Below are 72,089 nucleotides of genomic sequence, written 5' to 3'. Positions count from 1 at the left end.
AGCAAGGATCTCATTCAGACTTGACAGAGAAATTAAAAACTTTACAGACAAGCAAAAGCTAAGAGAATTCATCACCACCAAACCAGTATTACAACAAATGCTAAAGGAACTTTTCTAGGCAGGTAACACAAGGGAAAGAAAAGACCTACAATTACAAACGCAAAACAATTAAGAAAATGGTAATAGGAATATACATATTGATAATTACCTTAAATGCAAATGGATTAAATGCTCCAACCAAAAGACATAGACTGGCTGAATGGATAAAAATACAGGACACGTATATATGCTGTCTACAAGAGACCCACTTCAGACCTAGGGACATAAACAGACTGAAAGTGAAGGGATGGAAAAAGATATTCCCTGCAAATGGAAATCAAAAGAAAGCTGGAGTAGGAATTCTCATATTAGAAAAGATAGACTTTAAAACAAAGATGATTACAAGAGACAAAGAAGGACACTACATAATGATCAAGGAATCAATCCAAGAAGAAGATATAACAATTGTAAATATTTATGTACCCAACTTAGGAGAACCTCAATGCATAAGGCAAATACAAACAGCCATAAAAGGGGAAATCGACAGTAACATAATCATAGTAGGGGACTTTAACATCCCACTTTCACCCATGGACAGATCATCCAAAATGAAAATAAATAAGGAAACACAAGCTTTAAATGATACATTAAACAAGATGGACTTAATTGATATTTATAGGACACTCCATCCAAAAACAACAGAATACACATTTTTCTCAAGTTGCTCATGGAACATTCTACAGGATAGATCATATCTTGGGTCACAAATCAAGCCTTGGTAAATTTAAGAAAATTGAAATTGTATCAAGTATCTTTTCTGAACACAATGCTATTAGTCTAGATATAAATTACAGGAAAAAATCTGTAAAAAATAAAAACACATGGAGACTAAACAATACACTACTTAATAACCAAGAGATCACTGAAGAAATCAAAGAGGAAATCAAAAAATACCCAGAAACAAATGAAAATTGAAACACGATGACCCAAAACCTATGGGATGCAACAAAAGCAATTCTAAGAGGGAAGTTTATAGCAACACAATCCTACCTTAAGAAACAAGAAACATCTCAAATAAACAACCTAACCTTAAACCTAAAGCAGTTAGGGAAAGAAAACCAAAAAAAAAAAAAAAAACAAAGTTAGCAGAAGGAAAGAAATCATAAAGATCAGATGAGAAATAAATGAAAAAAAAATGAAGGGAATGATAGCAAAGATCAATAAAATTAAAAGCTGGTGCTTTGAGAAGATAAAAAATAAACTGATTAACCATTAGCCAGACTTATCAAGAAAGAAAAGGAGAAGACTCAAATCAATAGAATTATAAATGAAAAAGGAGAAGTAACAACTGACACTGCAGAAATACAAAGGACCAAGAGAGATTACTACAAGCAACTATATGCCAATAAAATGGACAACATGGAAGAAATGGACAATTTTTTAGAAATGCACAAGCTTCTGAGACTGAATCAGGAAGAAATAGAAAATATGAACAGACCAATCACAAGCACAGAAATTGAAACTGTGGTTAAAAATCTTCCAACAGGGGCTTCCCTGGTGGCGCAGTGGTTGAGAGTCCGCCTGCCGATGCAGGGGACACGGGTTCGTGCCCCGGTCTGGGAAGATCCCACATACCACGGAGTGGCTGGGCCCATGAGCCATGGCCGCTGAGCCTGTGCTCCCCAACGGGAGAGAGGCCACAACAGTGAGAGACCAGCGTACAGCAAAAAAAAAAAAAAAAAATCTTCCAACAAACAAAGCCCAGGACCAGATGGCTTTACAGGCGAATTATATCAAACATTTAGAGAAGAGCTAACACCTATCACTCTCAACTCTCCCAAAATATAACAGAGAGAGGAACACTCCCAAACTCATTCAACGAGGCCACCATCACCCTGATACCAAAACCAGACAAAGATGTCACAAAAAAAAAAAATACTACAGACCAATATCACTGATGAACATACATGCAAAAATCCTCAACAAAATACTAGCAAACAGAATACAACAGCACATTAAAAGGATCATACACCATGATCAAGTGGGATTTATCCCAGGAATGCAAGGATTCTTCAATATGCGCAAATCAATCAATGTGATACACCCTATTAACAAACTGAAGTATAGAAACCATACGATCATCTCAGTAGATGCAGAGAAAGCTTTTGACAAAATTCAACACCTATTTATGATAAAAGCCCTCCAGAAAGTAGACAGAGAGGGAACTTAACTCAACATAATAAAGGCCATAAATGACAAACCCACAGCGAACATCATTCTCAATGGTGAAAAACTGAAACCATTTCCACTAATATCAGTAACAAGACAAGGTTGCCCACTCTCACCACTATTATTCAACATAGTTTTGGAAGATTTAGCCACAGCAATCAGAGAGGAAAAATAAATAAAAAGAATCTAAATCAGAAAAGAAGAAGTAAAGCTGTCACTATTAGCAGATGACATGATACTATACATAGAGAATCATAAAGATGCTACCAGAAAACTTCTAGAGATTATCAATGAATTTGTTAAAGTAGCAGGATACAAAATTAATGCACAGAAATCTCTGGCATTCCTATACACTACTGATGAAAAATCTGAAAGTGAAATTAAGAAAACACTCCCATTTACCATTGCAACAAAAAGAATAAACTATCTAGGAATAAACCTACATAAGGAGGCAAAAGACTTGTATGCAGAAAATTATAAGACACTGATGAAAGAAATAATGTCTATACTACCCAAAGCAATCTACAGATTCAATGCAATCCCTATGCAACTACCAATGGCATTTTTCACATAACTAGAACAAGAAAATTCACAATATGTATGTAAACACAAAAGACCCCTAATAACTAAAGCAGTCTTGAGAAAGAAAAATGGAGCTGGAGGAATCAAGGTCCCTGACTTCAGACTATACTACAAAGGTACAGTAATCAAGACTGTGTGGTACTGTAACAAAAACAGAAATATAGATCAATGGAAAAGGATAAAAGCCCAGAGTTAAACCTGTGCACATATGGTCACCTTATCTTTGATAAAGGAGGCAAGAATATACAGTGGAGAACAGAGAGCCTCATCAATAAGTGGTGCTGGGAAAACTGTAGAGGTACATGTAAAAGAATGATATTAGAACACTCCCTAACACCATACACAAAAATAAACTCAAAGTGGATTAGGGAGCTAAATGTAACCCCAGACACTATCAAACTCTTAGAGGAAAGTATAGGCAGAATACTCTATGCCATAAATCACAGGAATATCCTTTTTGACCCATCTCCTAGAGAACTGGAAATAAAAATAAACAAATGGGATCTAATGAAACTTCAAAGCTTTTACACAGCAAAGGAAACCATAAACAAAACCAAAAGACAACCCTCAGAATGGGAGAAAATATTTGCAAATGAAGCAACTGACAAAAGATTAATCTCCAAAATTTACAAGCAGCTCATACAGCTCAATAATAAAAATCAAACAACCCAATTCAAAAATGGGCAGAAGACCTAAATAGACATTTCTCCAAAGAAGATATACAGTTTGCCAACAAACACATGAAAGAATGCTCGACATCATTAATCATTAGAGAAATGCAAATCAAAACTACAATGAGATATCATCTCACACTGGTCAGAATGACAATCGTCAAAAATCTACGGAAAATAAATGCTGGAGAAGGGTGGAGAAAAGAGAACCCTCATACATTGTTGGTGGGAATGTAAATTGATACAGCCACTATGGAGAACTGTATGGAAGTTCCTTGAAAAACTAAAAATAGAACTACCATACGACCCAGCAATCCCACTACTGGCCATATACCCTGAGAAAACCATAATTCAAAAAGAGTCATGTACAACAATGTGCATTGCAGCTCTGTTTACAATAGCTGGGATTTGGAAACCACTTAAGTGTCCATTGACAGATGAATGGATAAAGAAGATGTGGCACATATATATAGTGGAACACTAGTCAGCCATTAAAAAGGAACAAAATTGAGTTATTTGTAGTGAGGTGGATGGACCTAGAGTCTGTCATACAGAGTGAAGTGTTCAGAAAGAGAAAAACATATACCATATTGCTAACACATATATGGAATAAAAAAAATGGTTATGAAGAACCTAGGGGCCCAACAGGAATAAAGTCCCAGACCTACTAGAGAAATGACTTGAGGACACAGGGAGGGGGAAGGGTAAGCTGTGACAAAGTGAGAGAGTGGTAGTGTATATATGGACATATATACATTACCAAATATAAAATAGATAGCTAGTGGGAATAAGTCACATAGCACAGGGAGATCAGCTCGGTGCTTTGTGACCAGGTAGAAGGGTGGGAAAGGTAGGGTGGGAGGGAGGGAGATGCAAGAAGGAAGAGATATGGGAGATATATATATATTTATAACTGATTCTCTTTGTTATAAAGCAGAAACTAACACACCATTGTAAAGCAATTATACTCCAATAAAAATGTTAAGAAAAATACTATTAGAACTGATAATCGAATTCAGCAAGGTTGCACAATACAAGATTTCCCTACAGAAATCAGTCACATTCATTACACTAAAAATTATACATAAGAAAGGGAAAGTAAGAGAAAACCACAAAAAAAACCCCAGAAAAAACAATTCCTTTTAAAATCACATCAAAAAATTAAAATACTTAGGAATAAATCTGACCAAAGTGGTCAAAGACTTATATGCTGAGAGCTATAAAACATTGATAAAGGAAATTGAAGATGATTTAAAGAAATGGAAAAAATATCCCATGCTCTTGGATTGGAAGAATTAATATTGTTAATAGGCCATACTAACCAAAGCAATCTGTAGATTTAATGCAACATCTATGAAATTACACATGATGTTTTTCACAGAAGTAGAACAAATAATCTTCAAATTTATATAGAACCATAAAAGACCCAGAATTGTCAAAGCAATCTTGAGGAAAATGAACAAAGCAAGAGGCATAACCCCCCCAGACTTCATACAGTACTAAAAAGTTACAGTAATCAACCCAACATCTATTTTTAAATACAGTTGATGATGTCGATAATAAGGATAAATATTTCTTTATTATGTTATGTGTCTTCTTCAAGACATTTTTTATACTGGTATAAGTTTTATAACTGTATTAATACTTATATAAACATTAATTTATTTTTCATGGTTTCATTGTTTACAACTTTTCTATTCAAACTTTGTTGTACTTGATTTCTTCATTCTGACTCAAGTTTTACTTGGTTTGAATTTAACTTCCTAGATTACTGTAGATGTGTATTTTCTGAAACTGTTTTTTCTTTTTTCCTCACATGTAAATAGTAATTTGTCTCATCATAGAATACTTGGGCTATGATCTCTGATCCCTAAAATTTTGTATAGGTTGCTCTATTGTCTTCCCTAGACAAAAAAAATAATAATTAGATAAATTAATGTTTGTATAATTATTAATTGGTCAAAGGATACAAGCATTTATAATGCTTCCACAACCTAGTGGTAAATTTATTTGTTGTACCAGTTTAGATTCATGAATAGTATATGAGAATGTGAGCCTCATCACACCCTTATTGATATTAATTTTGAGGGAGTCATTTTGGAAATGTTTCAGTTTTTCAACAATTATTATTAATTTTTAAAATTTCTTCTTTGGTAAATTTTAATAATTTACTTTTCCCATAAAACTGTATATTCCATCAAGAATTTTGTTAGCATAATTCTGTATGCATAATTCCCTAGTAATTTATCTGGTCTCCCTCATATTTGTGGTTATAACTTTTCTAATTATTCTTTTTGTGGATTTGTTCTATCTCTCTCTTTTGAATAGACTTTATTTTTTACAGTAGTTTAAGGTTCACATCAAAATTAAGAGCAGGATACAGTAATTTCACATATCCTCCCTGCCCCACTCATGCATAGCTTCCCTACTTATTAACATCCCCCATCAGAGTGAGACATTTGTTACAATGGATGAAAATATATTGATACATCATTTTCATTAAAAGTCCGTTGCTTACATTAAGGTTCATTCGGTGTACATTCCATGGATTTGGACAAATATATAATCACCTTCATCCACTATTATAGTATCAGATAGAGTAGTTTCACTGCCCCCCAAATCCTCTGTGTTCCACCTACTCATTCCTCTCCCAACCCCTGGTAACCACTGATATTTTTTGTCTTCATAGTTTTGCCTTTATAGAATATTATATTGTTGGGATTATACATTGTGTAGCCTTTTCAGATGTACTTCTTTCACTTAGTAATACTAATTCAAGTTTCCTCTATTTTTTTTCATGGCTTGATAGGTCATTTCTTTTTAAAAAATGAATAATATTTCATTGTGCGCGCTACCACAGTTTATTTATTCATTCACTTACTAAAGGACATGTTGGGTTTTTTTCTGTTTTGGCAATTATGAGTAAAGCTGTTATAAACATCTGTGTGTGGGTTTTGATGTGGCATAAGATTTCAACTCCTTTAGGTAAATACCAAGGAGCACAATTGCTGGATTATATGCTAAGAGTATGTTTAGTTTTGTAAGAAACTGACATAATGTTTTCTGAAGTTGTTGTGCCATCGCCATTTTGCATTCCCAACAGGAAAGAATGAGACTTCCTGTTGTCCCACATCCTCATCAGCATTTGGTATTGTGGATGTTCTGGATTTTGGCCATTTTAATAGGTGTGTAGTGGTATCTCATTGTTGTTCTAATTTGTATTTCCCTGAGAATATATTATATGAAGAATCTTTTCATATGCTTATTTGCCATATGTATATCTTCTGTGCTGAGGTGACTGTTAAGGTCTTTGGCCCATTTTTTGAACAAACTGTTTGCTTTTTTATTGATGAGTTTTAAGAGTTCTTTGTATATTTTGGGTAACAGTTCTTTATCAGACATGTCTTTTCCAAATATTTTCTCCCGGTTTGTCACGTGTCTTCTAATTCTCTTGATATTGTCTTTCATAGAGTAGAAGGTTTTAATTTTAATGAAGTCCAGCTGATCAATTATTTCTTTCATGAATTATGCCTTTGGTGTTTTATCTAAATATTCATCATCGTACCCCAAATCAACTAGGTATTCTCCTGTGTCTTCAAGGAGTTTTACAGTTTTGAATTTTACATTTAGGTCTATGATCTATATTGAGTTAAGTTTTGTGAAAGGTGTAAAGTCTGTCTGAATTTATTTATTTAGTTTTGTATGTGGATATCCAATTCTTCCAGCACTATTTGTTGAAAAGTGTATATTTTTTCCATTGTGCCTTTGTTTCTTTGTCAAAGATCAGTTGATGGTATTTCTGTGGGTCTATTTCTGAGCCCTCTATTCTATTTCATTAATTATTTGTGTACTCTATTACCAATAACACATCATCTTGATTTCAGTAGCTTTATAGTTAAGTCTTGGAGTTGAGTTGTGTCAGTCCTCCAACGTTGTTCTTCCGTTCAATACTATGTTGGACTTCTGGATCTTTTGCCTCCTATATACACTTTAGAATAAGTGTGTTGATGTCTGCAAAATAATTTGCTGGGATTTTGATTGAGATTTTACTGAATGTATACATCAAGATGGGAAGAACTGATATCTTGGCAGCATCATCTTCCTATTCATGAGTTTTTCTTTGATACCCTTTGTCAAAATATTTTAGTTTTCCTCTTATGGATTGTGTACTTATTTTTGAGATTTACATCTAAGTATTTCATATTGGGGGTGATAACGTAAATGGTATAGCATTTTTAATTCCAAAACCCCCTGTTCATTGCTGGTGTATATAAAGATGATTGACTGATTGACGTTTATATATTAACCTTGTATCCTGCAGCCTTGTTATAATTGCTTATTGGTTCCAGGAATTTGTTGTTGATTCTTTCAGATTTTCTACACAGACAATCATGTCATCTGCAAACAAATGGTGTTATTTCTTCCTTAGAAATCAATATACATTTTATTTCCTTTTCTTGCCTTATAGGACATTCAGTATGATGTTGAAAAGCAGTGGTGAGAGGGATACATCCTTACTTTTTTCCTGACCTTAGTGGGAAAGATTTGGACTTCTCACAATTAAGCATGATGTTAGCTATAGAATTTTTATAGCTATTCTTTATCGAGTTAAGAAGTTCTCTATTTCTAGTTTACTAAGGTTTTTTGTTTTGTTTTGTTTTTAATCCTGAATGGATGTTGGATTTGACAAACATTTTTTCTGGATCTATTGATATGATCATTTGATTTTTCTTCTTTAGCTTGTTAATTGTTGGATTGCATTAATTGATTTTCAAATGTTGAACCAAACTCACATTCCTGGGATAACTCCCACTTGGTTGGGTTGTATAATTCTTTTTATACATTGTTACATTCAATTTGCCAACATTTTCTTGAGGATTTCTGCATTTATGTTCATTAGAGATATTAGTTTTCTTTTCTTATAATGTCCTTGTTTTTGTATCACAGTAATTGTGGCTTCACAGAAAGATTTAGGAAGTACTTCCTCTGCTTCTGTCTTCTGAAAGAGATTGTAGAACTTTGGTATAATTTCTTCCTTAAGTGTTTGGTGAAATTTACCAGTTAATCCACCTGGGCCTTATGCTTTCTGTTTTGGAATGTTATTAATTATTGATTCAATTACTTCAATATGTATAGGTCTATTCAGATTGTCTATCTCTTCTTGTATGAGTTTCTGAAAATTGTGTCTTTTAAGGAATTTGTCCATTTCACTTAGGTTATCAAACATATGGACATTGAGGTGTTCATAGTATTTCATTATTATCTTTTAATATCTGTGGAATTTTTAGTCACATTTCTTCTTTCATTTCTGATACTAGTAATTTGTGTTTTCTCTCTTTTTCTTTATTAGTCTGTGTAGAGGTTTATAGACTTTATCAATCTTTACAAGTAACTCACTTTTAGTTTCTTCTCTGTTGTTTATATTTTTATTTTATTTGTCAAATAGGTATCTGTTTTGTTGGAGACTTTCTTAAGAGCCACCTCTTAAATTTACTTATTCTACTATTTTATGTTTTAAATTTCTGATTTTATCTTTATTATTTCGATCTTCCTACATTCTTCAACATTACCTTGTGATTTGTTTATAATACTTTGTTTTTTATTTTTTGTTAATTATTAAATGTTATTTAATGAAAACACAAGGTCTTCTAATTTGCTGCTTATTATAGCTTTGTTTTATCCCGTCAGTTTTAATTCACAGTAAAGTTCTTATTGCCCAAATAATGATTACAGTTTTGATATTTTTTGATATAAGAATAATTTAGAATTTCTTAATCAGTTTAGTTTCCAATTTGAATTCACTTTAATTGGAGAATGTAACCCATAAATAGTTTCATCTGGGGAATAAATCAAGGATTTTCTTAGGGACCTAATGTATACTGATTTTTGTAAATGTTCCATTGATGTTTGAAAAGAACTATATCTTATCTTTCATGTTCAAGATACATAAAATAGACTATATATAAATATGTAATTTATATATTTATATAAATAATTAATGAAGTATAAATGTTTACATAATAAAAAGTTTAAGCCCCAAATTTAAATATGTGAAGACAGGCTAGCCTAATTTATTTTATACCTACATGATCTACAAAGGACAGAGAGGTGTATTTAAAACACACACACAAACAGATACACACACATGTGAAAAGTTATATTTCTCTGTTTAGCAATAACACAAAAAATAGCTGTTTACTGAGTAGGCCTAAGATTAAATGAGATAATTATTTCACTTTGATTTCCCTTTGCACATCTCCCAGGTAATTTTTGGTTTTGTTTGGGCCCATAAGATAATCTAGGGATTGTGTCCATAATTATTATTGTTAAAATATTATTTTTCAGCATTCAAATTCAAGAGGGTGAAATAGTAGGGTCCTGAACTCACCTCCTCCCATGGACACACAAAATCTATAGGTATATATGGAACAATTTCCTCTCAGAAAAACCCCAAACCTAGCTGAGTGACTCTTAAACACCAAGGGAAAGAACCCCACATCAAGTAAATAAGAGAGGCTGAGGCACCATAAACTCCACTCCTGCCATTGTCACCAACAATCAAGAGAGAACTCACAAACCCAAGTCTCTCCCTGAGGACCAAAGAGTTTGAATCCTACATCTAGTATCCCAACTTTTAAGACCTGAAGTTGACAGACAATCCCCCCAAATTTGCATCTAGCCTTGAAAGCCAATGGGGCTTGCATCCACAAGACCCACAAAATAACTAAGAAACAGTTCTTAAAATGCTTGCACACATGGACTCATCTGACTCAGGGCCCAGCACAGAGAAAGCTGACTGAAAAAGAGGCTTTCTGTGAAAGAGGCTTATTTGCTTATATTAAAGGTAAATTAAAACATCAGACTGAAGGACAGGCATCTACTGAGCACACATCTGGGACCCTACTATAATAGTCACTAAAGATGGAAACTGGTGGGTGACATCTTTTTGCTCTCCCTATGCCTCCCTCCAGCTCACTGGTATCTCCCCAAAATGAACTTCTATCATTGTCTGGCACACCAATATGTGACTACCACCTAGGGTAAACCTCTAGATCACCTGGCTCTGGTGGCTAGTAGAAATTATGTTAGTGAGTCCCACAGGACTGTAACAAATGGAGAAAGAGTTCTTAACTAGATATCACCCTCAGGGCACAGCAGAGACACAACAGGCTAAGACACCCAGTATTTCTATGAATGAGGTCTATTAGCTTATCTTCATAACTGTATCCTGAGGGGCAGGTCTCTAATTAAACACACATCTAAGGGCCAGCAATAATCTGCTCCAGAGACCTTAGATGGTAGGTGCTATTTTTGCACTCTCCATCGACCATGCTCCAGAATACTAATATCTCCTTGAGGGGCAGTTCCTACATATGTTTGGTGCTCCAGTTTTTGTGGCTGCTATCCAGGAGAAGCCTTTTGGTCCCTGGCCTCTGGTGGCCAGTAGGGATTGTGTTCATATGTTTAGTGGCATAGTAACAAATTAAAGAAACAGTTCTTAACTGCCTATCACCTCATGAATCAGGGGGGATGAAGAAGAAAGAAATACCCATCTCCTAGTCTTCCAATGAAAGAGTTATACTTGCATATTTTAAAAGTTGCTGAATGAGGATCTGGCTTCCAATCATCCTGAACCTAAATGCTGACTGAAATCCTCCCCTTTGGGACACTGACAGGGCTTAGCACACCTCACCACTAAAAATAAAGTAGTCCACTTGGACAAGCACAATGATTTGAGATACATCCAAGATCCTGGGCAGGATTTAACCATAAGGTTCATTTCCTACATGAGGCCAATCTTTCAAGGCAGGGAAATATGGCTGTTGTATCTAATACATAGACACCAACACTTAAAACTTAACAGGATAGAGTTAAGTGAAATGATGAGAAAGATAAATATACTCCAAATGAAAGAACAAGGTAAAACCTCAGAAAAAAGTATTTACAAAATGGAGATAAGTAATCTACCTGATAAAAAGTTCAAAGTAATGTCATAAGGATGCTCACCTACCTTGGGAGAAGAGTGTATAACAAAATGAGAATTCCAAGAAAGATATATAGATATAGATATAGACATAGATATAGATATGTATATATGAAAGTACCAAATAGAAGTTACAGAGCAGAGGTATACACCATAACTACAATTAAAAATATAATAAAGAGCTTCAACAAGAGATTAGATGAAGCAGAAGAAAACATGTGAACTCTAAGACAGGGCAGTGAACCTCACTCAATGAGAGCAGAAAAAAAAGTGAAGAAGCTTAAGGGACTTATGGCACAACATCAAGGGGACCAACATTCACACTTTAGGTGTCTCAGAAGGGGAAGACAGAGAGAAAGGGGAAGAAAAATTATTTAAGGAAATAATGGCTAAAAACTTCCCTAACATGGAGAAGGAAACACACATCCATATCCAGGAAGAATGGAAAGTTCCAAATAAAAATGAACTCATAGATACCCAAAACAAGACATAATTAAAATTTCAAAAGTTAAAGACAAGGAGAGACTCTTAAAAGAAGCAAGAGAAAAACAACTTGCTATATACAAGGGAACTCCCATAAGACTCTCAGGAGATTTTTCTGTAGAAGCTTTGCGCTCCAGAAGTGTGTATCATGATATATTCAAAGTGCTGAGGAAAATAAAGCAAACAAAAGAAACGAGCAAAAAACCTTCCAAGCGTGAATACTCTACCTGGTAAAGTTGTCATTCAGAATTGAAAGAGTAATAAAGAGTTTTCCAGAAGCAAAAGCTAAAGAAGTTCAACACCCTTAGACAGGCCTTATAAGAAATGTTAAGGTATTTCACGAAGCTTAAACAAAGAGCACTAATTAGTTATAAGAAAACATATGAAACCATAAATCTCACAGATACAAGTAAATATACAGTAAAATTAAGTTAATCTCATATTGTAAAGGTGGCAGATTAATCATTTATAAAGTGAGTAGGAAGGTAAAAGACAAAAGTGTAAAAATAACTATAGCTACAATAATTTGTTAAGGGATACACAGGATAAGATGATGTAAATTGTGACATCAAAAACATAAAATGTAGGGGGGAATAAAAATGTAGAGCTCTAGTATGTGTTCAAAGTTAATTGTTATCAACTTAAAACACATTGTGGTAAATATCAATTGTTTTATGTAAGCCTCATGGAAACCACAAAGTGAAACACTATAGTAAACATAGTTAAGAAAAAGAAGAAATAATACAAGCACACCACTGCATAAAGTCATCAAATCATGAAGGAAGAAAACGAGAGAAGAAAGGAAGAGTGGAATTACAAAACAGCCAAAAGAATAATTAGCAAAATAGGCAGAAAACAACTGACAAGATGACAATAAATACATACCTATCAATAATTACTTTAAATGTAAATGTACTAAATTCTCCAATCAAAAGACATAGAGTGGCTAAATGGATAAAAATATAAAATACCAATCTATTGGGTTGGCAAAAAAGTTCATTTGGATTTTTCATGACATCTTATGGAAAATCCTGAATGAACTTTTTGGCCAACCCAATGTATGCTGCCCACAATAGACTCACCTCAGATATAAGAAATACACAAACTGAAAGTAAAGTGATGGAAAAAGATATTCCATGCAAATGGAAACTAAAAGAAATCTAAGATACCTATACTTATATCAGACAAAATAGACTTTATAAGACAACGACTGTGACAAGCCAAAATGAAGGTCATTATGTAATGATAAAGGCATCAATACAAGTTAAAAATATATCATTTGTAAATATTTGTGCTCCCAACATAGGAGCACCTACATATTTAAAACAAATATTAACAGACCTAATGGGAGAAATAGACATCATTACAAGACTAGTAAGTGAACTTAATACCTCTTTTCATCAGTGGATAGATTATCCAGACAGAAATTTCATAAGGAAACATTGACCTTAAACAACATGTTAGATCAGATGAACTTAGCTGACTTGTACAGAACAATCCATTCAAAAGCCACAGAATACACATTCTTCTGAAGCACACATGAAACATTCTTCAGGATAGATTATATATTAGGCCACAAAAAATTATAATAAATTTAAGGTTGAAATCATATCAAGCAGCATTTCCAACCACAATATTATGAAGCTAGAAATCAAATATAAGAAGAAACTGGAAAATTCACAAATATGTTAAGATTAAACAACATGCTACTGAACAATCAATGGTCAAAGAACAAATCAAAAGAGAAATTTTTAAAAGTTAGCCAAATGAAAATGGAAACACAGCATACCAAAACTTATGGGATGGGGCAAAAGCAGTTCTAAGAGGGAAGTTCAAAGTGAAAAATGCCTACATGAAGAAAAAAGAAAGATTTGAAATGAAAAACCTAACTGTACACCTCATAGAACCAGAAAAAGAAGAACAAATAAAGCCCAAAATTAGTAATAGGGAATAACAAAAATCATAGTGCAAATCAATGAGACTAAAAACACAATAGAAAAGATCAATGAAACTAAGAACTGGTTTTTTGAAATGGTAAACAAAATTGGCAATTTTTTAGCCAAATTCACAAAGAAAAATATATAGAGAGAACTCAAGTAAATAAAATCAGAAATAAAAAGGAAAATATAACAATTTATACCACAGAAATACAAAGGATCTGAAGAAACTACAATGAAAAAATTACATGCCAACTAATTGGACAACATAGAAGAAATGGATAAATTCCTAGAAACATACAACCTACCAAGTCTGAATCATGAAGAAATAGAAATATAAACAAACAATTACTAGGAAGGAGACTGAATCAGTAATAGAAAAAAAAGTTCCAGGACTTCCATGGCAGTCGAGTAATTAAGACTTCACCTTCCAATGCAGAGGTTGTGGGTTCAATCCCTGGTCGGAGAGCTAAGATCCCACATGCCTTGTGGCCAAAAAAACAGGACATAAAGCAGAAACAATGTTGTAATAAATTCAATAAAGACAAAAAATTAGTCCCAACATAAAGAAGTCCAGGATTAGATGGCTTCACTGGTGGATTCTATTAGTGACTTAAAGAATAATTAATACCAGTCTTTCTCAAACTATTCCAAACATAACAGAAGATGAAGAAACACAGTTAAACTAATATTACAAGGCTAGTACTAGCCTGATTTTAAAAATCAGACAGGGACACCAGGAGATAATAAAATCACAGCCAATATCCTTGATGAATATACACGCATAAATCCTCAACAAAATAATAGCAAGCCAAAACAATATATTAAAAGGATCATATGCCATAATCAAGTGGGATTTTTCAAGAAATGCAAGGAAAGTTTGACATCTGCATATCAATAAATGTGAACACCATATTTACAAAATGAAAAATAATCTATTATCTCTTTCTTCCATATCTATCATCTATCATATTTTTTAATTGATGATTTCATTTATTGTTTTCCTTCAAATTACAAGAGAGAGTAAGATTCTCTGGAAAATGCTGATAACACTCTCTTATGCCTCTAATACTGATTTTATTATGTGATTGCATTTAAAATTTTTTTTATAATCTCTCATATCTCATCAACCTCTACTTTTACCATCCAAATCTCAATCATCTTGTTTTACATGCCTATATATTGTATTTTTTTACTATGTTAATTCCTGTCACACAACATAGTGAAGCAATATTTTTTTACATTTCAAAATGATTGCCACCATAAAACTAGTTACTATCTATCGCTATACAAAGATATTATATAATTATTGACTATATTCCCCACACTGTATATTTTATAACCGTGACTCATTTATTTTGCATCTGGAAGTTTTCACCTTTTAATCTCCATCCCCTATTTTTCTCCCTCCCCACAGCCCTCTGCTCTAACAATGATCAGTTTTTTCTCTGTATTTATGACTGTATTTCTGTTTTGTTATATCTGGTCATTTGTTTTGTTTTCTAGATTCCAAATACAGGTGATATAATAGGGTATATGTTTTTCTCTTTCTGACTCATTTGACTTAGCATAATACCCTCTAGGTGCACCACATTGTTGCAAATGGCAAGATTTAATTCATATTTATGGCTAGTATTTCATTGTTTATATATCACATCTTCATTATCCATTAATATATTGATGTACATTTAGGTTGCCTCCATATCTTGGTTATTGTAAATAATGCTGCAATGAATATATATCTTCTCATATTATTGTTTTCATGTTCTTCAGATAAATACCTAGGAGTGGAATTGCTCTGTTGTATGATAGTTCCATTTTTATTTTTTTGAGGAATATCCACACTGTTTTTCATAACAGCAGCACCAACACACATTCCCACCAACAGTACATGAGTGCTCTATTTTCTCCAGTTCTTTGCTAACACTTATTTCTCGTCTTTTTAATGACAGACATTCTGACAGGTGTGAGGTGATATTTCATTGTGGTTTTGATTTACATTTCCAGGATGATGAGTAATGTTGAGCATCTTTTCATGTGCCTGCTGGCCATATGTACGTCTTCTTTAAAAAATGTCTACCCAGACTCTCTGCCCATTTTTTTATTGGGTTGTTTGGTTTTGATGTTCAGTTGTATGAGTTCTTTGTATATTTTGGATATTAACCCTTTTGGGTACATCATTTGTAAATATCTTCTCCCATTCAGTAGGTGGCATTTTTGTGTTGTTGAAAGTTTCCTTCTCAGTGCAAAAGCTTTTTAGTTTGATGTAATCCAATTTGTTTATTTTTTTCTTTTGTTTCCCTTTACTGAAGAGGTATATCCAAAAAATATATTACTAGGACCAATGTCAAAAACTTACTCCCTGTATTTTTTTGTTTTGTTTTGTTTTGTTTTTGTGGTGCGCAGGCCTCTCACTGTTGCGGCCTCTCCCATTGCGGAGCACAGGCTCCAGACATGCAGGATCAGCTGCCATGGCTCATGGGCCCAGCCGCTCCACAACATGTGGGATCTTCCCAGACCGGGACACGAACCTGTGTCCCCTGCATCAGCAGGCAGACTCTCAACCACTGCATCACCAGGGAAGCCCCCCTATGTTTTCTTAAAGAAGGAGTGTTATAGTTTCAGATCTTACATTTAAGTCTTTAATCAACTTTGAATATATGTTTGTATAAAGGGTGAGAGTGTAGTCCAGTTTAATTCTTTTGCATGTAGCTGTCCAGTTTTATCCAAACCATTTATTGAAGAGGCTTTTTCTCACTGTGTATTCTCACCTCCTTTGTCATAGCTGAATTGCCCATAAAATGTTGGTTTATTCCTGGGCCCTCTATTATGTTCCATTTATCTATGTGTCTGTTTTTGTGCCAGTACCATACTGTTTGATTATTGTATTTTTGTAGTATAGTTTGAAATCAGGGAGGAGATACCTCTAACTTTGTTCTTCTTTTTCAAGTTTGTTTTGGCTATTTGGAATTTTTTGTGTTTCCATACAAATTTTAGAATTATTAGTTCTAGTTCTGTGAAAAATGCCATTGGTATTTTGATTGGAATTGCATTGACTCTGTAGATTGCCTTGTGTAATATGGTCATCTTAACACAAACTTAATTTTGGAAAGCAGAGAGCAGCAAAATGGCAGACTAAGAAGCTCCAAACTCTCATCCCCCCATAGAAATAACAAAAACAAAATCAGTAAGAGACTGAAACATCTTTACTAAAGCTCTAAGAAATAGTCAAAGGTTTACAGCAACAAAGTGAATGTCCGGCCAAGAAAAAGCTATATTCAAAAGGGTAAGCAAGTTTTGTGGCATTTCTTTATTTGCTCCTACCCATTCTCTTTCCTGGTGCCACAGCAGTCTTGGTCTTGAAGCAGTGGTATCCCAATAATAATGTTCATGTTCTAGCAAGAGAATGTAAACTAAATAAGTAAATAAATGGTGTCCCAATTGCAAAAGAAGAGACAAAATTATTTCAGCTTGAAGGTGACACAATCTTATGTGTAGAAAACCCTGAAGATTTCTCACACACACACAAAATTTTAGAGCTAATAAATGAATTGAACAAAATTACAGGGTACAAAATCAACCATGAAAATCAGTAGTATTTCTATGCAGTAGCTAGCAAACAATCCAAAGATAAAATTGAGCAAATGATTCCATTTACAATAGCATTAGAGAGAAGTAAATACTTAGAAATAAATTAACCAAGAAGGTAAAACTTTTTACACTGAAAACTACAAAATTTTGCTCAAATAAATTAAAAAGTATAATTTTTAATTATAAATATTTATTTATTTATTTATAAGAAATAAATAACTGGAAAGACAGCCCATATTCATGGATTGGAAGACTTACTACTATTGTTAAGATACTAGCCAAAACAATCTATAGATTTGATACAATCCATATCAAAATCCCAGTGGTGTTTCTTTTTTTATTTTATTTTATTATCTTTAATTCTTTTAAGCAATATTAAGCAGACTTAATTTCCAAAGATGTTTTTTCTCACCACCACCCCCTTTTAAATTTTTATTATTTTTTTACATCTTTATTGAAGTATAATTTGCTTTACAATTGTGTGTTAGTTTCTGCTTTATAACAAAGTGAATCAACTATACATATACATATATCTCCATATCTCTTCCCTCTGCCGTCTCTCTCACACCCTCCCTATCCCACCCATCTAGGTGGTCACAAAGCACTGAGCTGATCTCCCTGTGCTATGTGGCTGTTTCCCACTAGCTATCTATTTTACATTTGGTAGTATATATATAAGTCCATGCCACTCTCTCACTTCATCCCAGCTTACACTTTCCCCTTCATGTGTCCTCAAGTCCATTCTCTATGTCTGTGTCTTTATTCCTGTCCTGCCCCTAGGTTCTTCATAACCTTTTTTTTAGATTCCATATATATGTGTTAGCATACGGTATTTGTTTTTCTCTTTCTCACTTACTTCACTCTGTACAACAGACTCTATGTTCATCCACCTCACTACAAATAACTCAATTTTGTTTCTTTTATGGCTAATATTCCATTGTATATATGTGTCACATCTTCTTTATCCATTCATCTGTTGATGGACACTTAGGTTGCTTCCATGTCCTGGCTATTGTAAATAGTGCTGCAAAGAACACTGTGGTTGAAACCAGTGGTGTTTTTGCAGAAATGTCAAAACCAATCCTAAAATTCTTGTATTAAAAGGGATCCCAAATAGTCAAAATGATCTTAAAAAAGACCAAAAGTGGAAGATTCAGACTTTCTTTTTTAATTTTTATTTATTTACTTTTATTGATTTATAGTTGATTTACAATGTTGTGTTAATTTCTGCTGTACAGCCAAGTGATTCAGGTATATATATATATATATATATATATATATATATATATATATATATATATATACATTTTTAAAATATTCTTTTCTATTATGGCTTATCACAGGATATTGAATATAGTTCCCTGTGTTATACCTTGTTGTTTTTGAATTCTATATATAATATAATAGTTTGTATTTGCTAACCCCAAACTCCCAGGACATCCCTCCCCCGTCCCCTCTCTCCCTTGGGAACCACAAGTATGTTCTCTATGTCTGTGTCTGTTTCTGTTTCATAGATAGGTTCATCTGTGTCATGTTTTAGATTCCACAGGTAGGTGATATCATATGGTATTTGTCTTTCTCTTTTTTACTTACTTTACTTAGTCCTCCCATGTTGCTGCAAATGGAATTATTTCTTTCATTTTTATTGCTGCATAATATTATATTGTAAATATGTACCATATCTTATTTATCCATTTATCTGTTGATGGACATTTAGGTTGCTTCTATGTCTTGGCTATTATGAATAGTGTGGCTATAAACATAGGGGTGCATGTATCTTTTCAAATTATACCTTTGTCCAGATATATGCCCAGAAGTGGGATTACTGGATCACATGGTAACTCTATTTTTAGTTTTTTGAGGAACCTCCATACTGTTTTCCATAGTGACTGCACCAACTTATATTCCCACCAACAGTATAGGAGGGTTCCCTTTTCTCCACAACCTCTCCAGCATTTGTTATTTGTAGACATTTTAATGATGGCCATTATAACCAATGTGAGGTGGTACATCATTGTAATCTTGATTTGCATTTCTCTAATAATTGGTGGTGATGAGCATATTTTCATGTTCTTATTGTATGCCTTCTTTGGAGAAACGTTTATTTAGGTCTTCTGCTCATTTTTTTCAGATGGGTTCTTTGCTTTTTTGTTGTTGCTGTGGAGTTGTATGAGCTACTTGTATATTTTGGAAATTAAGCTCTTGTGGGTTGCATCATTTGCAAATATTTTCTCCCAGTCCATAGGTTGTCTTTTTGTTTTGCTTATGGTTTCCTTTGCTATACAGAAGCTTGTAAGTTTGAATAGTTCCCATTTGTTTATTTTTGCTTTTATTTCTATTGCCTTGGGAGACTGACCTAAGAAATTATTGGTAAAATTTATGTCAGAGAATGTTTTGCCTATGTTCTCTTCTAGGAGTTTTATGGTTTCATGCCATATTTAAGACACACACTTTCTGATTTTAAATCTTACTATAAAAGTATAGCAATCAGTATAGTCTGGTATTATGACATACATATAGACAAATGAATGAGTATATAGAACTCTGAACTAAACCCTCACATATATGATCACTTGATTTTCAAAAAGGGTGCCAAGATCATTCGATAAGAAAAAGATAGTCTTTTCAACAAATGTGGAAAAAATGGATGTCCACATGCGTAGAATGAATTTGATCCTGTATCTTACATCACTTGCAAAAATAAATTTAAAATAGATCAAAGACCTAAATGTAAGAGCCAAAACTGTAAAACTTTTAGAAGAAAACATGGGGGAAATATTCTTTATATTGGATTTGGCAATCATTTTTTGGATATGCTACCAAGTTCACAGGCAACTAGAGAAACAATAAATAAATTAGACTTCATCAAATTTTTAAAAATGTGCATTGAAAAACACTATCAAGAGAGTGAAAAACCAATTTATGTAATGGAAGAAAATATTTTAAAATTATATATCTGATAAGGCATTAACATCCAGAATGTGAAAAGAACTCCTACAACTCAATGACAACACTACACACCATCAAAAATATTGGCAAAGAACTTGACATTTCTCCAAGGAAAGTATACAAACGGTCAATAAGTACATAAGAAGCTGCTCAACATCACTACCCACTGGAGAAATGTAAATCAAAACTACAATGAGACACAGCCTCACACTCATCAGAATAGTGAAAATTAACGAGTGTTGGTAAAGATGTAGAGAAATTAGAACACTTGTGCGTAGCTGTTGGGAATGTAAAATTTACAGCCACTGTGAAAAACAGTTTGGTGATTCTTCCAAAAGTTAAACATAGAATTATCATATGATTTACCAGTTCCATTCTATATACTCAAAAGAATCAAAAGGAGGAACTAAAATAGCTACATGTATACCAACGTTCATAACAACAGTATCATTTACAATAGCTAAAAGTTGGAAACATCTTGTATGCCCAACAATAGATGAACAGATCATGCATACATGGTATATACATGCAGTGATGTACACATTCAATGGGTACATACATACAACAGAATATTATTCAACCTTGAAAAATGAAATTCTTATATATGTTACAACATGCATGAACCTTGAAAATATGCTAATTGAAATAAGCCAGGCACAAAAGGACAAATATTGTATGATTCCATTTATATCAAATACCTAGAAGAGACAGATTCATAAAGAAAGTAAAACAGTGGTTAGCAGGGGCTTGGGTGAGTGAGGGATGGAGAATTATTGTTTATTTGGTACAGATATTTTATCTGGGATTATGAAAAAGTTCTTGAAATTGGTAGTGGTGATTTCACAACATGGTGAATATACTTAATGTTACTGAATTGTACACTCAGAAATGGTTAAAATGGTAAATTTTACATGATGTGTATTTTACCACAATATTTTAAAAAAACCTCCAGGCAATTCAGGTATTGTGAACACAGAATATTTGATAGTATCAAAGCACTCTTTAATAGGTTCTTTTTAGTTGTATAAAGATATTGTGATTTGTTAAATATAACCTTTATTCTTTCAAGATACATACTAAACTATTTGCAGATGGGATTTTCTTTAAAATAATTGGAAAGAATGTGTAGATAAATTGGCATTGGCCATGACTAAACTGAGTCATGAATAAATATGGATTAATTATATTATTCTATCTTTGTATATGTTTGAAACTTTCAATAATAATGAATTTAGGGGAAAAAGCGATTGGGTAGTACAAAATAAATGTGTATATTCTCTGTTGTATTACATTTAGACAACAAAACCTCTGCTGGGAACTCTAAGGTTCCAATTCCTCCATCTTTCCACTCCAGCCTTTTCTCCACCTCAGGGTCCTAGTTCAATTTTGACATTATCCGGCATAATGAAAGCCTGGAGTTCTGTAGTTCATGGGAGGGAAATATGGCTCCCAATTCCTATGTTGGATTAGACTTGGTTCCTCTTTATTCTCCAATGAAGAGCGTGTATAAGACAAACCAACCTCTTATTGCACTTATTAATCCCCTCTGGTATTACTTTTTTGAATTGTTTTGCTAGACATCCTCTCACTAGGTAGTCAGATAGGAGGGAACAGGGGACACAAATTTTAGGAAGTAAATTATATATGCAGAGGGGTGTGTGTCAGACTATCTGGATCCAGACACCAACCCAACAAGTTACTATCTGTGCTTGACATCTTTAATTCTCAGTTTTCTGAAATATAAAATAGAATTAATAAAAGCACCTGCTTCATATGATTTTTATTAGAATTAAATGAAATAATGAATATAAAGTACCTGGCCTAAAGAAAGCACTCAAAACATAATTGCTGTCATTGCTATATCTTCACTGACATTGTGTCTTATTGTTTATTAGTTGGTGGGTGAAAAATAGTCACATTCTAATTTGTATCACTTTAATTACTGGCTTATTAGCTATTTGGGTTTTTTTTTTCCTTCTATATTTTGTTGGTTCTATTCCTTTACTCAACTTTAATAAACAAGTTGTATTTTTCTTATTGATATATAACCACTTTAAGAGTTGAAGGGAGTAGTGAGGTCTCTTATTCAAATGGAATGTGCAAGAACCATCTCAAATCATTCAAGTTCAAATTTTATAAAAGCATTCCAGTGTTGAGGTGAGAAAATGTTCAGGGCCAAGCCTTGGGAAACTTTAACATCTTATTCAGTTTTGGTTCTCAGAGTTGGAAAGTGAATTGGTTGGTGCAGCCACTTTAGAAAATATCCTGGCAGCTCCTCAGAAAATTCAACGTAGAGTTACCATACAACCTGGCAATTCCACTCCCAGGTATCTACAGGGAAATGAAAACATATGCTTACACTGAAACTTGTATGTAAATGCCCACTGCAGCATTATTTATAATAGCTCTAAAGTGGAAACCACACAAATTTTCAACAGCTGATGACTGGATAAACAAAATGTGATATATCTATACCATATAATATTATTTGGCAATAATAACAAATGAAGTACTGATAATGTTGCAACATGTATGAACGTTGAAAACTTATGCTATATGAGAGAATGAAGCTACAGTTTGGCAGATGCTGCATAACTGTATGGAAACTGCTCCTGTTGGGTATCCTCTTTTCCATATTTATATCTCTTACTGGCTCTGCTAACACCATCTCTCCCTTGTTCCTTATAGGTTAAAAGTTTCATTCTGTTGTTTGTCCTTGGGTATTTCAACACTCCGTTTTTATTTCCTTCATCCTGCTTGTATACCTGTAAATAATCTTTTCACTAAAATTTCTTCAGTTAAAGCTCTTAAGTATGATATCTGTTTTTCCCTGGACTCTGACTGTTAGAGTAAGTTAAGAGCTTTGCACAATAGTCTCCTGTAATTTAAACACTTTTTTTTTGTATCTGTGGATAAATCAGCTGTCTAATTTTTGTGACATTGGCTACTTTTCCCACCTCCCATTTAAAAATTGAATGAATAGCTTTTGCTACACTCTTGAATAGCTTTGCCAAAAGGTTTGTCTATTTAACTGTTATTTTTAAAAATAAATATTTAAATTTAATATAACATTTTATTTTTTTTACTAACCTTTAAAAATTTACTTCTAATGCTCTCTTTTGGTTAAATTCAGTGCCTTTGCAAAATTTCTTGAATTAAAATCTTAGTCTATTCCTTCTTGTAAATAGTGAATAATGGGAGATCTTCAAGATGGAGGAGGAATAAGACGTGGAGATCACATTCCTCCCAACAAATACATCAGAAATACATATGAACGTGGAACAACTTCTACAGAACACTTACTGAACGCTGGCAGAAGACCTCAACTTCCCAAAAGGCAAGAAACACCCCATGTACCTGGTCGTGTAGCTGACAGGGTCTTGGTGCTCCGGCCAGGTGTCAGGCCTATGCCTCTAAGGTGGGACAGCCGAGTTCAGAACATTGGTCCACCAGAGACCTCCCAGTTCCATGTAATATCAAACGGTGAAAGCTCTCCCAGAGATATCCATCTCAACGCTAAGACCCAGCTCCACTCAACGACCAGCAAGCTACAGTGCTGGACACCCTAGGACAAACAACTAGCAAGGCAGAAACACAATCCCACCAATTAACAAAGTGGCTGCCTAAAATTATAATAAGGTCACAGACACCCCAAAACACACCACTGGATGTTGTCCTACCCACCAGAAAGACAATATCCAGCTTCATTCAATAGAACACAGGCACCAGTCCCCTCCACCAGGAAGCCTACACAACAAAATGAACCAACTTTACCCACTTAGAGCAGACTACAAAAACAACGGGAACTATGAACCTGCAGCCTGTGAAAAGGAGACCCCAACACAGTAAGTTAAGCAAAATGAGAAGACAGAGAAACACATAGAAGATGAAAGAGCAAAGTAAAAACCCACTAGACCAAATAAATGAAGAGAAAATAGGCAGTATACATGAAAACGAATTCACAGTAATGATATTAAAGATTATCAAAAATCTTGGAATTAGAAAGGAGAAGATACAAGAAACATTAACAAGGAACTAGAAGAACTAAAGAGCAAACAATGATCAACAACACAATAAATGAAATTAAAACTACTCTAGAAGGAATCAAAAGCAGAATAACTGAGGCAGAAAAAGAGATAAGTGACCTGGAAGATGAAATAGTGGAAATAACTACCACAGAGCAGAATAAAGAAAAAAGAATGAAAAGAACAGAGGAGATTCTCAGAGACCTCTGGGACAACATTAACTCACCAACATTCAAATAATAGGGTCCCAGAAGAAGAAGAGAAAAAGAAGGGGACTGAGAAAATATTTGAAGAGATTATAGTTGAAAACTTCCCTAATATGGGAAAGGAAATAGTCAATCAAGTCCAGGAAGCTCAGAGAGTCCTATACAGTATAAATCCAAGGAGAAACAGGACAAGACACATATTAATCAAACTATCGAAAATTAAATACAAAGAAAAAATATTAAAACCAGAAAGGGAAAAACAACAAATAACACACAAGGGAATCCTCATAAGGTTAACAGCTGATATTTCAGCAGAAACTCTGCAAGCCAGAAGGGAGTGGCAGGACATATTTAAAGTGATCAAACGAAAAAACCTAAAACCTACAACCAAGGTTACTCTAGTCAGCATGGATCTCATTCAGATTCGGTGCAGAAATTAAAACCTTTATAGACAAGCAAAAGTTAGAATTCAGCACCACCAAACCAGGTTTAAAACAAATGCTAAAGGAACTTCTCTAGGCAGAAAACACAAGAGAAGGAAAAGACCTACAATAACAAACCCAAAACAATTAAGAAAAGGGTAACAGGAACATATATATCGATAACTATCATAAATGTAAATGGATTAAATGCTCCAACCAAAACACATAGACTGGCTGAATGGACACAAGAACAAGACCTGTATATATGCTATCAACAAGAGACCCAATTCAGACCTAGGGAAACATACAGACTGAAAGTGAGGGGATGGAAAAAAAGATATTCCCTGTCAATGGAAATGAAAAGAAAGCTGGAGTAGCAATTCTCATATCAGACAAAATAGACTTTAAAATAAAGACTATTACAAGAGACACAGAAGGACACTAAATAATGATCAAGTGATCAATCCTAGAAGATATAACAATTGTAAATATTTATGCACCCAATACAGGAGCACCTCAATACATTAGGCAAATGCTAACAGCCATAAAAGGGGAAATCAACAGTAACATAATCATAGTAGGGGACTTAACACCACACTTCCATGAATGGACAGATTATCCAAAATGAAAATAAAAAATGAAACACAACCTTTAAATGATACATAAAATAAGATGGATTTAGTTGATATTTATAAGACATTCCAACCAAAACAACAAAACACACTTTCTTCTCAAGTGCTTATGGAACATTCTTCAGGATAGATCATATTTTGGATCACAAATCAAGCCTTGGTAAATTTAAGAAAATTGAAATCATATCAAATATCTTTTCCAACCACAATGCTATGAGCCTAGATATCAATTACAGGAAAAAAAACTGTAAAAAATACAAACACATGGAGGCTGCAATACGCTACTAAATATCCAAGAGATCACTGAAGAAATCAAAGAGGAAATCAAAAATATCTAGAAACATATGGTAATGAAAACACGACAACCCAAAACCTGTGGGATGCAGCAAAAGCAGTTCTAAGAAGGAAGTTTATAGCAATAAAATCCTACTTCAAGAAACAAGAAAAATCTGAAATGAACAACCTAATATTATACCAAAAGCAATTAGAGAAAGAGGAACAAAAAGCCCCAAAGTTGGCAGAAGGAAAAAGCCATAAAGATTAAATCAGAAATAAATGAAAAAGAAAGGAAGGAAACAATAACAAAGATCAATAAAACTAAAAGCTGGTTCTTTGAGAAGATAAACTAAATTGATAAACCATTAGCCAGACTCAAAAAGATAAAAAGTTAGAAGACTCAAATCAATAGAATTAGAAATGAAAAAGGAGAAGTAACAACTGACACTGCAGAAATACAAAAGATCATGAGAGATTACTACAAGCAACTATATGCCAATAAAATGGATAGCCTAGAAGAAATGGGCAAATTCTTAGTAAAGCACAACGTTCCGAGACTGAACCAGGAAGAAATAGAAAATATAAACAGACCAATCACAAGCACTGAAATTGAAATTGTGATTAAAAATCTTCCAACAAGCAAAAGCCCAGGACCAGATGGCTTCACAGGCGAATTCTATCAAACATTTAGAGAAGAGCTAACACCTATCCCTCTCAAACTCTTCCAAAATACAGCAGAGGGATGAACGCTCACAAACTCATTCCACGAGGCCACCATCACCCTGATACGAAAACCAGACAAAGATATCTCAAAGAAAGAAAACTACAGGGCAATATCACTGAGGAACATAGGCGCAAAAATCCTCCACAAAATCCTGGCAAACAGAATCCAACAGCAAATTAAAAGGATCATACACCATGGTCAAGTGTGGTTTACCCCAGTAATGCAAGGATTCTTCAATAGCCACAAATCAATCAATGTGATAAATCATATAAACAAATTGAAGGAGAAAAACCATATGATCATCTCAATAGATGCAGAAAAAGCTTTCAACAAAATTTAACACCCATTTACAATAAAAACCCTCTAGAATGTAGGCATAGAGGGAACTTACCTCAACATAATAGGCAACATAAAGGACAAACCCACAGCCAGCATCATTCTGAATCATGAAAACCTGAAACCGTTTCCACTAAGATCAGGAACAAGACAAGTGTGTCCACTCTCACCACTATTATTCAACATAGTTTTGGAAGTTTTAGCCACATCAAACAGAGAAAAAAAAGATATAAAAGGAATCCAAATTTGAAAAGAAGAAATAAAGCTGTCACTGTTTGCAGATGACATGATACTACACATAGAGAATCCTAAATATGCTACCATAAAATTACTAGAGGTAATCAGTGAATTTGGTAAAGTAGCAGGATACAAAATTAATACACAGAAATCTCTTGCATTCCTATACATTAATGATGAAAAATCGGCAAGAAAAATTAAGGAAACACTCCCATTTACCACTGCAATGAAAAGAATAACATACCTAGGAATAAGGCTACCTAAGGAGACAAACGACCTGTATGCAGAAATCTATAAGACACTGATGAATGAAATTAAAGATGATACAAACAGATGGAAAGATATACTATGTTCTTAGATTGGAAGAATCAACATTGTGAAAATGTCTATACTACCCAAAGCAATCTATAGATTCAATGCAATCCCTATCAAACTACCAATGGCACTTTTCACAGAACTAGAGCAAAAAATTTCACAATTTGTATGGAAACAGAAAACCCCAGATAGCCAAAGCAATCTTGAGAAAGAAAAACAGAGCTGGAGGAATCAGGCTCCCTGGCTTCAAACAATACTACAAAGCTACATTAATCAAAGCAGTATGGTTCTGGCACAAAGACAGAAAAATAGATCAATGGAACAGGATGAAAGCCCAGAGCTGAACCCATGCACATATGGTCACCTTTTCTTTGATAAAGGAGGCAAGAATATACAATGGAGAAAAGCAGACTTTTGAGGCCTTTTCAATAAGTGGTGCTGGGAAATCTGGACAGCTACATGTAAAGGTATGAAATTAGAACACTTCCTAACACCATACACAATAATAAACTCTAAATGGATTAAAGACCTAAATGTAAGAACAGACACTATAAAAGTTTTAGTGGAAAACATAGGCAGGACACTCTTTGACACAAAACACAGAAACATCTTTTTTGACCTACCTCCTAAAGTAATGAAAATAAAAATAAATAAATTGGACCTAATTAAACTTAAAATCTTTTGCACAGGAAAGGAAACCATAAACAAGGTGAAAAGACTACCCTCAGAATTGGAGAAAATATTTGCAAATGAGGGAACTAACAAAGGATTAGTCACCAAAATATACAAGCAGATCATGGAGCTCAATATCAAAAAACAAAGAACCCAATCCAAAAATGGGCAGAAGACGTAGATAGACATTTCTTCAAAGGAGACATACAAGTGGCCAACAAACACAAGAGAAATGTTCAACATCATTAATTAATAGAGAATTGCAAATCAAAGCTACAATGAAGTATCACCTCACACCGGTCAGAATGGCCATCATCAAAAAATCTACAAACAATAAATGCTGGAGAGGCTGTGGAGAAAAGGATACCCTCATACACTGTTGTTGATAATGTAAATTGATACAGCCACTGTGGAAAACAGTACAGAGGTTCCTGAAAAAACTAAAAATTGGAGTACCATATGACCCAACAATCCCAGTACTGGGTATATACCCAGGGAAAACCATAATTCAAAAGAACACATGCACCCCAATGTTCATAGGAGCACTATTTACATTAGCCAGGACATAGAAGCAACCGAAATGTCCATCGACAGAGGAATGGATAAAGAAGTTGTGCTACATATATACAATGGAATGTTACTCAGCCATAAAAAAGAATGAAATTGTGTCATTTGTAGAGATGTGGGTGGACCTAGAGAGTGTCCTACATAGTGAAGTAAGTCAGAAAGAGAAAAACAAATATCATATAATAACACATATATGTGGAATCTATAAAAATTGTATGGATGATCTTATTTTCAAAGCAGAAATAGAGACACAGTCATAGAGAAGAAACATATGGATACCAAGGGGGAAATTGAGGGAAAGGTGGGATGAACTGAGAGAAATGTATTGACACATATATATTTTTGATAAACTGATGGGAAATAGACAACTGATGGAACATACCATTTAGCACAGGGAACTCTACCTAATGCATTGTGGTAACCTAAATGGGAGGGAAGTACAAATGAGAGGGTAGTCCAAATGAGAGGGCATATCTGTATGTGTATGGCTAATTCATTTTTTGGTGCAGTGGAGGCTAACACAACATAGTAAATCTACCATACTCCAATAAAAATTAATAAAAAAGTAATATAGGAGCATACATGAGAATTTATTCTAAGGATTAGACCAAGAAGGATGAAATACACAACTTAAGCAGGACAAATTTATTGGTATGCATGCATTCATCTAGATTTGGTTATACAATATATCAACTTGAGCACTGAAAAATGGTGCTAATTATCTTCTAGGTCAGTTAAAATGAAGCTTAATAATGGTTTATAGTCAATTAAGTTGAAATGCCAGAACTTTCCTGGCATACTACAGAAAAAGAACTCTAAAGACTCAAGGAGATTGAAATGTTGGAATGGATATATTATGTGCAATCCTCTGATCATATTCCCCACCAAGGCATTAAGAATAATGAGTACTGGTGTGGTCAAGCCCAAGTGGCTTTTAACCATCACAGACAAGGTGAAAGCAATTGATATATTAGATAAACCAAAACCACAGGGCTAGAACACTTATCAATGTAGTTTGTTTCTCAGCATCCTCTGGTAGTGGCTAATTAGTCATGCCATCCTTATGCATGAAATGGACAACCTATTGAAGTGATGTTTGATGCATTTAAGCAGAAAAAAATGAGATTTTTGGCCGCAACCTAACTTGAATGGTCATCCTGGGGGTTTTAGCCTTGTACTAAGTTTCCATTCCTGAGACTATTCACAGAATTGGAAACCTTTGGTTTAGAGAGTTTGGATGCATTTTATGAGAATCCCTGAAATGTAACCACAGTTGTATACTTTTATTATTCACTCAATCTTTGTCCATAGATATCCATGTCCATTTACCAGGATGGCTGGATAAAGAGGAAATACCCAGATTTTCTGGAAGTTATTGGACAACTAGAAGAACCTCCAATCCTTATTCGTGCCCCAATTCATGGAGTGAGAGTTATCGCAGGAAAGGGTACAATGGAATCACTAGATTTCTTCATACCCCAATTATCCTTATACCTTATCAAGAGTGTAAACAAAAAGGGGAAGGAAGTACAGAGTTTAGTACTATTATCAAAGATACAAAAATGGTATTTCCTGCCACATTGTAATCTAGTTTGATTTGATTGGAGGAAAAGCCAGGTGTGTCTTAGAGAATGACTGGGGTTTACTGCAAATTTATTCAGGGTATGAGGCTAATTCCAGCTTTAGCTGTGAATGTGATGTCTCTGTTGAAGCAAATTAACACAGATACTGGCAGTTAATATGCAGTCATTTCTATGCCAAATCCCTTACTCCTTCCTCATTTTTTTCTGTAAAGAAAATCAGAAGCAGTTTGCCTTCAGGTGGCCTTCACTTTCTTGTATTAGGCCTATATAATCTCCTCTGCTCTCTGTTAAAGTTTCATCAGGAATGACTCTGATTGTGTTGATATCCTCCATAAATCATCATGCTGGTCCATTACATTGGTGACATTATGCTAAGTAGACCTGGTGAAAGGAAAATAACAAGCATTAAAGGTGCCATAGTAAGACACATGCCTGTCACAGACCTGTGTCATCTTTGATACTTTCTAGGGACCCAGTGACCTTAGACCTATCAGGATATCTTCTCTAAAGTGGGAAACTACTATTGTTCCTTGAACTATCCACCATGAAGAAAGAGATACAATGATTGGTAGATCTTTTAGAGTTTTGGAGGAAACATACACCATATCTGGGCTTCCTGCTTCAACTAATTTACTAGGTAATGCATAAAGTTGTCAGTCTGGAGTATGCTCTAGAACAAGAAAAAACTGTAAAGTATATCTAGGTCCCATTTTAAGTTGCTATGCCACTTGGGCCTTATAACCCTGCAGACACAATGATATTGAAAGTTTCTGTGGCAAAGATACTATAGTAAAATCACAGTGTCAACTCCTAAGATTCTGGTGTAAGGCTATCCTGTCTTCTGAAAACTATTTTTAATTTGAAATATCACCTGTCTTTTTAACAGGCCTGGTAGAGACTAAATGCATTACTGTGGAACAAGGGGATATGAATTTCAAACTTCTCATCATAAAATTAATACTATCTGGTGGAGCTCTAGAGGGCAGGGTTGGCTGGAGCTCAGGCTCTATATCGTTGAGTCGGCACCGGCCCCACGAGCTGAGGTGTCGGCCCGACCATTTTGCACTAGGAAATCGGGTCTGAAGTGCCGGGTGTGAGGCCTCTGCATGCCGAACCCTAGGAGCAAGTGAAATTAGACAAAGCACAAATGAATAAAAGGAGTGGCCAGGCTGCCACCTGCTAAAGAAGAGGATGTGTCACCAATAACTGCCATTGGAATTTCTCCTAGGGAAGAAGGTCCACCAGCTTTGCAGTGAGGATGCTACTTGCAGGGGGTCTGCTGGCTGCGTGTGAGATGATTCCCCACCTCTGACCAACTTCAGAATTGTTTACCACTGGCGGAAGTGTCCTGATATGGTTTTCATCTATACAACTGCCAGGAGTCAGGGCTGATCCTCTGAGGTGGGAGAGCCAAGTTCAGGACACTGGTCCACAAGAGACCTCCCAGCTCCATGTAATATAAAGCAGTGAAAATCTCCCAGAGATCTCCATATCATGGGCAAGACCCAGCTCCACTCAACAACCAGCAAGTTACAGGGCTGGACACCCTATGCCAAACAACTAGCAAGACAGGAACACAACCACAACCATTAGAAGAGAGGCTGCCTAAAATCATAATAAGGCCACAGGCACCCCAAAACACACCACCAGATGTGGACCTGCCCAACAGAAAGACAAGATCCAGCCTCATCCACCAGAAAGCCTACACAACCCACTGAACCAAACTTAGCAACTCGGGACAGACAACAAAAACAACAGGAACTATGAACTTGCAGCCTGTGAAAAGGAGAACCCAAACAAGGTAAGTTAAGCAAAATGAGAAGACAGAAAAACACACAGCAGATGAAGAAGCAAGGCAAAAATCCACTAGAACTAACAAATGAAGAGGAAATAGGCAGTCTACTTGAGAAAGAATTCAGAGTAATGATAGTAAAGACGATCCAAAATCTTGGAAATAGAATGGAGAAAACACAAGAAACGTTTAACAAGGACATAGAAGAACTAAAGAGCAAAGAAACAGAGGTGAACAACACAATAAATGAAATTAAAAATTCTCTAGAAGGGATCAATAGCAGAATAACTGAGGCAGAAAAATGGGTAAATGACCTGAAAGATAAAACAGTGGAAATAACTGCCGCAGAGTAGAATAAAGAAAAAAGAATGAAAAGAACTGAGGACAGTCTCAGAGACCTCTGGGACAACATTAAATGCACCAACATTCGAATTATAGGGGTCCCAGAAGAAGAAGAGAAAAAGAAAGGGACTGAGAAAATATTTGAAGAGATTAGACTTGAAAACTTCCCTAATATGGGAAAGGAAATAGTTAATCAAGTCCAGGAAGCACAGTGGGTCCCATACAGGATAAATCCAAGGAGAAACATGCCAAGACACATATTAATCAAACTATCAAAAATTAAATACAAAGAAAAAATATTAAAAGCAGCAAAGGAAAAACAACAAATATCACACAAGGGAATCCCCTTAAGGTTAACAGCTGATCTTTCAGCAGAAACTCTGCAAGCCAGAAGGGAGTGGCAGGACATATTTAAAGTGAAGAAATGGAGAAACCTACAAGCAAGATTACTCTACCCAGCAAGGATCTCATTCAGATTTGATGGAGAAATTATTACATTTATAGAGAAGCAAAAACTAAGAGATTTCAGCACAACTAAACAAACTTTACAAATATGCTAAAGGGAATTCTCTAGGCAGGAAACACAAGAGAAGGAAAAGACCTACAATAACAAACCCAAAACAATTAAGAAAATGGGAATACGAACATACATATCGATAATTACCTTAAATGTAAATGGATTAAATGCTCCAACCAAAAGACATAGACTGGCTGAATGGATACAAAAACACAACCCATATATACGCTGTCTACAAGACAACCATTTCAGACCTAGGGACACATACAGACTGAAAGTGAGGGGATGGAAAAAGATATTCTATGCAAATGGAAATCAAAAGAAAGCTGGAGTATCAATTCTCATATCAGAAAAAATAGACTTTAAAAAAAAGACTACTACAAGAGACAAAAAGGACACTACATAATGATCAAGGGATCAATCCAAGAAGAAGATATAAAAATGGTGAATATTTATGCACTCAACATAGGAGTACCTCAATACATAAAGCAAACACTAACAGCCATAAAAGGGGAAATCGACAGGAACACAGTCATAGTAGGAGACTTTAACACCACAATTTTATCAATGTACAGATCATCCAAAATGAAAGTAAATAAGGAAGCACAAGCTTTAAATGATACATTAAAGAAAATGGACTTAATTGATATTTATAGGAAATTCCATCCAAAAACAACAGAATAAACTTTCTTCTCAAATGCTAATGGAACATTCTCCAGGATAGATCATATCTTGGGTCACAAACCGGGCCTTCGTAAATTTAAGAAAATTAAAATCGGATCCAGTATCTTTTCTGACAACAACACTATGAGACTAGATATCAATTACAGGAAAAAATCTTTAAAAAATACAAATACATGGAGGCTAAATAATACACTACTGAATAACCAAGAGATCACTGAAGAAATCAAAGAGGAAATCAAAAAATACCTAGAAACAAATGACAATGAAAACACGATGACTGAAAACCTATGGGATGCAGCAGAACAGTGCTAAGAGGGAAATTTAAAGCAATACAGTCTTACCTTAAGAAACAAGAAACATCTCAAATAAACAACCTAACCTTGCACCTAAAGTAATTAGAGAAAGAAGTAGAAAAACAACAACAAAAGCCCAAAATTAGCAGAAGGAAAGAAATCATAAAGGTCAGATCAGAAATAAATGAAAAAGAAATGAAGGAAACGATAGCAAAGATCAATAAAACTAAAAGCTGGTTCTTTGAGAAGATAAACAAAATTGATAAACCATTAGCCAGACTCATCAAGAAAAAAGGGGAGAAGACTCAAATCAATAGAATTAGAAATGAAAAAGGAGAAGTAACAACTGGCACTGCAGAAATACAAAAGATCATGAGAGATTACTACAAGCAATTCTATGCCTATAAAATGACCAACCTGGAAGAAATGGACAAATTCCTAGAAATGCACAACGTGCCAAGACTGAATCAGGAAGAAATAGAAAATATGAACAGACCAATCACAAGCAGTGAAATTGAAACTGTGATTAAAAATCTTCCAACAAACAAAAGCCCAGGACCAGATGGCTTCACAGGCAAATTCTATCAAACATTTAGAGAAGAGCTAACACCTATCCTTCTCAAACTCGTCCAAAATATAGCAGAGGGAGGAACACTCCCAAACTCATTCTACGAGGCCACCATCAGCCTGATACCAAAACCAGACAAGGATGTCACAAAGAAAGAAAACTACAGGCTAATATCACTGATGAACATAGATGCAAAAATTCTCAACAAAATACTAGCAAACAGAATCCAACAGCACATTAAAAGGATCATACACCATGATCAAGTAGGGTTTATTCCAGGGATGCAAGGATTCTTCAATATACGCAAATTAATCAATGTGATACACCATATTAACAAATTGAAGGAGAAAAACCATATGATCATCTCAATAGATGCAGAGAAAGCTTTCGGCAAAATTCAACGCCCATTTTACATAAAAACCCTCCAGAAAGTAGGCATGGAGGGAACTTATCTCAACACAATAAAGGCCACAAATTACAAACCCACAGCAAACATCATCCTCAATCGTGAAAAACTGAAAGCATTTCCAGTGAGATCAGGAACAAGGCAATGTTGCCCACTCTCACCACTATTATTCAATATAGATTTGGAAGTTTTAGCCACAGCCATAAAAGAAGAAAAAAATAATAAAAGGAATCAAATTCAGAAAAGAAGTAAAGCTGTCACTGTTTGCAGATGACATGATACTATATATAGAGAACCCTAAAGATGCTACCAGAAAACTTCTAGAGCTAAACAATGAATTTGGTAAAGTAGCAGGATACAAAATTAATGCCCAGAAGTCTCTTGCATTCCTATACACTAATGTTGAAAAATCTGAAAGTGAAATTAAGAAAACACTCCCATTTACCATTGTAATAAAAGTATAAATATCTAGGAATAAACCTACCTAAGGAGACAAAAGACGTGTATGCAGAAAATTATAAGACACTGATGAAAGAAATTAAAAATGATAAAAATACATGGAGAAATTTACCATGTTCTTGGACTAGAAGTATCAACATTGTGAAAATGGCTATATTACCCAAAGCAATCTGCAGACTCAATGTCATCCCTGTCAAACTACCACTGGCATTTTCACAGAACTAGAACAAAAAATTTCACAATTTGTATGGAAACAAAAAAGACACCAAAAAGCCAAAGCAATCTTGTGAAAGAAAATCAGAACTGGAGGAATCAGACTCCCTGACTTCAGACTATGCTACAAAGCTACAGTAATCAAGACAGTATCGTACTGGTGCAAAAACAGAAATATAGATCAATGGAAAAGAATAGAAATCCCAGAGATAAACCCATGCAGATATGGTGACCTTATCTTTGATAAAGGAGGCAAGAATACGCAATGGAGAAAAGACAGCTTCTTCAAGAAGTGGTGCTGGGAAAAATGGACAGCTACATGCAAAGGAATGAAATTATAACACTCCCTAACACCATACACAAGGATAAACTCCAAATGGATTAAAGACCTAAATGTAAGGTCAGACACTGTCAAACTCTTAGAGGAAAACATAGGCAGAACACTCTATGACATAAATCACAGCAAGATCCTTTCTGACACACCTCCTAGAGAAATGGAAAGAAAAACAAAAATTACAAAATGGGACCTAATGAAAGTTAAAAGCTTTGGCACAGCAAAGGAAATCATAAACAAGACAAAAAGACAACCCTCAATAGGAGAAAATATTTGCAAATGACGTAACTGACAAAGGATTAATCTCCAAAATTTACAAGCAGCTCATTCAGCTCAATATTAAAAAAAACAAAAAACCCAACCCCAAAATGGGCAGAAGACCTAGAGACAGTTCTCCAGAGAAGATATATAGATTGCCAACAAACACATGAAAGAATGCTCAACATCATTAATCATTAGAGAAATGCAAATCAAAACTACAGAGAGATATCTTCTCACACCAGTCAGAATGGCCATCATCAAAAAATCTACAAACAATAAATGCTGGAGAGGGTGTGGAGAAAAGGGGACACTCTTGCACTGCTGGTGGTAATGTAAATTGATACAGCCACTATGGAGAACAGTATGGAGGTTCCTTAAAAAACTAAAAATAGAACTACCATACGACACAGCAATCCCACTACTGGGCATATACCCTGAGAAAACCATAATTCAAAAAGAGTCATGTACCAAAATGTTCATGTCAGCTCTATTTACAATAGCCAGGGCATGGAAGCAACCTAAGTGTCCATCAACAGATGAATGGATAAAGAAGATGTGGCACATATATACAATGGAATATTACTCAGCCATTAAAAGAAATGAAACTGAGTTATTTCTGGTGAGGTGGATGGACCCAGAGTCTGTCATACAGAGTGAAGTCAGTCAGAAAGAGAAAGACAAATACCATATGATAACACATATGTATGGAATTTAAGGGGAAAAAAATGTCATGAAGAACCTTGGGGTAAGACAGGAATAAAGTCACAGACCTACTAGAGAATGGACTTGAGGATATGGCGAGGGGGAAGTGTAAGCTGTGACAAAGCAAGAAAGCGGCATGGACATATATACACTACCAAGCGTAAAATTGATAGCTAGTGGGAAGCAGCTGCATAGCACAGGGACATCAGCTCGGTGCTTTGTGACCATCTAGGGGGGTGGGATAGGGAGGGTGGGAGAGAGGGAGACGCAAGAGGGAAGAGATATCTGGACATATGTATATGTATAACTGATTCACTTTGTTATAAAGCAGAAACCAACACACCATTGTCAAGCAATTTTACTCCAATAAAGATGTTAAAAAAAAAACAAAACAAGAAGTAACGAAAAAGTAAATTAATATTATCTGATGAATTGAATCCTTAAAATTGGGTACAAAGAATGGCATACTGAAGATTCGGAGACTCTGCCAGTTGAGAGACAACAACTTTAAACCTGCAGTCAATAAAAGATCCCCTGTGCCCCGTAACCAGAAACCAATGGGTGGAGGTGGAAGTTTCCCCTCTCACTCTTATATCTAACAATGTATTAAAGGAATTTTTGCTTCCTTTTACTACAATATTGGGTTTGATGATATTGAAATTCCTACTAGTCAAGGTAGAACACTTCCAGCTGGGAAAAGAGTCATAGTTTCATTAAACTGGAAGCTAAGGCTGATTCTTAGCCATTTGAGATGCCCCATGAGCTAGCAGGCACAGAAAGAATCACTTGTTGGCTGGGGTGATTGATTCTGATTTCCGAGGGGAAACTGGGTCTCTGCTACACAATAAAGCCAAGGAGCACCACTACTGGAACTCAATGGATTCACAGAGGTGCCTCTTTTACTCTCTTGCCAAATAGCCCTAATCAGTGGAAAACTACAACAAATATAAGACTGTCAAAGATTCAGATCCTTCAGTGATAAAGGTTTGTTTTATCCCACCAGACAAAAAAAAAAACCATACCCAGCCAATACGCTACAGAGTGCAAAGGAGGACAATGAATTGCTTGTGGTAGAAGGATAAACTATAATTATCAGTTTAGGACTCATAAGCTGCTAGGAAATCAGGAGCTGAAGAAGCTATGCTTTACTTTGTTTCTTTTTCCCTCCTTTCCACCACCCATTGCCTTAAATAAAGAGTAATGGAGGTTACTAAGATTTTATTTTCCAGTGGAAATATCATTGAATTGACACTACCGTGCAGTTAGATGGTAGCTGATGGGAATTTGTGTGTTCTCCATGTTGAGGACATGAATATTTTATCTAGACAAACAATAAGAGTGGATCCTGAGGAGAAAAATGAATTGGCCCTGCTGGATATTCCCTGCCTTGCTCTTCAGAGCTACTCTTCACTCTTACCCATTCTGCTCATAACCAGGAGGCTAACCTTTGTGGACTGCATCAATGCACTCCTTTCCTTCTAGCTCATAGCTGAGTCCGGCCCATGGGGGACTCCATCAGGAGATTAAAGGGCAAATTGGCTGTGCTCTTTTACCAAAGGAGCTGTGTATATTTTTAACCTCTGGTAAAAGGACACAGGTCCTGTCAGAGAAAGTTCTCATCTATAGCTAATCTTTCCAGGTTCTGGGAATCATTATTTTCCCTTGAATATTCAAAGCTGGGGGGGCGGTTATAAGGGTTATTCAGTGTTGCTAGTCCTGGTGAGATTCATTGAGACTTGGTCTCTATTAACCTTTCTTACACCATAATAAATTGGCCCTTTATTAATCCCTTTTCATTATACTGTTTGAAAGTGCCATCTATTTTCTGTCAAGACCCTGAGTGACATATCAAGTATCAATTTTCCCCTATCTACCCTGAGTAAGTTATGGGATCTGCAGGGCCAAGTCATATTACCTTTCATCCAAGTGTATAAGCCAAAAACCTTGGAGTCATCAATGAAGAAAACCCTTTGATACCACTTATTCTACATATCAAATCCATAACTATTTTCTGTTAATTTTACACCAAAAATATATTTCAATTTCTTCTCTTTCTTTCTTTCATCATTGTCACTTTCCTAGTCCAATCTACTGCCATCTTTGGCCTGGACTACTGAAATAGCCTCCTAACTGGTCTTACTTCCCTTTTGTCCTGCAACCAAAGCGATCTTTTAAAAACACCAATCTGTTCCTTTCCATGGTCCAGACTAAAACCCTTCAATGTTTTCCTATTACTTTAATGGCATTTTTTTGACATACGTGGCAGAGTCCCACATGATCTGGACTCTAATTTTCCAGCTCTGTTCATACAATTCTGGTTACTCAGTGTGCTCCAGGCTCTCTTACTTTCACCTTCTCCAACAAACACACTTCTTCCTTCCTCAGAGACTTAGCTCCCCCTTTTTTCTAACTGAAATATTCTTTTATTTACTTCATTTATACTAGGTATCTTTCATCTCTCAATATAAATTTTACATTTTCAGTTAAGACTTCATTAATAGTCCAAGATTGGTCCCCTCTATTATAAACTCTCATAAGCATTCTATATTTTTTCTTTATAACAAAATTGTACAATTATTTGAAAAAAAAAGTATTTCTCCCCACAAGAGACTAGATGCTCAACAGGTGTGATGTCCATATCTATTTTTCTCACAACTGTACACATGCCTAATACCTAAAGGAATGTCTGGCAAATCAATCAATCAATCAATCAATGCAGTCAATAATCATGTGGGGGAGAATGAAGGGATAGAAGGAAAAAGTAACACAAGGTATGAAATCCATAACTATGCTTCATAGATCAACTCTTAGATAAATGACTGCCTGCTTCTCTGGTTGATACAAATCCTGGGCTCTGAGTGGACAAATGATGGAACAACTAGTGTCTAGTCACATATTAATTCCTCACAGATTCCAAAATCAGGTTTTCCTTCAGTTGTACTTTTAGTGTTTCTGTGGGCTTTCTATTTTTCAAAATATTTCTTGGTAGTGAAAATTTAGGAGAAGTTCCATCTGGGGGACTGTACCAACTAGGACTTTTGTTTTATTTTTTCATTAGCCATTTTACCAACACAATGTGGTAAACAGTGTATCTCACAGCATGGAACTTCCTTTAGGATCCTGTTCTTTTACACACTAGGATCTCTTGGCATTGTATTTCTAACTTGTGTGAATGTCACCTTTAAACTTATTGTAAATTTGGCTGTGGTTTAAAAGTTATTCATGTCAGGGGGGACCTTGAAGATGGCGGAAGAGTAAGACGCGGAGATCACCTTCCTCCCCACAGATACACCAGAAATACATCTACACGTGGAACAACTCCTACAGAACACCTACTGAACACTGGCAGAAGATCTCAGACCTCCCAAAAGGCAAGAAACCCCCCACGTACCTGGGTAGGGCAAAAGAAAAAAAGAAAAAACAGAGACAAAAGAACAGGGACGGCACCTGCACCAGTGGGAGGGAGCTGTGAAGGAGGAAATGTTTCCACACACTAGGAAGCCCCTTCGCGGGTGGAGACTGCGGGAGGCGGAGGGGGGAGCTTCGGAGCCGCGGAGGAGTGCACAACAACAGGGGTGCGGAGGGCAAAGAGGGGAGATTCCCGCACAGAGGATCGGTGCCGACCGGCACTCACCAGCCCGAGAGGCTTGTCTGCTCACCCGCCGGGGCGGGCGGGGCTGCGAGCTGAGGATCGGGTTTCGGTTTCTGGGGTTGGCGGCTTGAACATAGCGTGAAGGGGTTAGTGCACCACGGCTAGCCGGGAGGGAGTCTGGGGAAAAGTCTGCACCTGCCGAAGAGGCAAGTGACTTTTTCTTCCCTCTTTGTTTCCTGGTGCGCGAGGAGAGGGGTTTAAGAGCGCTGCTTAAAGGATCTCCAGAGACGGGCACGAGCCGCGGCTAAAAGTGCGAACCCCAGAGACAGGCGCAAGCCGCAGCTAAAAGCACGGACCCCAGAGACGGGCGCAAGCCGCGGCTAAAAACGCGGACCCCAGAGACGGGCGCGAGCCGCGGCTAAAAACACGGACCCCAGGGACGGGCGGGAGACGCTAAGGCTGCTGCTGCTGCCACCAAGAAGCCTGTGTGTGAGCACGGGTCACTATCCACAACCCCCTTCCGGGGAGCCTGTGCAGCCCGCCACTGCCAGGTTCCCGGGATCCACGGACAACTTCCCCGGGAGAACGCACGGTGTGCCTCAGGCTGGTGCAACGTCACGCTGGCCTCTGCCGCCGCAGGCCCGCCCCGCACACAGTGCCCCTCCCTCTCCCCCGGCCTGAGTGCACCAGAGCCCCCGAATCAGCGGCTCCTTTAACCCCGTCCTGTCTGAGCAAAAAACAGACGCCCTCCAGCGACCTACACGCAGAGGCAGGGCCGAGTCCAAAGCTGAGCCCCTGTGAGCTGTGAGAACAAAGAAGAGAAAGGGAAATCTCTCCCAGAAGCCTCAGAAACAGCGGATTAAAGCTCCACAATCAACTTGATGTACCCCGCATCTGTGGAATACATGAATAGACAACGAGTCATCCCAAATTGAGGAGGTGGGCTTCGAGAGCAAGATCTATGATTTTTCCCCTTTTCCTCTTTTTGTGAATGTGTATGTGTATGCTTCTCTGTGAGAGCTTGTCTGTATAGTTTTGCTTCCACCATTTGTCCTAGGGTTCTATCCGTCCATGTTTTTTTTTTTTTTAATTTTTTTCTTAATAATTAATTTTAATAACTTTATTATTCTTTCTTTCTTTCTTTCTTTCTTTCTTTCTTTCTTTCTTTCTTTCTTTCTTTCTTTCTTTCCTTCCTTCCTTCCTTCCTTCCCTCCCTCCTTTAGACAACGAATCATCCCAAATTGAGGAGGTGGTCTCTGAGAGAAAGATTTATGATTTTTTCCCCTTTACCTCTTTTTGTGAGGGTGTATGTGTATGCTTCTGTGTAAGATTTTGTCTGTATATCTTTGCTTCCAACATTTGTCCTAAGGTTCTATCTGTCCATTTATTTTTCTAAATAATTATTTTTTAATTCAATTTATTTATTATACTTTATTTTATTTTACTGTATCTTCTTTCTTTCTGTCTTTTTTCCTTCCTTCCCTCCTTCCTTCCTCCCTCCATCCCTCCTTTCTTTCCTTCTTGCCTTCTTTCCTTCTTTGCTTTTCTTCCTTCCTTCCTTCCTTTCCTTCGTTCTTTCTTTCTTTCTTTCTTTCTTTCTTTCTATCTTTCTTTCTTTCTTTCTTTCTATCTATCTTTCTTTCTTTCGTTCTTCATACTTCTACTAATTCTGTCTACTTTTTCTCCCTTTTATTCTGAACCGTGTGGATGAAAGGCTTTTGGTGGTCCAGCCAGGAGTCAGGGCTCTGCCTCTGAGGTAGGAGAGCCAACTTCAGGACACTGGTCAACAAGAGACCTCCCAGCTCCACATAATATCAAATGGTGAAAATCTCCCAGAAACCTCCAACTCAACACCAGCACCCAGCTTCACTCAACGACCAGCAAGCTACAGTGCTGGACAACCTATGCCAAACAACTAGCAAAACAGGAACACAACCCCACCCATTAGCAGAGAGACTGCCTAAAATCATAATAAGGCCACAGACACCCCAAAACACACCACCAGATGTGAACCTGCCAACTAGAGAGACAAGATCCGGCCTCATCCACCACAACACAGGCACTAGTCCCCTCCACCAGGAAGCCTACACAACCCACTGAACCAACCTTAGCCACTGGAGACAGACATCAAAAAAGGTGGGAACTATGAACCTGCAGCCTTCAAAAAGGAGACCCCAAACACAGTAAGATAAGCAAAAAGAGAAGACAGAAAAATACACAGCAGATAGAGGAGCAAGATAAAAACACACCAGCCCTAACAAATGAAGAGGAAATGGTCAGTCTACCTGAAAAAGAATTCAGAATAATGATAGTAAGGATGATCCAGAATCTTGGAAATAGAATGGACAAAATGCAAGAAACATTTAACAAGGACCTAGAAGAAATAAAGATGAAACAAGCAACGACGAACAACACAATAAATGAAATTAAAAGTCCTCTAGATAGGATCAATAGCAGAATAACTGAGGAAGAAGAATGGATAAGTGACCTGGAAGATAAAATAGTGGAAATAACTACTGCAGAGCAGAATAAAGAGAAAAGAATGAAAAGAACTGAGGACAGTCTCAGAGACCTCTGGGACAACATTAAATGCACCAACATTCGAATAATAGGGGTTCCAGAAGAAGAAGAGAAAAAGAAAGGGACTGAGAAAATATTTGAAGAGATTATAGTTGACAACTTCCCTAATATGGGAAAGGAAATAGTTAATCAAGTCCAGGAAGCACAGAGAGTCCCATACAGGATAAATCCAAGGAGAAATACGCCAAGACACATATTAATCAAACTGTCAAAAATTAAATACAAAGAAAGCATATTAAAAGCAGCAACGGAAAAACAACAAATAACACACAAGGGAATCCCCATAAGGTTAACAGCTGATCTCTCAGCAGAAACCCTACAAGCCAGAAGGGAGTGGCAGGACATACTGAAAGTGATGAAGGAGAAAAACCTGCAAACAAGACTACTCTACCCAGCAAGGATCTCATTCAGATTTGATAGAGAATTTAAAACCTTTACAGACAAGCAAAAGCTGAGAGAGTTTGGCATCACAAAACGAGCTTTACAACAAATGCTAAAGGAACTTCTCTAGGCGAGAAACACAAGAGAAGGAAAAGACCTACAAGAATGAACCCAAAACAATTTAGAAAATGGGAATAGGAACATACATATCGATAATTTCCTTAAATGTAAATGGACTAAATGCTCCCACCAAAAGACTCAGATTGGCTGAATGGATACAAAAACAAGACCCTTATATATGCTGTCTACAAGAGACCCACTTCAGACCTAGAGACACATACAGACTGAAAGTAAGGGGATGGGAAAAGATATTCCATGCAAATGGAAACCAAAAGAAAGCTGGAGTAGCAATTCTCATATCAGACAAAATAGACTTTAACATAAGAACTATTGGAAGAGCCAAAGAAGGAAACTACATAATGATCAAGGGATCGATCCAAGAAGAAGATATAACAATTGTAAATATTTATGCACCCAACATAGGAGCACCTCAATACATAAGGCAAATGCTAACAGCCATAAAAGGGGAAATCGACAGTAACACATACACAGTAGGGGACTTTAACACCCCACTTTCACCCATGGACAGATCATCCAAAATGAAAATAAATAAGGAAACACAAGCTTTAAATGATACATTAAACAAGATGGACTTAATTGATATTTATAGGACACTCCAACCAAAAACAACAGAATACACATTTTTCTCAAGTGCTCATGGAACATTCTCCAGGATAGATCATACCTTGGGTCACAAATCAAGCCTTGGTAAATTAAAGAAAATTGAAATTGTATCAAGTATCTTTTCTGACCACAACGGCATAAGACTAGATATCAATTACAGAAAAAGATCTGTAAAAAATACAAACACATGCAGGCTAAACAATACACTACTTAATAATGAAGTGATCACTGAAGAAATCAAAGAGGAAATAAAAAAATACCTAGAAACAAATGACAATGGAGACACGACAACCCAAAACCTATGGGATGCAGCAAAAGCTGTTCTAAGGGGGAAGTTTATAGCAATACAAGCCCACCTTAAGAAGCTGGAAATATCTCGAATAAACAACCTAACCTTGCACCTCAAGCAATTAGAGAAAGAAGAACAAAAAAAAACCGAAAGCTACCAGAAGGAAAGAAATCATAAAAATCAGATCAGAAATAAATGAAAAAGAAATGAAGGAAACAATAGCAAAGATCGATAAAACTAAAAGCTGGTTCTTTGAGAAGATAAACAAAATAGATAAACCATTAGCCAGACTCATCAAGAGAAAAAGGGAGAAGACTCAAATCAATAGAATTAGAAATGAAAAAGGAGAAGTAACAACTGACACTGCAGAAATACAAAAGATCATGAGAGATTACTACAAGCAAATCTATGCCAATAAAATGGACACTCTGGAAAAAATGGACAAATTCTTAGAAATGCACAATGTACCAAGACTGAATCAGGAAGAAATAGAAAATATGAACAGACCAATCACAAGCACTGAAATTTAAACTGTGATTAAAAATCTTCCAACAAACAAAAGCCCAGGACCAGATGGCTTCACAGGCGAATTCTATCAAACATTTAGAGAAGAGCTAACACCTATCCTTCTCAAACTCTTCCAAAATATAGCAGAGGGAGGAACACTCCCAAATTTCTTCTATGAGGCCACCATCACCTTGATACCAAAACCAGACAAGGATGTCACAAAGAAAGAAAACTACAGGCCAATATCATGGATGAACATAGATGCAAAAATCCTTAACAAAATACTAGCAAAAAGAATCCAAGAGCACATTAAAAGTATCATACACCATGATCAAGTGGGGTTTATTCCAGGAATGCAAGGATTCTTCAATATACACAAATCTATCAATGTGATACACCATATTAACAAATTGAAGGAGAAAAACCATATGATCATCTCAATAGATGCAGAGAAAGCTTTTGACAAAATTCAACACCCATTTATGATAAAAACCCTGCAGAAAGTAGGCATAGAGGAAACTTTCCTCAACATAATAAAGGCCATATATGACAAGCCCACAGAAAACACCATCCTCAATGGTGAAAAACTGAAAGCATTTCCACTAAGATCAGGAACAAGACAAGGTCGCCCACTCTCACCACTGTTATTCAACATAGTTTTGGAAGTTTTATCCACAGCAATCAGAGAAGAAAAGGAAATAAAAGGAATCCAAATCAGAAAAGAAGAAGTAAAGCTGTCACTGTTTGCAGATGACATGATACTATACATAGAGAATCCTAAACATGCTACCTGAAAACTACTAGAGCTAATCAATGAATTTGGTAAAGTAGCAGGATACAAAATTAATGCACAGAAATCTCTGGCATTCCTATATACTAATGATGAAAAATCTGAAATTGAAATCAAGAAAACACTCCCATTTACCATTGCAACAAAAAGAATAAAGTATCTAGGAATAAACCTACCTAAGGAGACAAAAGACCTGTATGCAGAAAATTATAAGACACTGATGAAAGAAATTAAATATGATACAAATAGATGGAGAGACATACTATGTTCTTGGATTGGAAGAATCAACATTGTGAAAATGACTCTACTACCCAAAGCAATCTATAGATTCAATGCAATCCCTATCAAACTACCACTGGCATTTTTCACACAAGTAGAACAAAAAAATTCTCAATTTGTATGGAAACACAAAAGACCCCGAATAGCCAAAGCAATCTTGAGAACGAAAAAAGGAGCTGGAGGAATCAGGCTCCCTGACTTCAGACTATACTACAAAGCTACAGTAATCAAGACAGTATGGTACTGGCACAAAAACAGAAAGATAGATCAATGGAACAGGGTAGAAAGCCCAGAGATAAACCCACGCATGTATGGAAACCTTATCTTTGATAAAGGTGGCAGGAATGTACAGTGGAGAAAGGGCAGCCTCTTCAGTAAGTGGTGCTGGGAAAAATGGACAGATACATGTAAAAGTATGAGATTAGATCACTCCCTAACACCATACACAAAAATAAGCTCAAAATGGATTAAGGACCTAAATGTAAGACCAGAAACTATCCAACTCTTAGAGGAAAACATAGGCAGAACACTCTATGACATAAATCACAGCAAGATCCTTTCTGACCCACCTCCTAGAGTAATGGAAATAAAAACAAAAATAAACAAATGGGACCTAATGAAACTTCAAAACTTTTGCACAGCAAAGGAAACCATAAACAAGACCAAAAGACAGCCCTCAGAATGGAAGAAAATATTTGCAAATGAAGCAACTAATAAAGGATTAATGCTCCAAAATTTACAAGCAGCTCATGCAGCTCAATAACAAAAAAAAAACAACCCAATCCAAAAATGGGCAGAAGACCTAAATAGACATTTCTCCAAAGAAGATATACAGACTGCCAACGAACACATGAAAGAATGCTCAACATCATTAATCATTAGCGAAATGCAAATCAAAACTACAATGAGATATCATCTCACACCAGTCAGAATGGCCATCATCAAAAAATCTAGAAACAATAAATGTTGGAGAGGGTGTGGAGGAAAGGGAACACCCTTGCACTGCTGGTGGGAATGTGAATTGGTTCAGCCACTATGGAGAACAGTATGGAGGTTCCTTAAAAAACTACAAATAGAACTACCATATTACCCAGCAATCCCACTACTGGGCATGTACCCTGAGAAAACCAAAATTCAAAAAGAGTCATGTACCAAAATGTTCATTGCAGCTCTATTTACAATAGCCGGGAGATGGAAACAACCTAAGTGCCCATCATCGGATGAATGGATAAAGAAGATGTGGCACATATATACAATGGAATATTACTCAGCCATAAAAAGAAACGAAATTGAGCTATTTGTAATGAGGTGGATAGACCTAGAGTCTGTCATACAGAGTGAAGCAAGTCAGAAAGAAAAAGACAAACACTGTATGCTAACACATATATATGGAATTTAAGAAGAAAAAAAAATGTCATGAAGAACCTAGGGGTAAGACAGGAATAAAGACACAGACCTACTGGAGAACGGACTTGAGGATATGGGGAGGGGGAAGTGTGAGCTGTGACAGGGCGAGAGAGAGTCATGGACATACACACACTAACAAACGTAAGGTAGATAGCTAGTAGGAAGCAGCCGCATGGCACAGGGATATCGGCTCGGTACTTTGTGACCGCCTGGAGGGGTGGGATAGGGAGGGTGGGAGGGAGGGAGACGCAAGTGGGAAGAGATATGGGAACATATGTATATGTATAACTGATTCACTTTGTTATAAAGCAGAAACTAACACACCATTGAAAAGCAATTATACCCCAATAAAGATGTTAAAAAAAAAAAAAAAGAAAGCAAACTCATTGCAAAAGAGATCAGATTTGGGGTTACCAGAGGTGGGGGTGGGAGAAATTGGAGGAAGGGAGTCAAAAGGTACAGACTTCCAGTTATAAGTTAAATAAGTACTAGGGATGTAAGTTACAATGTGATGAATATAATTAACTGCTGTATGTTATGTATGAAAGTTGTTAAGAGAGCAAATCCTAGGGGTTCTCAGAAGGAAAAAAAATTTTTTCTATTTATTTAATGTTGTATCTATGTGAGATGATGGTGTTCACTAAACTTATTGTGATAATCATTTCATGATGCATGTAAGTCAACTCATGCCGTACATCTTAAATTTATACAGTGTTGTATGTCAATTATATCTCAGTAAAACTGGAAGAAAAAAAACATTGTTTAAGAGAGCCTGTTGAGGGTGTGACATGGCAAGAGCAGCCTCTATTTGTTGAGAGTGGTCCTCAGTCGACAGTCAACAAAAAATAAGGACTTCAAGTCCTACACCTGCAAGGGACTGAATTATTGAAACAACCTAAATGATCACTTCCTCCTTGAGCCTCGAGATGAGGATGCAGCCAGCTGACACTTTGATTTCAGCCTTATGAGACCCTGAGCAGAGAACCTAGACAAAATGTGCCAGACCCCTAGCCCACAGAAGCTGTGAGATAATACATCTGTGCTGTTTAAATTACTGAGTTTGTGGTAATACGTTATGCAGCTATAGCAAAGTAATACAGGCCTTGTAAATATTTCTCCCTCCGAGTGTTTCTCCTTTGTCAATTGGCATGATATTAAGCTTTGTCAGTAGGAGGTGCTGGAGAGACATTGCAGGAGGAGGGTTTTTTCCTCTCTCTTCTTGATTCCCATGTGCTTCTCTCACTGGTGCTCCTGAAGTATATGCTGCTTCTACAGCTCCCGGCTCCTGCAGTGCATGCAGTTTCTGCACTATCTGCTACTGTGTGCCAATAGCACACAGTACCTCCCTGTGGGTAGTTTCTTCTAGCATCCCCTAGAATGGCTTTGCAGTTACGAGGTGGGGCATCTCCCTGTAGCTGTCTTCCCTCAGTATCTCAGCAAGTTCTGCTGGTGTGGTGCCATAGCAAGCTTCTCCACCATCCAGTGAGCCATAGCTATTCTGTCTCCAGCAAGATCTGGATCTTAGTCTTGGTGAGTCGGGGGTGGATCATACTTGCTCTCTCTGAGCCCCAGAGTTGTAACTGCTCCTTATATTTGCTATTATTGTGTTCTTTAGATTTCTCTTCATTTCCTACTGGCCAGTCCTGCATTACTCCAGTGTCTATTATAGTGAATAATTCTTTATATTAAACCTTCTCCATTCACATTACTTGGTGTTTTCTCTCCTGATTGGACCCTGACTGGCATACCCAACAAAGCTGGAATCCTGGTAGGACTCCCCAGTGGGGAGCTAGGACCAGACAGTAGAGCCAGTTGCTGCTTCAGTTGCCTCCTGAGGCAGAGAGGAAGGAGGGACAAAGACCCTGATTTCTTCTTTCCTCTCTCCTTCCAATCTCTCAGTATCCCAGCCTCCAGTCTCCATCAGTACCCCCCATTCGCCAAACCCATCTGGAAGCCAGCTGACACAGGGGCCAGAGAACATGGGCACCTGTGATACAGAGCAGAACAGGGAAAGGTGAGGAGTGGGTCTGAGGGCCACCAGGGCTGGAAAAATCCTGCATAGTCACTGATATTAAGGAATTAGTTGTACTAGGTTAATGATGAAATATAGAGGGATTATATTTATCTCTAAGTAAATTAAATGAGTGTATTTTTCTCCTGAAAACACATAATAAAGACTTTTATGAAATCTTAAAAGGAAAAATGACATTTTGAAATCTTTAGCTGTTAATAAAAATTAATGCTTTAAAAAAAATTATTCATGTAAGAAAATCCTCCCTCCAATTACTCTTATTTTCGTTTTCCTTTTTCGCTATTCTCACCTATTTATGCTTCCAGACGAACCTTTAGATAATTTTGTCAAGTTCCAAAAGCCATTCTTTGGGAATTTTGGTTGGAATGGGGTTAAACCAATAAATTTAACTGGGAAACAATTTATTTATTTGTAATCCTCTTTCTTCCCTTTCCATTCACTCAACTCTTTTGTATCTCTTAATTATGTTTTATGGTTTTCTTCATAATAAATCCATAAATTTCTTGTTCTGTGCTATTTTATGTCCCTTTTGCTATTATGAATAAAATATTTTTCACCTGTTTGTATTACTTTTTTAATTGGTTGTTGGTGATATAAAGAAAAGCCTTTGGGGGCTTCCCTGGTGGTGCAGTGGTTGAGAGTCAGCCTGCCGATGCAGGGCACACGGGTTCGTACCCCGGTCCGGGAAGATCCCACGTGCCGCGGAGTGGCTGGACTCGTGAGCAATGGCTGCTGAGCCTGCGCGTCTGGAGCCTGTGCTCTGAAACGGGAGAGGCCACAACAGTGAGAGGCCTGCGTACGGCAAAAAAAAAAAAAAAAAAAGCCATTGACATTTGTTTATATTATACAGAATCTTCTTATTGATTTTAAAAGTTTTCAATTAACCCACTAATGTGTTATATGTAAAATCCCATGGGATAATAATCATAATTTCATCACCTTTTAAAAATTGATACTTGCTATTTGTTTCACATATTATGCATTGACCTGAATGTCTAAAACAACATTGAATAGCTACAATAACCAGCATCCTTTCTTGAATATCATCTTTAGTCATGATGCTGACTATTTAAGATAAATATGTAAAAACCATATCTCCCTTTTCCTAATTTTTATACTTTTATACAAGGAATGGGTGTATAATTTTATCGAATTCCTTTTGAATATTCTCATTCTCTATTAGGAGACAGTTCTTGAATTTTTCAGCTACTGTTATTATTTTCTAATTATTGCATGCTTTTTTCCATTTTAAAGGTTTGTGCAATTGCTTTATTTCTAAATTCTTGAAAAATATTTAGTTAATGTATTTTCTTTTTTTTTTTAAAGAAAGTATTTAAGGCTATGGATTTGACTGGGTACAGTTTTAGCTACCAAAATTAATCAACAATCACTACCAGCAGGTGATCAGTGATATCAGGAACAATTTTTAACCTAACACAAAAGAAAGTGTCTAAAGTACTGGCCCCCTTTGTATGGAGTTTATACTCTTAGAGTAGAGATCACAGAATGTGAAGTTATTAAAAGTCATCAACATCTTATCCAAGGTTAGTTCTTAGTGACCTATTGTAGCTGTATATGACTGTTTAAATTTTTATGAAAAAGGAAGCACATTAAAGGTTTGAAATTGCTATGGTCCTGAAGGCTTTTAACAAATAGTTGAATTTACATGTAACCTAACTATGGGGTCTTTATAAAAGAGTAATTGATATAATACCAAAAGAGGGGTAAAATATGAGATTATAAAATATAAATGTGTAGAGATGGGAGTAAAGGCAAAGCTAGGCTCATAATTTTAGATTTATTGCAGGTACACCAAAGCTAAATAAGTAACGTAAATTGTTCATATGAAGTATCTCTCAAATGAGAACCAGTGGTTAAATATGGTAAAATTTATTATATGGTTGTAGAATTCATACAACCTAAATTCCTTATAGCATTTAGCACTTACACAGTTTTGTGGAATTCACAATACGGTTATCAGTGAGAAAGAATCACTGCATTAGTGAAAATGACTTCTTTATGAAAGTTTTTTACATGTAAATCAGACCTATTACAGAGCACCTGACAGAAATGCAAAGATGTAATTTCTAAATTCAGGAAAGTTGCACAAAATGGAAAACACTTAACAATATTAAGTAATTTGACATGCTTTACACAAAACGTCAAAAACAATTTTAAATATTTTAAATTTGGAACATGTTCTACCATATGATTAAAGAGCTTACTTAAACACACACATACACACACACAAAGGATGGAATTCATTGTCAGGGTGTTAGCTGACACATTCATGCTGCTTTCAGAAATCTAAACCCTATAAATTCAAAAAAAAGACATAAGAATTATTTCATTTCAGTTTCAAACAACAAGCAGTGCCAATTAAATTAAAAATTGACAAGAGCTTGCAGTGGTTAGTAGCTTTTTTTCTTTTTAATATAAGCCATAGAGTAAATGCATGAGTAAATATCTTGAGTATCCCACACACTTTAATGTTGAAGTCATATTATAAATCTCTGACTTCCTGTTACTAAGTGTACTCATTTTCTGTTGCCTCTTACTCTTGACAGATCTTGGTCTCAACAATAAATTCGTTGGGGAAGTGTCTAATCTTCCAGCACTTATCAATGGCACGTTTGTTGAAACCTGTGAGGAAATGCACAATAAAAGTGGCTTTTTCATTTTTGTGTAAATAAAAATATATCTAGATTTGCTCTCTACTTTTCCCGTACCCCACCCATACTCTCCTTCACTGTCTCAACAACACAGGGTGAAGGAAGAAATAAATTGCCTACCCAGCAAGAGGTCTCTTCTGCGAAGGCGGAAGGACTTGCGGTTGTTGCAAAGTTGATAAATAAATATACCAAGGTTACTAACATCACGAATCTCCTCCACAGCAACCAGGTCTTCACGAACCACGTAAGTGTGAGGCAGGTATTTGCCACTCTAAAAAATTTTTTTAAAAGATTGAAAGAGAAATTCTTAAAAATGCTATTTAATTTCTCACCTATAGCAGATATACTTTTTAAATAGAGTTTATTTTTAGAGCAGTTTAGGTTCACAGAATATTTTTTATTTGAAAATTATTTTAGTGAAATGGAATGTTTTGGCTCAAATAATTAATTTTAAAATGAGGAAGCAATTATTTGTAATTGCTTATATAAAAAGTTGACATCCAAAATACATACTGCCAGTTTTCCAAAGAGCTCCACTAGATTCTTTGGAGGCATAACAATGGAGGTATTGAGGGGCATCAGATAGCAGTTCCCCAGCAGCAAATCCAGGTAAGCAGTCATGCCCTGTTGGGGAGGGGGAAAATGTTAGGCATGATTCAGAGAGTATCAATGCTGCAGATTTTCCAATGACCATTAGAACAAGCAGTTACAACCTTTCAAAATCAACTAATGTATACTCAGTAGCAAAAGAATGAAAAAGGCTTTGCTGCAAAAAGTTGTATATTTATGAACAAATTTAATACCAATAAACTTACGAAAAAAAAGAAAATTCAGAAATACCTATAAGAATGAGAAACCCACCTTTTCAAAGTCGTGAATAATTGCTGCAGGGTCACTATGAGAGAAACTGGGGACAGGCACATCAATAATTGCGATGTTGTCATCCTCACGAATGTCAGCCTCTTCCGTCACAGGCAGGAAGTAGGGCTCTCCTCCTTGGAGGGAATTTGAAGGGTCCTCAGAATCAAAGAAGCACATCTCTCCACGGTAGATGGTACTCTAAAAGACAAAAAGGGAAAATCAAAACTTTCTAACACTCACTCCCGTGACATTTGAATAATTTCTCAAACTCATATCAGTTCGTTATCCTGTTTATCAAGCTGAGGATTATTGATTACAGTTATCACCATAAAGACAAATCAATTTTATACCAAAAGGTAATTTGAAAACTTTCCCTAAATCTTCATTTATCTGGGGGCCATGACAGAATTATTTGTTTTCGCTAAATGTATAGCAATTAGTAATCCAAAATATAATAACTTTCATTAATATTACCTTGGGCATGAAGTACTTGTAAATGCAGGCTCCACCAACAATAAGTCCTGCCAAGATGAATGAAAGGCCTAAGAGAGTAAGCATACATCTCCCAGAGGAGCCCTCTTTTTCCTTGGCGGCAACTCGGAGTTCCTATTTATTAAAAAGCAAGATCAAAAACAAAAAAAAAACAGATTGTGCTTTTAGACACATAGTTGCTTTTGTGTACAATTTATCACCCTTGAAATCTAAGATGTTTTAAAAAGATGTTAATTCACCCTAGCCTAAAATCATTTCAAGACACTTTCTGATATTTAATAGATGTGAAAATCTCCAATTTATAACAACCTTTTTCTGGCATTTCCAAACCCAAATATAGATATAAAGTTATTTCAAAGTATACAGTTCTAAAATCAGCTGAAAATAACCATTCATTTATGCAATAAGTTATCCTCTTTAAATAAATGGAAGCCATTACTTTTTGGACTTGTACAGTGATATAATCACTAACTTTCTGGAATACAACTGTTTCTTTAGTATTTTTTGTACATCAACTAGTTTGCCAAATTAGAGGTGAATTAATACCCTTTGGTTTATTAACTGATTTTCAAAAAGCTATTTTTTGAAAATTAACTTTTATAGGAAGGAATTCTATAAAGTAGGTATATACCGTTTCCCCCTATTTTAGAAATTAAAATATTGAAGATGAGATCTATTTCATAATATTCCTAAGTTTAATGAGAAATTAGGCTTCCTAATATCACCCAATATTCTATGGCTGTGTATTGCTTGAATGAAATAACGTTTTCTAAGTTCTGGGCAAAACAGTAGATTTAAAGTACAGTCATAGCTAGGCACAAAGCTTTGAGTGTAACAGTGACTGTAAAATTCTGTTAAATCCATAATTTGTTTAGTAATTGGAACAAGGGACTCCAAAACAAACAAGTAACCAATTAGCTCTGTACTCTTCTCAGGGCAGTGGACCAAGGGGCCCTCCAATCTCATTCTTTTATGTCACAATATGCCCTAAGCAGCAGTATTACTGAAGGGTATAATGAATGAAGTCAGCAAATCTATTCTCTTATAATCAGAGGGTAAATCATTCAGACTGGTATGTAAATAGAATTGCTTTAAGTCTTTCTGGCCATTAGCTCTTTTCCATAACTACTTAATGAGAATTAAACTTTAATTAATTTGGTGAAAGCAAATACATAGATTCTAAGGAGAGGCAATCATCTCATAAATGGCTTCAAAAATGATTTCTCTTTAAAATTCAAAGAAATTTGGTATTCAAATTTTCTTAGCTACGTTTACTTAAGTTCAAACCCTCCACTAATACTCTATAAGCCTTGAAGGTTTTCCTTGTCCCAATAATTTTCAGAAATTTAAAATAATTTTTATTTAAAAAATAACCTAAGATTAACACTACAAAGCCTATAAATTATGATTGTGAATCCCTGTAATCTAGATCTAAGGGCTTAGAAATTATACTTTGGATGATTAAATTGAGGTCCAGAAAAATGAAGTGACTTTCCTAAAAGTCACAAAAATGACTTAGTTCGAAATTCTCAAAGGAATTAATTAATTTATTTTTTCTTGTCATTGAGATACGACAAGAGCAATCTGCACTGCAATTTCATTTCTCCTTCCAATATTTCAGGGGGGTTATTATTAAGCAAGATCTAAGTATTAGAGTGTCAATTTCAAAATTTCCCACCATAGTAGGCAAGATATGGAAACAATCTAAATGCCCATGGATGGATGATGGACTAGGAATAAGGATTTTTTTTTCATTTAAATTTGCCAAACTTCAGTGCGGTAGGGGCTGTCACTTACCACAGCTCATTTCCCTCTGAACTGTATTTTAAAGTCATTGTACACAACCTCTGACATACTATTTTGTTGTGTTCAATTTCTGATGAGCTGATCAATACATCACAGTACAATGTGCCAAGTATTATTAAATCAGTGTCTTATGGTGGCCAGGTCAGGATCCTGTCGTATGCTTATTTTTGTTTATTCCTCATAACACCTCAGGCCTGGTAGAAGTATTGCTTGCATATTAACTGAATTCAACAAGTCATGGAGTTTGTGGTGATGTGGGAAAATAAAGGATTATTGTGTGGCTATATTTAACTACTGGCATCTAATTAGAACTCCCCTAAAAAATCTGGCCATATTTCCCTTACAAAGTAAGTAGGACAATTACATATTTGACCTTCTACCATTTAATCAAAACCTCAACAATGCAAGGGGGTGTTTTTGAGTTCTGAAATGTGTCATACACAACAGCTAGTTTGATTGCTGGGTTAACTATTGAAAGTTTCCGTGATAAAAATTCTGCAAAAGCTCATTAGCTTTGCAAATTGTGTGCATAATCAGTTTTACTACATGGATTCTCATTTCACTCAGAGATCTTTTCAAATCTCCACTCTGAACACAAAAGTTTAAACTTTATAGAGAGAACAAGACAAGTTAGGGCAGATTTGCAAGCTCCAACAATGCACAGATTTTGTATAACAAGAAAAAAATACGATTGTGCCTTTTAACATTGAAATTTTACTGAGGAAAATGAGGAGTAGTTTATAGACACTGAAAACGTGTTAGATGTTTAAAGGAGATAGAAATTAGACTAAATGAACAATGGCTAACATTTTTGGGGGGAAAATTCCCCCAGTTCCTGGCAGTGCTAGAAGATTAAATTACAAGGTCAGACTTGCTTCAGATCTTTCTGTGGGGGAGGGTGGGCAGAGGGGATATCACTCAAAAAGGAAGTACTGTACTATAAAGAAAAACAAAAGAGAAAAACAAAACCCCTCAAAATTTCTTTTACGGAAGAGTGTTTTCTTTAGGAAATGTCACTCTGAAAACATACAAGGCTCTTGGAGTAAGAGGGCACAGTGAACATCTCAAAATCTAATTAAGACTAACTTCAGTTTTGACAGCTCCTTTACAGAATGCTTAACACCGCCTGTGACCAGGGAGAAACTGAAAATATACACGGGCGGGCACAGACACACACTTGCCCCAACCCATATCGCATCGAGTCGAAGCTGCCTTTTGCCCCCCGCCCCATCTCCACAAACACTCAGGGATCCTAGAAAGCCTTAAGATTCATAGAACTTCATACATGTCGAAAGGAAAGAAAGAAGAGTTAAATCTCGTGTCCTTGCTCACCCTGCTTGTCCTCTCCGCCCCTGTGGAAGATGTGTGTGCCCCTGGAGCTGACCGGGTGACGTGCCTCTCTTTGATCTCTAGCTACCCACATGTTCCCCAGGAGAAGGTGACATCTGGTCCCAAGTGTTCTCCTCAAACTCCCTCCAACATCCCTCCGCGATGTACAACGTGAGCTGGGACCCACGGAATGTGGCGCGACGCACGGAGATGCTAAGGGACTTGGGGAACCGCAAGCGGAAGGTGGTGCGAATGGACAGAGTTGGGGTGACCGGGCAAACCCAACAGACAGCACAGAGAGCACCGCCGGAAACACAGGAACTCCGCAGCAGCTTTCATTTTGTCCTTTCCCACCTTTCCCCTTCCTTCCCCTCAAACCACCCCCACCCCCACCTTCCCGACCCTGGCAGGCAGTCAGGGGTGGAATGGGAATTGCTACCTTGCCGGTCAGGATCTGAGCTCGGACCGTACGGCTTACTAGGGCCTCCACGTCTTGCTGCGCCTCCTCTTTTTGCACCGCTGTGGGTGTGTTGAAGGCGATTTTCACCATGGTGAATCTTCGGGCTGCGCCGTAAGGCGCTGCTCGAATCAGTGTCCTGGGCTGCAGGTTGGAAGAGGAGAAGATCGCGCTAGCCCTAGCCGCACCTTCTTTCTCCTTGTCTGCTTTTACACTACTGCAAGCCCAGGTCTGGGTATACTTATGACGCAGTCACAAGCTGGGTGGGAGACCGTGGGCGGGCCCAAGCAGGGGCCGAGGGAGGAGCGGGAGGGTGTCTAAGTACTGGAATGGGGGTGGGAGTTGACAGTGGGAGGAGAGAAACTGGGTGGAGCCAGTGGACTGGGACTGAAAACTCCTCACCTGCACTCCAGGCGTGCTCCCACCTCGCTCTCTGCTCCCTCAGATAAGAGCAAGACAGGAAGGAAGCCTGCTGTGTCGTGTCTTTCTGCCTCTGTACAGGCCACAATAGCCCCTGTCCCTGATTCTATTTTCCCAAACTTGGACCTGGCCTCCCGCGGGGCAGGGAACTGTAACTTGGCACCAGTTCAAGCTTCCTCCTCTCTGCACCCAAAAGCACAGTTCCAGGACTTTTCTGTACATTTACAATAATACCTTCCTTTTAAAAAACACTCAGAAGCACGTTTAGAATTACTTGGTTCATTCTCTCAACATATTTTTTCATTCCTTGACATCTCTTTGTTTCGTAATTTTAATTTCCTATCACAGAGCAATGCTAAATCAGAAATACAGGACACCTGCCTCTTCAAAGCCCATTTTGCAGGTAGGACATGAGACAGAGGAGTATGGAAAGCTCATAGAAAATCCCTGAAATATTTCAGATCTTTCACTCTCCGAGGCCAGGGAATCCAGACCAAGGTCTCAGCCCAGAACTTGTTTCTTTTCAGCCACCAGCTGTGAAATCCACAGCGAGAAAAGCAGGGATGTGTGTGTACCTATGTGTTTAGGGAGGTGGAAGTGTGGTTGGAGATAGAAGATAGAAAATTTAGCCAGATGTTAACCCAGCTCTAGTGAAAAAACAAAAAACAATAATCTCAAAGGGGCTGAGTTAGAAACCATTTTTGGAACATTTACATGAGCAGCCAGTGTAATCATACCATTTCTTAAAAGTCAGTTCTCCCTGGTTGGTGACAATGATAGAGTACCTTTCCATATGAAATTCATGCTGTGGAGGTTGGTGACTAGGGGTAGTAGTGGTAAAGGGTTTATAAATAGTCCTGCTGCCAAAGACAGTAGAGGGGACTGTTTTGTGAAGATAATAACACTTACCCCAAAAATCCGGCTTGTGCTAGAGAATCCCTCGTCTACTCATATACTTATTAAAATGACTTGAATATGTTGAGAGTCACCACCCCTCTGTCCTAGAAATTCCAGGTTGTAGTTTTTCCCACCGAGGTTTCCTTGGCTCTGAAGTGCATAGCTGTGGCAACTTTGTGAAAACAGCCTTCATTTTCTTGGATAAGCTGCAGATGGGAAGGAAGATGGAAGGGAACAGTGGGGAGCCTGTGCCTTATACAGGGCCAGATGTATGAGTTTGCTTAGAAACATTGGTGTTGTATGTTCTTTTACTTATTTTTTGCTCAAGTGTGGCCATTATAATTTAACATTTATGAGGTAACCTTTAGTGTAGACTGAGGAAATCTCAACTTCCTAAGATGTTTCTCTTTACAGTTACTTTATGTTTGCCATCACCTTTATGATAATTCAGCCTAGAGTCTGTGCTAGTCTGGCCCTGTGATCCATAACACACAGATGGTTGAACCAATGGTTGCTCTGACACATCTACCTACCAAGTGCAACGTGCTGGATGGAATAGTAATGTATTATTTTAGTGTATCTTTCCTGAAATGTGGTCACACAGAAGGGGCAAAGATTATTTCTATTTTTCAAATGAATAGACCCAAACTCTCATAACAACCAATGGAGTATATGACTAATTGCTAGGTTTGTGACATTGAGCAAGTCACCTCATCTCCTTGGGCCTCACTTTCTCCTCAGTAGAATGGTAAAATATTTTCATGCTGCTGCTGTGAGGATCATTTAGGATAATGCAGGAGGAAACACATTTTAAATTATGAAAAGGATAGAAGAGTGAAGTGGTTGGTTATGCTACAATTCTTATTTTAGTATGTAACATAGCCAGGTTTCAAGGTTATAATCTATTTTTTTTTATCCTTCAACTATTCTTTAACTTCTAGAGCTGCTTAAGACCCCACAGTCTCTGAATATAGATCATCTTGGAAAAGGTCAGACTTCTAAGAATAGTCACATAAATTAGCATTTAACTTCTCTGTTGAATTTTTAAAGCTTTGGCCATCTTCTGTTTCTTAATGCCATGCTGTATTTTAGGAATGTCACCCATACATCTCTAAGGGCCTTTGCTGATGTTGGACATATGTGCTATAGGCGTGGTCTCAAGTTAACAGATATTGCTGTTATCCTTTCAATATAAATATGTAATGCTTGTGTTAGAATCATAGAATAGCAATAACGCCCATCGTTAGTGCCCATTTATGAAAGGCAAATATTTCCTGCATGTTTGTTTTTTTAATTTCAAAATGTAACCTGCTACTTGCTCATTGGGCTGCAACCAGTATAGTGAACATATTTCCATCTAATAAAAAATGGTTCTCATTGATTAATCTTTTTCTTGTACTTGCTCCTTCCCAGCAGCAACTTCTTGTTTCTCAGAATCAATTTCTCTCACTTTCTTGTCTTTGGAACTGTGGGGATCTGGCTGCCATACCAATTCCAGTTAAAGTTTTTGTTGTTGTTGTTTTTCTCTATTTTTTAATTGAAGTATAGTTGATTTACAGTGTTATGTTAATTTATGCTGTACTTCAAAGTGACTCATTTATACACATATATACATTCTTTTTTAATATTCTTTTCCATTATGGTTTATCCCAGGAGGTTGGGTATAGTTCCCTGTGCTATACAGTAGGACCTTGTTGTTTATCTATTCTAAATGTAATAGTTTGCATCTACTAACCCTAAACTCGCAGTCCATCCCTCTCCCTCCCTCCTCCCCAAATGTCAATGGGCTGAATGCTCCAATCAAAAGACATAGAGAGGGCTTCCCTGGTGGCGCAGTGGTTGAGAGTCCGCCTGCCGATGCAGGGGACACAGGTTCGTGCCCCAGTCCGGGAAGATCCCACATATCGTGGAGTGGCTGGGCCCGTGAGCCATGGCCGCTGAGCCTGCGCATCTGGAGCCTGTGCTCTGCAATGGGAGAGACCACAGCAGTGAGAGGCCCGCGTACTACAAAAAAAAAAAAAAAAAAAGACATAGAGAGTCAGACTGGATAAAAAAAACAAGAGCCTACAATATGCTGCCTACAAGAGACCCACCTTAGGGCAAAGGACACACATAGATTGTAAAGTGAGGGGATGGAAAAAGATATTTCATGCAAACGGAAAAGAGAAGAAAGTGAGAGTGGCAATACTCATATCAGACAAAGTAGACTTTAAAACAAAGGTCATAAAGAAAAATAAAGAAGGTCACTATATAATGGTAAAGGGATCAATATAAGAAGAGGATTTTACAGTCATCAATATATATGCACCTAATATAAGAGTACCCAAATACATAAAACAAATAGTACCAGCTAATGTTGCTAATCTTGTCAGAATCCACACCATTTAAGTCTATAAATGAATTCCTTATTCTCACATGCCAAATGATGACTAAATTATCACAACTTGAGCTAAATGGAATACGGCAAACAATTGAATGCCAAGCAACATTGTCAACTCTCTTTGAATGACCCAAAATTCAACCGCACAAAAATAAGGCTACTGGTGGCATCTGTGATACCATTTAATTTATTAACTCATTTATTTGTTCATCAAATATTTACCAAGGGTCTACTGCCTTCTGCTGTAATCAGCCATGGGAATACAGTGGTGACTAAGCAGATACAACTTTGCCCTTGTAAATCATGTCACTACGGCACACATGGCAGTACCATTTGTTATGAGCTCTCCAGTTTTTGTAGCGGAAATGTTGGTCCCATGCTGTAGAGTGGGACATAGCAATTCTACAATCCGGCAGAGCACTTGCATCCACAGCTAGTGCTACCAAGAAAGCTTAAATTCCAAGCTCTACTGCAATGGCTTCACACCCAGCATTCTATTTAGTAAAATTAATATGACAACAAGATGTATTGGGAAACAAGTTAGGAGGCACTCCCACAGTCTATGTGAGAGGAGGTGGAATACGTTGATGACTGCAATATTGAAAATAAAGGGACAACTTCCATAGATGTTTAGGAGCCATATTTTACAAAGTCTAATGCTGGAATAAATCATATGAGGGAGAAAAAATAATTCTGTTCTGGATGATTGGGAATCCAAGATTTGGAAAATGGTGGTGCCATTGGTAACAATACCAAACATTTGTGGAACACATCAAATGCTAGATTTCTGTGCTAAGCACATTCAATTGATTGTGTTATTTAATCTTTACCACAGTACTGTGAAGTATTATTACATTCACCACTTCATTGATGAAGAAACTGAATTTCCAGAAGTTAGATGACTTGCCCAAGGTCAAATTCTAACTCAGGTGGTCTGATTCCAGTGTTTATACTCAACCTTATATTGTCCTGCTGCCACTAAAATAAATGAGAAAATCAACAAGGGAGCTGGCTTGAAAGCAGAGAAAATAATTAGCATAATCTCTATGGAAATGAAGCATGAATCCCCTGCCCATACTGCAAGCAGAGATTCCTGCCTAAGATTTTGTTCAGGACTAAAAACATTTGAAACACTTGTGCAACTTTGCTGGCCATGGGTACATGGCTATACTCTACTCATTTTAAAGAATATTTCTCCTGAGTTGTGCAGTTGCTTTTGTCAGCAGAGAAACAACTACAGGGGAAGCTGGTCAGCCATCTGCTTCTGGATATAATTCCAGGAGTTTGGTTTAAGTCTTTAAAGAGCCGCTCAATTTCTAGGTACACAATTTCCCTGCAAGCTCAGCTTGGGGAGCACAGCTAGGGCTCCACACAAAAAGTAACATAGACACTCACTTTCTGGAGTAGACTCTTGTTTCTTGACTCCATTTAAGGTTTCTTTGTAGGCTAGTAAGTTATGATAATGGGAAAATGCAATGTTTTCTTACATATAAGAAATAAATTTCATCATCTTTTCACAATGATTTAGTCATATCTTTGGGGTTAAGAGGAAATTGTGGTCCATCCCTTATTTATAAGAGTCACTTTTCTTCTCATTTAAGGCAACTGAAAAATCTAGTGAAAATAACTGATTTTCAATGCACCTTCTCTTAATTGTGTAAAAATTCTTATCTCATTGCAGACTACCTGGGAAATTTTTAAAATAGAGTTATGAATCAATATCTGAACATGCCTTATGTGATAAACCTTTACATGAATTCCAGTCCTGAATACTACAAGAGAGAAATTAAAGTTTAGCCCTAGGAATGCTTGTAAGAATATCTAGTTGGTTCAGTTGTTCCATAATATATTACTGAGTGATACTAAAATGTCTTTGTGGCTTTAGAGTTAGTTATGTTCTTATTCAATGAAAGCACAATCATTTGTATTTTTATTAATGATTGTTAAAACAGATACTATTTTTACTTTCATGTTTAGTTTTCTTGGTGGGTCAACATATTCTGTTCCTAGTTTATTCTTAAAGAACACAAAATCCCAAGTGGTTTTATAACAGATTTCACCTTGATTGTTCTTGAAATGTAACTTTGTTTTTCACTTCACTAATTTTTAGATAACCTCAATGTATTCATATTCCAAAGCCTTTAATTATTCTAAAGTATGATGGCATCTTGTTAATAATGAGGTCGCAACAACAAAGGAATGCTCCAAATTAGATTCTCTTCAGGTCAATGGCACAGTCAGTCCTAACAAATTAAGTCAGATCATGATTGGAAAATCTGGTTGACAATATCCTAACCCAAACTCAAGGTCCACAAAAAGTGCTGCTTACACTTTAGTGTGGTTGCCATGTTTCTGTACTAGTGAAAAAGGGAAGTCTTGCATAAAGGAGGAATGTAGTGTATGACACATCAATTATACTTCTGACTTTCAAGTTAGGGGAATTATCTTCTCAGAATTTTTGTTTGTTTGTTTTAGAAACTGAAATTTGTAATTGCCTCTACCACATTGAGAAGAATCCTGCATAAAAATATTGTCCACACAGCCTCGGAAGGAAGAGGTCTAGTCTCCTATGTTCTGTTTGTGTTGTAATTAACTCAGAACAACTGGCTTCTTTACTCATATTTGGTATTGGAATTTTAAATTTAAAAGATTCTACTAAATGGGGCAAAATAGAATACTGGCATTTATAAATAGAAATAGATAATTATACAAATGCTAACATTTATTATGAATAAGGAGAATGTTTTCTTTCATCCACTGTGATCTTACCCCTTGACCTTTAAGCTTTAAGAAGACCTTTTATTTACAGGAACGTGAAATGCTTAATTCTCCACTTCTCTAAACCTTGCAAGGTAGCTAAAGGGTATCCCATCCTGGAATACTCTTACTCAGTCTTTTCAGCTCCTTTTTGGGTTGAAACTTTTAGTCGAGTGGTATTGGTATCTTATTTGCTGTTTTATTTATGAAGATCTTGAGAAAAAATCAGTTCTCAATCAATGCCAAGAATTGTTATTGAACAACAATGAGGCATGCACAGAAAAGAAAATTCATGTATATTTAGAAGCAACCCAGGAATGAATTCACGCAGGAGGCAAGTATATCCTATGGGATTGTGAACCTGGATGAGTAAGTGATAACTAACAAGAACATCCAACAAATACTATGATGAATGTGCTGAGACTGTGACCAGAATATGATTCTGTCACCAAAAAAGCAAATTCTTCAAAGACAACTCTGCAAGAAAAACATTTGAACTCCAAATCTGCATCCAAATGCAGGTAGAAATCTCTCCCCAGCAATTCAAAGTAAAGGTAATTATAATTGTTTATATAGGAAATTCAAAGAAGCCAAAAATGTCTCCCAACAAATCAACTAAGCACATAATGTTCTCTCTCTCTCTCTCTCTCTCTCTCTCTCTCTCTCTGTGTGTGTGTGTGTGTGTGTGCATGTGTGTTTTAATGAACATATTCTCTTGAGACTACTTTCTCTGAATCACACTACCATCTTACGCATCCAAAGAAGTTTTACCTGGAACCCTCCACAGCACATCTATATACGTTGTGTATTGGTGGTATACAGCAAATGATAGTAAAGTTCTTCCCATCACACACTGTACCTTACACTAGAACAGTATTAACATTGCTCTTATTTCTTAGTCCTTACTAGTATCTTTATTTTTTTTTTTGTTTTCTATGTGTCAGTGGGGTTTGTACTTCTGGATTGCCTGCCTGGTGGAAGAAGGGCAGAACTATTTATAAGGGACAAATCAAGTTCCTGTGCTTCTGCAGTAACTGGCAGTGATTCAGAGACTCACTTTTGCTAAGAAAGAATAAAATGTTTGTATGTCATACTATTACAAATAATGTTTTGTTCTATAGTCAATTCCATATGTATCTATTTTTCACCTCAATCAGCCTCTAACTCACCTTTGAATAGTTGACAGTGTTTAGTCCTTTGACTGTTACAAAGAGGAGGCTAAATAAAATTGTTGAATTGACCTGGATCTGAGGTTCATAGGCAAGCAGTAAAATTGTAAACATCATCCAGCAAAGTAGATGGGGCCAGCTCTGCCTCTGTACATATATACCCTTAGGATTACTACATGGACTTTTCTACTTCGGAGATGGCTCCAGTTGATGCTCAAGTGATTCCACCTGTATATATGTATTTTTAAAACTTGATGAGACAATGTATGATGTATAGTGCACCTTGCCTTGGAACCATGTAGCACCCTTAGGAAGTCTTACACATAATCATCTTCCTGGGGATAAGTACACAGCAGAAATCTGTTCACTCATTAAGTCTCACTTCCTCCGTGGTGCTTTCCTGGAGCACAGTTCTTCTCACAGTCTTTGACCTCCACCAACACTAACTTTGTATAAACTCTTTCTCCTGTTTTCTTCTGCCACAGTATGTGACTGTGTTTCATCTCCCTAACTATACTATGTTTCTAAAGGGGAGGGGCTGGGTCCCCTGTTTTGTATCTCCACAGTATCCAGCGTGAGTCTGACCAAATACCTACTCAGTTTCCAAACCAGACTTACTGATTACATTAGTTGTTGATAATTGTTTCTCTTTGAGAAGAAAGAGGGAGAAAGTAGGTGGAAAATTAAGGGAGCTTTATACTTCCTATACTGTCTCATACTTTCAATTTACCAATTAACAGATCTACAGTGATCTACTTTTCTGTGCCCAACTCTGTGCTGTGTAGAAAATACAGAAATATAAAGAATGCTATCATCTATAAAGACCTTTAAATTCTTGTGCAATGAAAAAGTAATAAATTTCTTGTGTATAGAATGACATTAGTTTTACATCCCTTTTTTTCATTTGCCCCTACAAAAAGAGCTATATTCATCATGGCAGAGTTTATCTGCCTCCCCTCCCACCTTTTTTTTTTTTTTAAACAAAAAATAAAGTTGCTTGGAGAACGGGAATGATTTTGGTAGACCAAATGGATTTGCTATTATATCCTTACTCCTGCACTGAATTGAGACCCAGGCAGGTCTACTCCACAGGGCACACCTGTCCCAGAGAAGACAGAATATACTCTACCTCTAGTTCTAAGATATCAAGAAGGAAGAAACGTACCCCTCCTCTTTGATTCACCAGTAGAGGAGTCACTGCTCCCATGGGAAGGAGGAAATGGGGGTGAGTGTGGGAGAAAAACTGAGTTCTTTTCTAGGGAATTCTGCCTCTCCACATGGAAGCGGGGGCGCTGGTAAATAAATGTTGGTCCCTAACACCTATCTCATTAAGTTGCTTTTAAAATTTTATCTCATGTTATAATTTTTATTAAGATATAACTGGCATACAACATTATATTTGTTTCAGGTGTACAACATAATAAGTCAATATTTTTATATATTGTAAAATGATCATAAAGTCTAGTTAACATCCATCACCATATATTGTTACAGAATTATTTATTTATTTATTTAGGCTGCTCCAGGCCTTAGTTGTGGCATGTAGGATCTTCATTGTAGCATGCAGACTTCTTACTTGTGGCATGCGGACTTCTTAGTTGCGGCAGGTGGACATCTTTGTTGTGGCATATGAACTCTTAGTTGCAGCATGCATGTGGAATCTAGTTCCTGGACCAGGGACCGAACCTGGGACTCCTGCATTGGGAACACAGAGTCCTACTCACTGGACTACCAGGGAAGTCCCTGTACCAGCCCATTTTTTAAAGTATTGTTTACTTGACTTATTTTATAAAAGCCTTTAACAATGTGAACTTTTGATCAAGTTTTGTTTTGTTTTGTTTTTGAAAGAAGAGCTAGTGCTTTACTAATAACAACTAGAATAAAACTACAAAGTGCTCAATTTGGCTTTAAATTCAGAAGATATCAAGTTTTGTTTCTAAAAGTGGCAACATTTTAAATATCTAGAGATAGAACTGGTAACATCTGCTCGTGTTTAATTTCATAACCCAGAAAATATAATTTTGCTCTTTTTTGTGACTCAAATTAATTTGCCTAATGTGGAATCTCCTCCCTCAACTCTAAGACAAGTGGGAAAACAGGTCGAGTGACAAGGTATAGGGTGGGTACAAAATCCCCTAAGGACTCAGAATGCTTTTTTTTTACAGCTTGGCATAAGAGCATTTCTACCCAAAATAGGTGGTATGAAGGCTGAGACAGACTTTTTTAGTAGAGATTTAACTACATTAATATGACAATAAGATCTTCATATAAGTTGAATAACTTAATTTGGAAGTGAATGGTTGAGGTCTGCTAGTAGGAGTGCAGATGATACAGAGAGCCCAGATTTAAGGGTTTCTTCTGTAAACAGATACTATCCTTTTAGTATAAATTCTATGACTGTGTATACAGGCCAATATTCAACTGGTAACAAGATTATGGGTTGACTGATAGATTACTTTTGTGATATTTTACTTATTAATTGGAAGAAAAGCACCTTGTATTATTTTCAGAATCTTCTCTTGGATGGACAAACTTGCTGGAGTAGGGCAGTGGATTTAGGAAGATTCCAAAGTAGACAGTGGGAGTCAGAACATGTAGTAGAAATTAGAGGTCAACATCAGAGAAGTCTGGGAGCCTGGGAGCAGTTCATAAAGACTAGCTACTTGTGTAACTTATGTTTGTTCAATCTGCACTAGGTTATTAAATAACAGGCCTTGGTCTCTTAGTTTTCATGTGCTGCACTTTCCATTATGTCATAAGTTAATACCCCCAAATATGAAGAACTAGAGTATTGACAGGGATGGATGAATGAAAGAGGCCCAATTCTGGGATGTAAGGGTTATAAGAACTGGGGAATAAGATCAGAACATGGCTAACAGCAAGCTTGCCTTGATGCTATTTCACTAGATTCCAGTTACTAAATTGATCTTTAAAAAACTTCAGAGAATTAACTGGAACCTCCTGGTAGACGATTGTTTAACAGAAGGACCAAGGAACTAAGAAACTTTTCACTCTATTAAGTTTTGTCCCATTAAAACATAACATCCTTGTTTTTCTTTTGACCTTGAATCCTCTGTGTCAAATACAAAAATAAACTGATCTCCTTTGCTTTGTGACTCATTTAGGAAAAAATACTTTTATCAGAAAGTTAGTGGATTATCCCCTGTATATATATTTACCATTAGACAGACCCTCCCACCCTTCCCTACACCCAACCTAGCAAATCCTGATTATTCACAGCCATTCATTAGAAAATTAGTCATGTCTGTTAGGGAAAAACCGTTGGCCTCAGGGCATAATGAAATCCCAGTTTCCCCTTCTTCCTCTTTCTCTCTCAAGGCATGTCCTAAGGAAGAACCATCATGTGCTCCCCTTTTCTTTCCAGGCTTGCTTCTCCTTGGCTTTTTTCCCCCTCCACACACTGACTTCCTGGGGAGTGCATAGAGTAGGCTTTCTTCATGTATACACAAGCCTTATTTAAATCACGGAGGGCCCTAACAGGACTTCAGGCCTACTTCCCAGTCCCCATTTGCATTTTAAGCAACTTTGGTAGTTGTGATGAGGACTTCTCCATCAGAACTACAGGCTTCTATATTTGCTTGTGTGACTTATGCTTGATGTTTGTTCTCTCTGAACATAGATTGGCATGTTGAGTGACAGACCTGGGCCCTTTAGTCTTTATAGGCTGCTCTTTCCATTATGACAAGAGTCAGCAGAGCTAAACCTGCTTACAATTTTATGGCCCTAAACCTGTAAAGAGTATGTTTGCTTAGCAATGAGGAATTTTCAGTTTTCCAGTATGTACTTTCTTTTAGAAAATCTGCGAGCCTATGCTTCTTTACCATCCTTCTGCTCCTTACTGGATGCCTGATATTCACCAATATAATCTTTTTTAAAGGGGTGTATTTTGGGGATAGAAGAAACAGATTTGGATTGAAAACTATAATCAGAAGTTCCATAGGCTCCCAACTGCAAAAAAGAAGAACCCAAACCCCAAATTGAATGTCCTGACATGACTAAATGTCTACATAAAAATAAGATTATTGTTACAAATATACACTCACTAGGGCCCTCAGGAAAGGCACTACCACAATAACCATGTTTGAAGGATTTGTTCTTTCAAAAACAAGCAGAAAAATAATGAGACTTCATATAATTATAAAATATCAGATCTGGAAATGACCTTACAAACTTGGTTCAACTTCCTCTCTGGCTACCCAGTGAAGAGGTGTCTTGCCCAAAGTTCGTAGTCAGCAAAAGAGGGGAACTGGTAGTCCGTGTTTCCTCAGCTCTTTCTCTTATAATCTGCCACCTCCTGGGTATCTCCTCTGACACAGCTGTTACTGATGATTAAGCTTATATCCCTTCTCCACAAAAACCCTTTTCAAACAAAAAATAATAATAAATGCCTTTGCCAGTGCTATATCATTTCCTCTTTTTATAACCATGTCTTCTTTCCCGGAACTTCCTCTAGGTACATATTTTGTTGTTAGTTTTTATTTTCTTTATTCCATCAGAATTTGGCACCATTGAAGTCTATAATCTATATGAAAGGTTTTATGTTTTATTTTTAATACCATTTGGTTCAGCATGACTGATATGCATAGCTGGAAACACACACACACACACAGAGCTGTCCAGAGGCTGGCTGGTGACAAGAAATGAACAGGTGTGAGGGATAGTCATTGGAATCTACAGCCTGGTCTTCAGGCAGATCCAATGTCCCATTGTGATGATTTACTTTCAGTCAAAATGAGCACAGGTGCTGCAAACATCATCCAGTGTCTATTTTATATCAATCTGTCTGCAATGCTCACTAGAAAACATCTGGGTTTCATTCCCCTCATCTCCTGCTGGGTGCCCTCCATTCACCCTTCTACAATCCTTGGCTCCCCTTATCCCCATAGAACCTGCTGCCTCCCTATCTATGTTAGGACATCCTGGCTGCATGGTGACCACATGAAAGCAGCCTGGATCCTGTTAACCCTGGCTTGAGGGTAAATTGTAAAGCTTCATTATCATGACACTAATTCATTGATCTCATAAATTAGACATATGAATTCAAAGCTGTTCTTTGAATGTTCACTCATTGTGCACTTATTTATTATTGAGTTGTAGCAGAATTTTTCACAGAAGTAAATGTTTTTAGTTTACATGTTTTTGGTTTCCATGTCTGATCCATGTAGAAGGTTTTATAAATCAGTATGTCACTCCTTTAAATGCCCTATGGTCATATTTTTAAAAGACCCTATGACAAGGACGCTAGCACATTGAAAGGAAAGATTATAAAAACTTCAGAACTTTGACATAAAACTAATATATTATGTGATAATGTTTCTAGTAGAAACCAGGACCTCATTCATCACAAAAGACAAACTTTGACCAAGTTCCATGCTATGTGTTAAGGAAACTGTCACCCTCTATTCACACTGAATGTTGTCACTCCTAACTTAGAAACTTTGGAGGAAAATACTGCTGAGAAAAAATAGTTTTGCTAAACAGAATACTGGGGACAAACTCAGGCAGCAAAGCCTCCAGTCAGGACCCCTCTCACTATGTCAGTTTTATCCTCTACCAAATGAGAAGATGGGCCTATACACCTATACTTCTGTGGTATAACTTACTTTTTTCCTTGATGCCAAAGTCGCAGTAGCTGCTGCATATGTTAGAGATTAGCTAAAACATGGTAGACATTAACTGGAGAGCTAGGAGCAATAATCTTTTGATTAGAATGGTGACCAGTTTTGCCACACCCTAGTGGGTCTCTGATTATCTCAGAAGGCATTGTGAAATGCTTGGGAGGAAAAAATGTTCAAAATCATTTAAACTGAAAGTAGGAGCCAAGAGAACTCAGCACTTGTGAGTTTGTGGAATGGAGTGCTGAGACATTGAACAATGCTTTTCCTCTTCCTCACCCCCATAACCAATCAGTCACCGTATTCTGCCAAGTCTTCTCAGACAATATCTCTTGCATCTGTTCCTTTCCATTCACAGCACTGCCATCCTCCCTGCAGCTGCTTAACAGCTCACCCTTGGTTTACTATGAAGGCTTCTTGAGTGTTCTCTCTGCCTGCTCCTGTCCAATTTTGGCTCTGATATAATATCAATCTTTCAGAAGTAGAGCTTGTTTTAAAGAAAAAGAAAGAAAGAAAGAAAGGAAGAAAGAAAGAAAGAAAGAAAGAAAGAAAGAAAGAAAAAGAAAGAAAGAGAGAGAGAAAGAGAGAGAGAAAAAGAAAGAAAGAAAGGGAAAGAAAGAAAGGAAGGAAGAAAGAAAGAAAATGAAAACATCTTCAGTGGCTCTCCATTGCTTCTGGGAATAAGGCAAAACCCTTGTCTTAAAATTAATATCCCCTCACACTCTGGCCCTTGCTTTAGCTACCTCATACACACTCTTTCCTTCAGTCAAACAGGTCAATAGACTATCCCCTAAACATAGCTTCATCTTCACTGCTACAACCAAGCTTTTTTTTTTTTTTTCAGTCTTTGTATCACCTTCTGGAATACCCAACATTATTCCCTTAACCTCTGCAAATTCCAGCTATGGCTCTACTTCCCATCAAATCTCATATTTTTCTTAAAGCCTTCCTAAGCCACTAAGCCTGAAGGGATCTCTCTCTTTGAATTCCTTTAGTAATTATTCACGTGGTTATGAATCTTTTTTTACTATGTTTAATTGCAGTATAGTTGATTTAGAGGGTTGGCCAAAAAGTTCGTTCGGGTCTTTCTGTACCATCTTAGTTAAACCCGAACGAACTTTTTGGCCAGCCCAATGCAATGTTGCATTAATTTCTACTGTACAGCAAAGTTATTCAGTTATACATATATATATTCTTTTTGTATTCTTTTCAATTATGGTTTATCATAGGATATTGAATATAGTCCCCTGTGATATACAGTAGGACCTTGCTGTTTATCCATCTTATATATAATAGTTTGCATCTGCTAATCCCAACCTCTCAATCCTTTCCTCCCCCATTCCCCTCCTCCTTGGCCACCACAAGTATGTTCTCTATGTCTGTGAGTCTGTTTCTGTTTCCTAGATATGTTCATTTGTGTCATATTTTAGATTCCACATATAAGTGATATTGTATGGTATTTGTCTTTCTCTTTCTGACTTACTTCCCTTAGTATAATAATTTCTAAGTCAATCCATGTTGCTGCAAATGGCATTATTTCATTTTTTGATGGCTGAGTAATATTCCATTGTGTATATATAC

General features: G+C 36.6%; 1 protein-coding gene across 1 annotated transcript; it reads right to left on the bottom strand.

Moving 5' to 3' along the window:
* Positions 1-51,506: 51,506 nt before the first annotated feature.
* Positions 51,507-57,513, bottom strand: ITM2A (integral membrane protein 2A). The gene is made up of 6 exons (XM_067724259.1): positions 57,232-57,513; positions 53,640-53,771; positions 53,166-53,363; positions 52,818-52,928; positions 52,425-52,575; positions 51,507-52,275 (listed from the first exon to the last, which is right to left on the bottom strand). The coding sequence occupies exons 1-6, from the start codon at positions 57,340-57,342 to the stop codon at positions 52,187-52,189; spliced, it is 792 nt and encodes a 263-aa protein (XP_067580360.1). The 5' UTR covers positions 57,343-57,513; the 3' UTR covers positions 51,507-52,186.
* Positions 57,514-72,089: the final 14,576 nt, after the last annotated feature.

The sequence above is a fragment of the Pseudorca crassidens genome, chromosome X, assembly GCF_039906515.1.
Source record: "Pseudorca crassidens isolate mPseCra1 chromosome X, mPseCra1.hap1, whole genome shotgun sequence".
In the NCBI taxonomy this organism is placed as follows: Eukaryota; Metazoa; Chordata; class Mammalia; order Artiodactyla; family Delphinidae; genus Pseudorca; species Pseudorca crassidens.
Note: the sequence above shows the minus strand (reverse complement) of the source record. Positions and strands in the feature narration are given on the sequence as shown.

What these genes read in the sequence shown, in the direction of transcription:
- ITM2A (XM_067724259.1), bottom strand. Translation starts at nt 57,342, where the DNA reads ATGGTGAAAATCGCCTTCAACACACCCACAGCGGTGCAAAAAGAGGAG. An exon ending in ACAAGTACTTCATGCCCAAG is followed by an intron (nt 53,364 to 53,639) that starts GTAATATTAATG and finishes TTTGTCTTTTAG; the next exon opens with AGTACCATCTACCGTGGAGA. An exon ending in AGCTCTTTGGAAAACTGGCA is followed by an intron (nt 52,576 to 52,817) that starts GTATGTATTTTG and finishes AAAATTTTTTAG; the next exon opens with AGTGGCAAATACCTGCCTCA.